General features: G+C 44.6%; 3 protein-coding genes across 4 annotated transcripts; 1 reads left to right on the plus strand and 2 right to left on the minus strand.

Annotated features, from left to right (window-relative positions):
• Positions 1-516: 516 nt before the first annotated feature.
• Positions 517-17,830, minus strand: pdik1l (PDLIM1 interacting kinase 1 like). Of its 2 annotated transcripts, none has more exons than XM_030120985.1 (3): positions 17,715-17,830; positions 13,722-14,017; positions 517-6,419 (listed from the first exon to the last, which is right to left on the minus strand). In XM_030120985.1, exons 2-3 carry the CDS (start codon positions 14,004-14,006, stop codon positions 5,676-5,678), a joined length of 1,029 nt encoding a protein of 342 aa, XP_029976845.1. In that variant the 5' UTR covers positions 14,007-14,017; positions 17,715-17,830; the 3' UTR covers positions 517-5,675. The 2 variants fall into 2 exon arrangements, with proteins under 2 accessions (XP_029976845.1, XP_029976846.1); XM_030120986.1 differs by lacking the exon at positions 17,715-17,830 and adding an exon at positions 17,595-17,713.
• A 9,139-nt stretch (positions 17,831-26,969) lies between these two features.
• Positions 26,970-42,013, minus strand: LOC115409852 (protein lin-28 homolog A-like). Its single transcript, XM_030121135.1, has 4 exons — positions 42,004-42,013; positions 39,726-39,883; positions 33,323-33,501; positions 26,970-27,156 (listed from the first exon to the last, which is right to left on the minus strand). The coding sequence occupies exons 1-4, from the start codon at positions 42,011-42,013 to the stop codon at positions 26,970-26,972; spliced, it is 534 nt and encodes a 177-aa protein (XP_029976995.1).
• A 4,959-nt stretch (positions 42,014-46,972) lies between these two features.
• Positions 46,973-57,015, plus strand: maneal (mannosidase endo-alpha like). The gene is made up of 4 exons (XM_030121305.1): positions 46,973-47,565; positions 49,888-49,997; positions 54,815-54,891; positions 56,379-57,015. Exons 1-4 carry the CDS (start codon positions 47,040-47,042, stop codon positions 57,013-57,015), a joined length of 1,350 nt encoding a protein of 449 aa, XP_029977165.1. The 5' UTR covers positions 46,973-47,039.
• The last annotated feature ends 1,539 nt before the right edge of the window (positions 57,016-58,554 follow it).

Raw genomic sequence — 58,554 nt, forward strand, 5'->3', positions numbered from 1 at the left:
CTCTTCAAAATATCTTACAACGACATGAGAGCGAAAAAGAGTTGGGTAGAAAAGTGTGAGAGCGGAGGTTTTCGTCTGGCCGTGAGCTCAGTTCGTGGCGTGTTCTTCAAGTGTCGTCCGGTCGGACGCGGCGCCGGCGGTTCGGTCACTGAGCGGGTTCGGGAGGAATGTTGAAAAGAATGAATGTGACGGGTAAACACGGTAAGGCTGGTAAGTTACAGCTGGTAAGTCGTGTCTCTTCACTGGGTTACAAGACTATTAGAACCTGAACGCTGATTCTTATAATCTCTGATACTCTTAGCAATCCAGCGTAGCTAGCTTTAGAAACTGCTAATGCTAACATCAAGCAGCACTTTGGATTTCCAGTAGAGTGTTGAGAGTGAGCTAAAGCTAAAGCTAAAGCTAAAGCAGCTAGCCAAACAAATCTGAGCAGGACGAACTATCCAGTAAGCACTGGACCGTTCCACTGTAACTCAAGCATCTTCTCATAATTTGAGACATTTGTGACTAATGCTAATTAGAAGCCAGTTTAATTAGCTTGGCGCCTTATTCACTAAAATTCAGTGATTTTTTTTACTTTAAAATTTCATGTCAGATAATTAAGGGCCCCTGAAGGGACAAGTCAAGAGAAAACAAGTTCTAGTTTCTCACAGGATACAAGACTTTGGTGTCCACAGATTGGGACTGTTAGCATCAATAATTCTGTTAAAAAAAAAAAAAAAAAAAAAGTACGGTAATTAACAGGAAGAATCCGTCTCTGGAGCAGCAGGAATAACACTGATCTCTATGTGCAGCCAGAGTTCAGGGACCGTCTGCATATTACAAACCCGCAACCAAGATGTCTAATAATCTCACTTTATTCACTGCAGTATCACTAAAGTCACTGCTTTGGATCTGGAGTTCCCATAATCCTTTGCATCTTGAAGACACAGTCTCCCGTGTTGATTGCATAATCAGGAAATCTCTACCCGAGATGTCGGACGTCCCAATCTGTGAAAATCATTACAACTTCACCAAAGTCCTGTATCCCACGCAGATGACAATCATCACCTGTTAACACAAGAAACCAGGAAGTGGTCCTCCTGGTCACGTGTCCTCCTCAGGGATACAGATGGAAATACGCTACTTGTGTTGAGTGACAGTTCCTGGTTAGACGGTTTAAGATCCAATGTTCGACTCAATGAGATTATTCCTGCATCCTGGACAACTGTAGAGATTCACATTAAATGTATCTGTTTTCACACAGAATCTTTACTAAATCTGCATTTATTTTTTTCTTCCAAAACAAAAGAAGAGGTAAAACGAGCATGGTCTTAAGTAAATGCAGCACAAATTTGGATTGTCAAAGTGGTAAATACCCTCAGTTAGAAACACCCTAGAGTGAGGAATTCAGGTTTGAAACTCTTAAATCCTGAGGTAAACAAGCAGATTTCATTTTCCTCCAGCATCACGCCATCAGGCTTACACTCAAAACCCAATTGTTAAAGCATCTCAATCATATCGGCAGCTGTTCAAGTCTACATTCGTTCAGAAAATGTCTTTCTGTCTGTTTTCTTTGTACCAACAGAGTGAAGGACCGTGTGGTGTCTCCACTCTCTTGGCGTTTCATTACGTCCACCCATCATCAAACAGCAGCAGACTGGTGAAAGTTTCATTCTCATGCATGTGAGCAGCAGTTTTCTACAGGCAGTGTGGAGGGCAGCAGCGGTCTGCAGCTAGCTCTGTGTCGCGGAAACCTCGGCTCCCAGGCGTAAACGAGCCAAACGATGACTTCAAGTGGCGGTGTGCGTAGCGAGCTGGATGGATCCGACGTAGCAGCAAATCTCTCCTGTCATTAAAGGCGTAACAAACGGCTGAAGGCCTTCACAAACCGGGGTTTATCTCGTTCACCTGCAAAAACAACACTTTTAAATCTGGTATTGTTCAGCGAGTCCCTCCTTCATTGGTTCAATTTTCCAGCTTTTTCTGCATTCAGTGGTCATAAAACGGGATTTTTCTTTTCTTCATCCAGGTCATAATTCTTCAGGTTTCTCAAGTTTATCTATTAAACTTTATGCAGGTGGAAAAAGTGAGTGCAATGCTAAGCTAATAAACGCTGATTGGAGTCAGGAGTTGGCAAATCTGGGTCTGAATAGGTTTTCACAAGACTCATCTGTTGCTGTGAGCCATATGAGCTAAGAAGAGTTAAAGAGCTCCACCTGCAGCCACCTAAACGGTTCGTCAGCGCAGACTGTAGAACGCAGGGCGAGCTTTGGTGGTGGGAATAACAACCCAACTTCGTCTGGCTGGGTGAGTGTCTGTTTCCTCCACTAGTAACGTTGATCGTGAATTGTTCTCTGCAGCTTGTGTGTGTGGTTTCATGACAAAAACAAACCAACAGCACCAACTAGTGGCCTGGCATGATAAGCGGACGCTGTTTTCTGAAACGAAAACATAAAATCGGCGCGTCTTCATGGTAACCGGCCTTGGTTTAAAGGCTCACTTTCCAACCAGGATCAACGACGTCCGCGTGGTGTTGAGTGGATTTAATCAAACCGCATTCCATGTCCAAAAGATGCAGAAAATGAGGAAATTCTCGAAGGTTTGTGAACTTTGTGGCAGGCCTACTGAATATCTCTCTTCAGATTCTCCGTGACAGCCCATTTAAAGGTGGACAGACGTTCCTGAACCTTTAGCCCGGTGTGTGAAGGCCCTGCCGTTCGGGGTCACAGTGGAAAAGCCTCCTCCTCACCTCTACCGCAGACCCGTGTGATGAGAACAGTTTCAACATTCCTCCCTCCGCTCAGTGACTTACATGTCCAAGTTCCAGGATGTAGCGGAGCAGCTGGTACGTTACGCGAAGGCCCCGGATCGGGGTGGACATGACGGATGACCACAAAACCCCCGGGGGAGACTGGTTCCGTCTCCAGAGAAACCCCCCACCCCCCCCCCCTCCCCCCTCGTACCGGACGGACAGGACGACTGGAGCTGACCCACGACGGACACCAGCGTTTCGCTTACACCACATCACAAACAAGAGGCCGATCTACGATTAGCACTAGCACAGCGACTGTACTCACCTGTAGGTACATCACATCTCTTCAATGATTGACGGTCGACCGACGCCGGGAGGGGCGAAAATAAAAATAAACATCTGAGCAGTCACAGCAATTTTACACGACCAGCGATTCCCGGCTCTCGAAAACGGAGCGCGTGCGGCCGAATGTACAAGAACCTTGTTCGTCCCCCGTCGATCCTATACAGTATTTACACATGTGCAAAAAAAGGAACTGACAAATCAGAGGGTGAAATCTCGTCGACGACCCCACAAAGAGCATCGGTTTGGCAACCTCGGAGGAAGATCAGGCCGGAGAGGAAGCGTGGCCGCTGCCGACCTCACCTACCCGCCGGTTGCTCTTCAAGCCTGGAGGAGCCGGGCGAGCGACCCGCCGGTCCAAACTCGGCAGGACCCTCACGCCCACATTCTCAAATCTTTAATACTGCCGTCGCGGCGTTCTCTTTTTCACGGACTACCGATGAGTCAGACCTGGCGAAAGGCGTCGGGTTCGGCTCGTCTCGCCAGGCCTCATTCATCCCGGACCTTGACGGGGTTCGTGAGAACGCGGCGTCTGCCAATTCCGTCTGAGTGCAAACCCGGCGAGGCCGCTCCAGTGTGGAAACAACAACAACAACAAAATAAAGAGTGCAGGCAAATTCTTATCCTCGCATCATGACGACAGCTGGAGCTCAGCCGGGAGGAGGAGGGGAGATTAAAGGCCATCTTATTGAAACATGTTGGCAACAAGTTGAAGGAAGTCTGATTTCCTGCCAAGATTGTTTGGTTCTACTCGGTTCTTGTTTTTTTTTTTTTTTTTTAAAAAGTGCACACGTTATGAATGACCTGAAAGGCAAAACGGGGGTCTGGAGCGTGATGCTCTGCCAAGCGCTGCAACAACTTAATAGGCTTAGAATTAGCCTGTCGGAAGCATGAAGAAGGGGATTACTGTAAGATCCCGAGCCGGGGGGGCGACGGCCGGCGAGGGGAGATCCAGTTAAACGCCGCCGTCTGACGTGTCAGAGAGAACGCGGCGAGCGGCGGGGCGGCGTGCGAAGCGTCTTCTCGCTGCCTATCCGGAATCACAGGTAGTAAAGAGGAATAAATACAAACAGGTCAATTATTTTTGTTTTTGGAGAAAGTGCTTTAGCCAAATGAGTCGCTGAGTGATCTCAGGTGGAGATTCGTGTCGCTGTCGCTCGTCGCCGAGAGCAGGCGAGTTTAGGAAGTCACATTGAGTCCGGTGCCGCTTTATCAAGAGGTGGTCCGGATTCTACCCCTCGTTTCTGAAACCCGGAGCTGGTTTTCATTAGCAGCGACGACGCTGTGCTCAGACACCGACGCAGAAACATCCAGACGATAAACCGACTCACCAGCTTTTCTCTGCGTTTAGACGCCTCCATTAGAATTCATCAAGTAAAGGTCAGCCAACGATCATTTTCACTGTCAAGTAATCTGATTATTTTTTCGTTTAGTCGCGATCGGCAGGTGTGGAGGCATATCGGAAACTAATCGAGGCTGTTTGATTTCATTTCCTCACTGCTAACACTTTAGCCACTGTGATGCTAACGCTGCTAAGGAGCATCCATACGGAGTCATCCATCGGCAGGGCCGCACCAGAGAATTTTAAATCTACCATCACTGAATTACTCGATACGTTCTCGACCGTCTGTCGAGCACTTCGCCGTTACTGCTGAAGAAAACCAGTTTCTGAACACAATCCTGTGGGCTCGTTCAGTTCAGTATTCTAGTTTTTAAGGCTTCATAAAGGCGGGTCTGGATCCTCCGGATACATTCTGGTCAACAGGCCGGGGTGTGAGAGGGACCAGTTCTCTTATCTTGATGTCTGCAGAAGGGCGGGAAGAAGAAGAAGAAGAAAAACTGCCAACTGCGACCACTGGCTGATAAACCCGACTCCACCCATGTGTTCCAAAACGCTGACCAAACAAACAAAACAAAAACAAGCAGCTATTCCCCCCCCACCCCCCCTCCAAGACTGCTGAGCAACACGGACGTCGACGGAAGACGTTTGTCTACGAATACCATCGTACTGTTTATTTATTTATAATACCTGAGCGTTCGTTTCCGCATTTGATGCCAAAGTAGACTCAAATCTCGACGTGAAGATTTCTGCTGGTGGTTACGACCAGGCTGCAGCTGTTTTTGTTTGTTTTTTTTTAATCAAAGCCAGTAAACGGCTCTGAAACATTCCACCACAGACATTGTAAAAATCACAGGATGACGTCTCGTATTGCATTTAGTGAGAATTAGCACCGAGTCCGAGATGGTATTTGGAGACAAGCTGTCCGACCGTCGCTCTTTTAACTCAACGGCCTGGTTTTTTTTTTTTTTGTTTTTAGCTCTTCCGCCACGTTCCGGCGACGGCGTGGGGAAGAGAGTGGAAGCTGTGACGTGATTAGCCTGAGACGAAGCTGCAGCAGCAGTGGGAGTCACACCCGCCCCCCCCCCCCAGTGGATGAAGGTTGAGCCGAGGACCGGTTATTGTTCCCGACGCAAACACGATAAAACCCGTAGGAGGAGGTGGAGGAGGGGAGGAGGGCGGTGGGGTTGTTTTTAGAGGGAACTGTAGCGGATGTGTGCTTGGCGGCGGCGGCGGCGGCGTCCGGGGCCGGCCGGTCCCTCACGTGTCCCAGTCCAGCTCTCTGCACGCGATGCGGACCAGTCTGAGCTCCAGCTCGAAGGCGTCCGGCCGCTCCTGCGGGTTGGCCGACAGCATGTCCCTGATCAGCTGCTTCATGTGGCTGTTCATGCTCTTCTTCCGGGCGGGGATCAGCAGCTCCATCTTGGGGTTCTCCAGCAGCGCCTCGCCCAGCGGCACGATCTCCGAGCCCTGCTGGACGTAGCTGCCCAGCAGCTCCTTCTGCGTCTCCACGTCCACGAAGGTGATGCGCTCCACCATGGCCCAGATGATCACGCCCAGCGCGAAGATGTCCGCCTTGGCCGTGTAGTGGCCCTCCCACACCTCGGGCGCCATGTAGAAGTCCGTGCCGCACGCCGTGGACAGGAAGCACTTGTTGACGCTGGCGGGCTCCTCGGGGTTGAGCCCCGAGGCGGAGCACACCTTGCTCAGGCCGAAGTCGGCCACCTTGAGCGTGGGCTCGCCGGCGGCGCCGGCCGGCGTGCGCGCCTGCGAGATGAGGATGTTGTCCGGCTTGAGGTCGCGGTGGATGATCTGGTTGCGGTGGAGGAAGGCCAGGGCGCTGCCCAGCTGCAGCATGAAGCTGGTGTTGGTCTTGCGGCTGGGCTTGCGCGACAGCAGGTAGGCGTTCATGTCGCCGCCGTCGCAGAAATCCATGACGAACCACAGGTAGTAGGCACAGCAGGGGTCGAAGGTGATCTCGCCCTTCAGGGAGGTCTCCACCAGCTGCAACACACACACACACACACACACACACCCCAGAAGAACTCCTGTTAGACCCTGTTCACACAACACTTTTGAATTTGCGTTTGTTTGGCGTCTGTTTAAATGGAAGAAACATTTAAGACGAAGGAGTTTTCAAGTTTGTTTCACATGCAGTTCTCCTGTCTCCCTGAAGGGGGCAGCGCTGAGCACAGAGGTTTATAGATCAATTCAGAGTTCAGTTTCCGTTTCGGCCAAAGCTTCCAGAATGTCAGACCCAAGTTATGAGGAAGCAGTGACGACTCCATGAAGCATTCGGCGTTCTTCTGAGAAACTCAAAACTGACGTGAAAAACTCCGCCGTCCACGTTTTGTTTCAGATTTCATTCTCAATGCGAGTTGACAGGCGAGACATCATGAATGTAATGGCAGATTAAACACACGCACACACGCGCACACACACACAGGCTCTCTGAAAGACTCTGAGTCTCGCTGTGTGAGGAACTCGTCACTGGAAAGAACGCCGCTGATCTGCGATGAAAACATCAGATAAGACTTGATTCGTTCCACCTGGGGACATTCAGTCGTCCCGGCGGCGTCGCGCTGAAACAAAACGTCCTCGTCAATCAGGAAATGAACATATTTAGAGTATTTCCAGAGGATTAAAGGGGGTTTGGGTGATTCTTTGAGACTCCAGCGGCGTTGCATGACCTGTCGCTTGACTGCGACCTTTAAACACAAACTTATCTTTTCAAACTACCAAATTATACGTCAAAGTATTGGATTGGAGCTGAACATGTGACTAGGATAACCTCCACTCACACCAGAGGCGTTACAGACTCTGTGTCCCAAACAGAGACCAAGTTCGAGCTGCAGGAAAGGCAGTGAGGCCGGAGTGAAATTACAAGCGCTGTTGAGATGGTGGTTTAATGGACGTCAACCAGATAAAAAAAACTTCAATTCAGAGCTTGAGACCTTAAATACCTCATTTTTAAGCTGGTAAGACGACGAGGCTGGTGTCGAATTACAAGCACAAACGCTGGGTTGTATTTATCAACGATGGTTTTCAGGATTAAAAAAGACCAGCTGGGACTCTGAAGCTGAACTCCGAGTCTTTGTTAGCTCTGCGTTCAGTCACTAGTGGAGTCTCTGAACCGACGGATGGCAGACTGAACACAGAGACACTGGAAATAACGCTCAGCCAGGGATTTCACACTCCTAGTCCCTGAAAAATCACCTGATCGCTCATCTATCAATAACCTTGAAGGGGAATAAAATCCGCTTTGCAAATATCTGACCAAGAAATGAGGAGATCTTCAAACTGAAGTCCGAGTTTTCAGGAATCTAAATGTCCTCGGATGTTGGAAACATTTCGACACCTGTTGGTCAGAACTTCTGACGCGCCCATAAAAGACGCAGGTCTGAATGTTTAATTGAATCATTCCCAGGTCTGGGCAGAATAAAAGGACATAACCTGACCGGTTAAAAAAAATGACATTTAATAAAGGATTTAGATCAGAACAGCAGGATCAGGACTCAGTTTATAAAGAGTATAAAGTGTTCAGAGAGCTCAGCTTCTGCCTGAGGATGAACACATGATGACATTCCTGAAGACGAACATGCAAACTCCCAGTCAGGAACACAAGCTGCCTTATTTAGACCTTATTTAAAGACAAGAAATTCACTTTTTGATGGAAATTATTGAAAAAAATTTATTTATTTTTTTGTTATAAAAGCAACCTCAAAAACAAGCAGGACTAGTAGTTAAAGAGAATCTGAAAAGAGAAACATGTTTTGTTTTGACTTTTCTTGAATTAAAAAAAAAATAATAATTTGTCTAAATGTTGACTTCAGTCTAGTTTTCTTATAAATTTGAATTTGAACTAGGGCTGGACAAAATTTCGATATCAATATATACCGCGCTATATTTTTATTCCATAACGGTGATATGAGTTTTAAACACACTTTCGATATAGTGCATTACAGTATGCGTGTCACAATCATTAACTGCTGTTCACGGCGCCGCTGATTCAAGCCGAGCAGGAAGTACGGAGAGTGATCAGTGCTCTGCAGCCACAGCGGGCCGTCCTCGGCTCAGGCTACAAGCTGAGCTCCACCGCGGTGAGTTTGAGCTCCAAAATGAGAACTCGTGATGTAAACGCGACTGAACAAGCTTCCACGAGCTAATTTGTAGCCACGAAATAATAAATCGTGCGCACGAAATATTAACTCGTGGCCACGAATTGGGTTTATCATTCACTGAACAGTCTGTTAAAGTTAGCAGCATATTGACAGATGCGGACTTTCGGTCTCAGTAACTCTTTAACTAAACGTCAGTAACACACACAGGGCGCCTCCATCCCATCGCTGTGAGCTGGACGACATGCTACAAGCTCATTGTCATTAAAAGTATCAGTCTATCAAGCAGCAGAAGCAATATTGTTTTCGATTAGCAGCCGGTGGAGCTGCGGGGTTCAGGGAGCGTCTACAATTTACAAGACGCTGCAACAGTGAAGACAAACACCACAAAAAAAACAAAAAAAACAAACAGTACAGGGATTCGCTGCAGTGTCACCATAATCACTACAACCTGAAGTAATCTGTACTTAACCTTAGTAATTCTAAGCACTTTTATTTTTATAATAAAAACTGTGTTGTAGTTTAGACTAGCTATTACTATTGAAAAGGTGAGTGTATGGCAGTTAGTTCAATCCCCTGTCCCAGTAATATTTGTTTGTTGTTGCTCACTCTTGTTTCTGTTTATTGCAGTAATTCTGAGCACTTTTGTTTTTCTTCCTGGTTGAAGCACCTTTGTTTGAATCCATAACAATAACATAACTGTATTTAAGTGTAAAGTTAAAGCTATTTATATTGAAAAAGGTGAAACTTGCGTTTGTATGACAGTGATTTCATATTTCTTAAATAAAAGGTAAACATTTAATTTATTGTAGTTTTTATTTCTAAAATGTTTTACTGGAGGAGCTTCCTGGATAAATCATTTCTAGTTTTACGGGTAGTACATTATATGCATGATTCTTAACAGTTTTTCTGAGGCTTTTGTATTATTTATATCGATATCGGAATTATATCATATCGACCGAAATTAAGACCTTTATCGTGATAACATTTTTGGCCATATCGTCCAGCCCGAATTTGAACCGTAGCACAGGTTCAGGTTTCCTGAGAAAAACCCCCTCCAGGATATTTAATTAAAAAAAAAAAAAAACAGACACCACTGAAGCCGAGTGTGTGTGGTGCATTGAGTGTGTGTGGTGCGTTGAGAGTGTGTGTTGCTCTGTTCCTGCTGTAAACAAGGGCTGCTAATTGTTGGACATGCCGCTCGCCAAACCCTGACCCAGAAAGACCAGACTCAGCTGGTGCGGCCAGATAATTCAGCCCCATTATCGTCATCTTCATCATCACCATCATCATCATCGTCATCTCCTCTGTGAGCCGGAGTGGAACATTACAGAGCAATAAAAAAAAAAAGAAAAGAAAAGAGCTGGGAATGAAGGGGATTCTGGGAAAGTGTCCAACGCCAGCGCTGCAGAAAACTGAATGAGAGCTGTCACAATGGCGGCGAGGGGAGCGCCCAGGCCGGCCATCGGCGGGGAGAGCCGCTCCGAGGCCGACCAAGCTCCACCGAGACCGCCGGCCCCCTGACCCGGCTCCAGGTCCTCCTGAGGAAACGCCGCTCTTCAACCGGCTGGAATCGACTGCACTTCTCTTTTAAAAACAGACTTTTATTTTGGAAACCGCGACTGACAACTGACGGACACTTGCTTGAGAAATGAGTGGAGGAACGCTGAACTTCAAGTGTCTGGTGACCAGAGGTGTCAAACGTAAGGCCTGCAGGCTGAAACGGGCCTGGAAGAGGCTCCAATCCGGGACGCTGAAACCACCAGGAAAACTGTGGATATTTCAGAACAAATTAGATTTTCGGCAAGGTTCCATTAAAACGGGCTTCATGATAAGAGCGTCCTCATTTTCTGGAGTAAAGAGTTTGTTTTTTTAAATACAGGTATATATTTTGGATATATTCAACAGTCTCGATTAAAAATCCCCATTTTGCAGAAGTTTGTACTTAAAGGTTACTATTGTGAACTCAGAATAAGCAATCAGCATTACGACCATTTAATTAAACTGGGAGCTCCTCTTTAATCCAGAACCAACACTTTAAAAAAGCCAATAGCCACAATTCTAGACGGTAATCAGACCTCAAAACACAATCAGATTATCAGATTTCATGGATTATGTATCAAAAAATGCGTCATCAAGAGTAAAGCAAACAGAAGTTTCCCTGTCAGCACAGGATCCAGTTGAATTCTTGACGCCGCCGGAGTTAAAGTCGTCCTCTGAGGCCTCGCAGCGAGTCTCCATTACGAGGCGTGACGACACCAACGCCCGTCACACCAGTCCCGTCATAACAAGGCTCATTGTTAACCAGCTGGAAACCAGTTCCACCGGCCGGCCGTGTGCCGCCGCCGCGCCGCAGATCAATATTTCTACACAGGAAAGAAATCAGAAAGCTTCACACACACACACACACACACACGCGCGCACACACACACGCACACACACGTGACGCCGGCTGAATTGTTGAGTAAGCAGGAAATGGACGAGTGGATTACACAATGGGAACACTTCCCCGCTGGTGAAACGGCGAACTGAACAGTCAGATGACAGTCTGATCGACGATCCAAAGCTCATCAAGCGACGAGACGCTCAGCGTGACGACATCTTCCACCACGGACCTGACAGGCTGTGATCAGAACCTGACTTTATCTCAGTCCACAAACACTCGACAACCGCTGGTTTGAGGAACTCAGAACACCAGATAACTCTTAAAAACAGAAGAATCTGATTCGTCCTTTAACCACCAGGTGGAAATGTCTATTCAGAGACATTTATTCTGAATAAAGAGGATTTCTGAGCTGCATTTCAACCCTTCAGTGTCAACGATGGATGATGAGACAGAAACGACGCACAGGCTGTGGTTATCGTTTGAAGGACTTTATACATGCAGGATGTTCAGTTTTGGGGGTTTTTACATATTGCATTATAAGACAGTACTACTCCACTCAATTTAGCGTCTCGTTAACAGTTCCAGTCGCCAACGACTCACTGATGTACGAATCAAAGACAATCAACTCAGGAGCCAAACAAAACACCACAACTATTAGATTTAAGAACTTCAAAAGGTTTGATTTAACATTCAGGGTCAGCCATTAATAAAGAACTACTCTTTGTCAGGAGTTTACAAACTCCTCTGAGAGTCCAGCAGGAGCGCAGACGCGCATAATTATGTGGTATTTCAAAGCAGGTAAATTCAGGTCTGATTCTTTTCACAGTAAACTCATGAGTCACAGTGAAAATGAAAGCAGTTTTACTTCTTAGAGCCACATTCCCTGAAAGTCCACTTTACTTTCGCATACCTAATCCTGAGCACTGAAATCCCACAAATCCTCTCTGCTTCGGCACAGACTGGACAGCACCTCCAACATCTAGTGTCTGTAATTTGTCACCAGCTTCAACCTCTCGCTACACTCCTCACACTCTGCTCTTGCTGGCGATGGGCTCCTCCGTCACGGCCTGGCCCGACAGCAGAAAGTCGTTTATCTTACCTTTATTTCCTCCTTTCCCTTCCTCATTAGGAAAGGTCAGAGTACAAAGGCTCTGGGGAAAGACCTGTTCCATAAGTCAACACACATCAAATGTCTCGGCAGTGTCGTGTGAGGTGAAAGTCGAGCCTTCCTGCTTCCGGTTCTGGTCTGAACGTGACGTGAAATAATAAAATACACTCAGGTCAGGGAGTCTTACGGTTAAACATTAACTCACTGCAGAAACAAGCTCTCAGGTCGGCACGTGAAGATGGTAAAACATTACCAACACTGAGGTGATCAGAACAGACAAAGGCCTTTCCGATCGGTACCGAGATAGAACAAACTCAGACGTACGATGATCCTGATAACTGTGGCGTTGCCCCATCTGGTCAGCCCGTTTCAGCGCTCGTCTCTCTTCTGGAGCATGTGTCTCTCTTATCTGCTGTGGCTGTCCAGGACTTGACGTTCTGGTTGTTCCTGCCGCAGAGCCGCTGCTGGTCTTATCGGCAGGACTCTGACACGCTGGGTCTGGCCTGCAGACGCCAGTTGATGCCCTTTTCAACTGTGTTTCAGACATAAAATCCTTCATAGGACGCTTTCCAAAACCTTTAAATGATCCTGGTTCTGACAGACTCATTGGAAATGCTTTAATCATGAGGCGTCTCGGACTCTCGGATCTTCAGGTTATGGTCTTTTCCTCGTCTCTAAATACAGGACAACTGTCCAAAGTGAGGACTTTTTCATATTCTGAAGAACTGAGGGCAATGCAGACTACCTGCAGAGTTAAATCAAGCTTAAGACCTTTGTTCTAACAAATTTTTATTTACAGATTTACACCGTTATTTAATTGTACCGAATCCAGAACTTTTATAGGTACCGACCGAATCTCGTCTACCGAGTACCGGCGAGAAAGAGCTCCAAAGTACAGATCTACTTTTCAAAATAAAAAGCAGATTACGCTCACTGTGGTGGTAAAACTTCTAATCTTAGGAAGGTCCTGGTTAAGAACAAGATTTTCTCAAGACTGAGGAGTGAACAGCCTCAGATCTACGCGACAACTCATGTATTCAGCATGGTTAGCATGCTAGCATCCGTTGGATCGCTAGCATCTGTCAGCTTCCATGAGCGACTTGTCTGAGCCACCAACAAATCAACCTTCCACATAAACACATAAAAGCATAGAAAACTGGTACCGATTCCCAGGTACCGGGTCTTGGTATCAGATCAGTTCAAATGTGAACGGTACCATCCCTATACACTCCTGTATGTAACTTAATCACTCTTGGAACTTTTAATTATCAATATTTCCTAGTAGTCACGTGTTTTTTATCATTATGTGTATCGATTCATTTAAATCTTTACCTCTACTGCTGAATTTCTGGATTGTATAGAAACCTTGTCAGTAATCTCCAAACCCAACGTCTCCATACAATATCCTGGTATCATATTTACTCAGAGATATGGAGACCATAAAAAAACATGGCGTCATCAGCAAAGAAACAAACTCTGCTCAGTCTAACCTTAAACCTCACTTCTGGACTTTACTACGCTCCGCTCCGACGATATCTAAAGGATCTTTTGAGACACGGCGCACCTTTAAAGCTGCTTCAAAAATATTTCTCTGGGAGCTATCTCCTGAGATCTCTTCCTGGTTTCAAATGGAATGCCTCACGCTGACGGAGGCTTGTAATTCAAGAGAGTCGTGCGGAACCCTGGCTCCTCACCTCCAGGTAGAGCGGCGAGCTGGAGCCGTGGCTCATCCTCTGGGCCAGCTGGTCGCGCTGCAGGATGCACTCCTCCAGGTGGATGACGTTGGGGTGCTGGCTCTGGATGCTGCTCAGGGCCCAGAACTCCCGCAGGGCCAGCTCCACATTCTCGGGCGAGTGGCAGCGGATCTTCTTGACCGCCACGCGGGCGCCCGTGCGCTTCACCGCCGCCTCATAGACCACGCCGTAGCTGCCGCGCCCCACCTCCTGGATCAGCTCGTACTTCGGCTGGCTGCTGACCATCCTAGTCCTCACTGTGGACACGAGACGCCGGGGTTAGGAGACGGAAAGGACGGGAATACACAGAGCCAGCCAGCTGCTTCTCACCAGGACTCACTCACATGAAGATCCCCACCCTCCAGACTCACATGAAGATCCCCACCTTCCAGACACACTCATATGGAGTTCTTGAAGTCTTAGCCCTTAGCCCTAGCCTGGGAGCCATACTCCTCATGACCTCGGTTGCCCGTGGCGACCCCGTCTGGAAGTACAGCCGGCCTATCTCCATCCAGAGCAGCTGCTTCTACACAGGCCTGAGACGGGCCGTAAAAATTCCTCCACACAGGTTTGATGCCAGGGAAAAAACCCACAAATGAAAACGAGCACCAGAACACACGTCCACATCGCGGTGCGCATGTTGTGCAGTAGCAGCGCTTTCAAAAAGCTCCACCATGGAAGCCAAGTGCTTGTAATTTGGCACCAGGCTCAGTGCTGATATGAGGAATACGTGATCTCTCTGGAAAATTTCACACACAGTAAAAGGTGGAAAATCCAAACAACAGGCTCCTGACTCCTGCGTGACCCCGCATGACCTCTCAGCCCTTTAATTACACGTCTGTCCAGACCGAAGCAGCTGCTTTCTGAAGGTGTGTGTGAGGTCAGCGCTCTGGATTCCTCAATCGTCTACGTGTTCCTCCTGCACACACCGTCGTTCATTCCTCTCAGATTTATTGCCACCTTCGGGGGAGACGCAGTATTAGACAGCGAGTCGTCCACTCGTCTCCCAGAGGGTCGATTTTCACAAAAGACAACCTAAAAAGTTGCGACGGCTTTCCCAAAGTCATACAAGGTATCTAGATTAAGATCTCTCACCTTAAAATGGTCTTATTCTGGTTAAAACTGTCTTTTTTCACCAAAATTACTGTGAAAATCCACATTTCATCTTCGCTTCTAGTTTTCGATTGTCGTTTCGTAACAAGCGATATGATTGGTTGAGAAAGACCATGTGGTTTGTCTTTGATATTTGATCCAGCAGGAGATTTAAAATGAATGAAAATAAACAACAAAGGGTACTTTGGTGAAAGCGATTTATTTACACAAAAAAAAAAGCCAAAACTACTGCCATTTTTCATGTCCAGTTTGATATGCAGAAAGCATTAAAATGCACCGTTGGGGTCTGATTCTATTCCTGCTGCATGTCAGCCACCGAAAACTCTCTGGACACCCTGTCAAATGTTTTGGACGCCTTGAAACGCCAATTCCACCCAACAGTGGCGGGAGACGAGACCCGACGCTCAGCGAGAGGACGTCCCAGGAGACCCCGGGGCCTCACACACCGGAGCCGCCCCGTTAGAACCCGACTCCCCACAACACTGCAGATGGATTCAGTTACAGGCGTCTTTGGTTACGGTGCTGAGGCGTTTACGAGTGAGCGGCCTCATGCGGCGCGTCCTGCGACCCGCTGCACGGCGAGCGAGGACCGGCGGGTACCGGCGCTCTGCATCCTGCAGACCCACAAGTTTCAGCCAAGGCGACTGATGCTGAGGAACGGCAAACAGTCAGGAGCAGCACATTTAATCCACATATTAATTTATTACAACGAATAAATTCACGTTCTGGCTGTTTATTTCTAATATAAATTAAAAATTGTATTCATACAGATTTGTGTAAATATGAATAAGTTTTATTATTTAGTTTTATTTTGGTCAAAACACTCAAAATCCACATAAATATTCACGTAACATAATTTATAATAAATATTTTCAAATAATTTAAAACATTTAATGAGTTTAAAATATCTTTCAATTTGAGTTTTCACATAAAACATATTTCTACTAAGGCTGTCAGAGTTAATGGCATTGAGATTAATTAATGTAGGAATGAATAAAGATCAAGATTAATCACATAATCAGGCTTTTTTTTCCATTTTGAAAACTGTATTTTTAACAGACATTGGATTAAGTTGGTTGACATGGCACTTTATTTTGAAATTCTTTCTCTGTGTTTGGTTCTCTGCAGGAAGTTGCATTACTGACACTTCAACGACGACTTTAAATCCAACTTTGGAACTGATGGTTTGGACTGATGAATGAGATACGTTACGGGCTGAAAACTGCCTTCACATGCAGAACAGCACTATTCAAAACATGCAATACAAAGCCTGCTTAGTCACAATTTTAAATATTAATGTTTAGATGGGCCTAATTTTTTTTACAAAACTTGTAATGAAACTTTCCAAAATATATCGTTATGATTTGAAAAAAGAAATAATTTTAAGAAATTGACACAAAAAAGGAATTTGTGCAAAAATTTCTATTTTGAAGATCCATTTTCAATTAAATTTCAAATATTGCAGTTTTCTTGAAATATTCTATAAGCATGTGTTTACATGTCATACTAAATATTCAAATTAAAAAATGCACAGAAAAATAAAAATTAATCTTCAAAGTGTACATCCTGGGAATTGGTTAAAACATGAAAAACACATTTATCTCATTAATAATTTAAACACAGCGCATTCACTTAAGCTGCCGTGTAAAACTGGACAAACAAGAATCCTTTAGAATCTTATTTATTGCAGCTATAAAGCCTGTAACATATTGTAATCATACATTACAGCCCATTTGTATGATAGTGTACTCACACATGCCCCGAAGAACTATTTCCTTCATTTACTTGTGGTGTGGTAAAAGTGTTTTTCCTCAGTTAACAAGGCGACAGAACTATTTAAAAAAAGCTGCATTTCCACAGAGACGGAATCACAACATTCTTGAAAAGTTCCACCTTGAGGGCCAGTTTCAAAAAGCTGCCTTTTCACTTGCTCTGACCCCTGTTGTCAAGCAAACTGAAGCCCAAAATGTGAATAAAGTTTTCAGTTTTCACTTGTCAACATCATGTAAACAGAGCCGAAATGCCACAAAAGCCTCCACAGTATTAAATAAACAAGCATTGTGGTAAATGATAGTTCTGAAGATGCTGACACCAATTGGGGGAAAAAAAAAAAACTTGAATAGATTGTTAGTTTTGAGACTTTTGGTGAAGTAACAGTGTTCTTTCTCTTGGCCCAGTGAGACGTGACTGCATCATAACAGAAGCTTCCAGTAGTTTCCTTCCACCTGACCCTCCACAGAAACTTCAGCTGTCCAGACACAAGTTACAGCCTGCTCCACGTGAGCTTCATCCCCCCACAGCTCCACAAACACAGGCTGAAACATCCCGGAAAGTATCCGGACAGAGAGCGTCCGGACACGGAGGGAGGAAGGAAGCCCGCCCGCCCTCCCCGCATGCTAACCGTGCTAATTAGCTGATTGGCTACGAGGCAGCGGCTCGGTGGCCTGGCGGGGCGGAGAGGAGCGGAGCTAACAGCGGCTAACAAAGAGTCCGGCTCCCCGCAGCTCCCCGCAGCACCGCGGCACCCCGCTTATGTAAGCCGGAGACAGCGCACGTTCCCCCGGCCGCGCTGTGCACACGGAGCAGGGGCACGCCGGAGCATGGCTACTGACAGGTTATTGTCCTGGGCGTGCGTGTGTGCGCGTGCGCGTGACGGAACACACACACACACACACACACACACACACACACACACACACACACACACACACACACACACACCTGGAGCCGAAGTGGCCCCAGCAGACGGGTCAGTGCGGCGCAGGTACCGGGACAGCCGCGGCAGGTCCCGGGAGCCGCCGCCGCTGCAGGTGCCGGGCCGAGCCGCCGCCGCTCGCCTACCTTCGAGTCGCTTGTCCCGGGTTCATTTGTTGTCCTCCTCGCTCTCCCTGGCAGCCATTACCGCCGCACACGTTCCGCTCGCAGCTTTTGTCAAACACTGGACGACGTGAGGAGCGCGAGAGCGTCACAGCGTCAGGGGCGTCAGAGCGCGAGAGCGTGCAGCCGACGCTTCCGGCGCGGCTTTTCAAAATAAATGACACATTTTTTAAAGTAAATCCATTGAAAAAGATTGAAAAGAAAAAGCATTCTTTATGAAGCTGACATGAATATTGCCACTGTATTTGAAGAGGGTATTTTATTTTGGATGTGCATTTAACAAAAAAATACATTCAAACACAGTTATAGACTCATTCATGCAAAAAGAATATATTGTTTTCATTTTCTAACACAGATCATTAAGTTTCTGAAGGAACTTCATGTTAAACATGTCAATCATAAATGATCCAATAATCCTTTTTCTATGCTACTTTTCAGCAATAACATTTTAGCAGTTTTTTTAGTGTTCAGGTATTAATTTAGTTTGTATTCAAATTAACAAAATAATTTATTATTTTTATTATTATTATTATTATTATTATTATTATTATCATCTTATGTGGATTTATTTGAAAAATGTATGTGTGTGTGTGTGTGTGTGTGTGTGTGTGTGTGTGTGTGTGTGTGTGTGTGTTTAAAATAGCTGTATATGTTTACCTTTACATAATGGATATAATTCACGTGATAAAACACAACTACATCATACAGTTGTTGTAATATAATTTATTCACACATATAATGAACATCTTTATTGATTTCTACACACATAAACTCAAAGAAATTGTTGTTCCACGTGTTCACTTTGAAAATGTTTCCTCAAGAGATATGAAGATAATTGTAGCTTATTTTGAAGGGAAATGCTTTAACTTCCGGTGTAGTTCCGTGCTGATTTTTGTCAATTTGATGCTTCCAGAGAAGCGCAGACAGCCTGATTCAGACCCCTGCACCCCACCCCATCCCCACCCCAACCCCTCAACTGAACTGTCACTTTCAAGGGGAGGGTCCCACAAACTTATGCAACAAAAACACACACGCGTTTTATTCTTTTAAAAAGTACTATTTTGTCATGTAAAAAAAAAGAATAATTTCATATATTACAAACAAAAAATAGAAATTGTTATATATCACGTTATTCTTTTTAAATGATACTCCTCAAAAATTGTTATTATTATTATTATTATTATTATTATTATTATTATTGTTATTATTATTATTATTATTAATATTATTATTATTATTTGTTATTTTTATTTTTATTATTATTATCATTTTCATTGTTGTCATTGTTGATGATGTTCACGATTATCATCATCACTATGATTTGGTCTGAGACAAATAAAAATGGGACAGTACGTAGCAGGTATTACACAGTGGCGGTCTACAATTTAGAGGTGCCAACTTGGATCGATGCATTTATATGTACGAAACCCATGGCAGGTGAGCACTGTGAGCCTTTGAGCAAGACCTCTGGTCACCACATCTGAGCAGAAAGGATTCCCTCAAGCGGAGGTATGAAGTATGGTCAGTCAGGTCAGAGAGGTGTGGTGGCTGGAGGAATCAAGCTGGTCAGGTCAGTCAATCTGAAGAAGAAAATAAACGGTGTCCACCAAGTCTCCTCCTCTGAGTCTGGTTCTGCAGGCTTCTTCCTGTTCAAAGGTAGTTTTTCGTCTCTTCTCCTTTACTTGTTCATGAGGAGTTGTCAGTTATTCTCTCTAAAAGTGCCTTCAGATCACTGTGTTCTCTGGAAATAACATCGCATTGAACTGAAATGAATTCCACTGAAGCTCCAGTCTGTCAGATGCTGAACTTCCTCTCTGTTGGTTGAACATTTGTGCACTCAGGACTCCAGCGCTCTCATCTTCCAGCATTGCACCCTGCCCTCATACTTTTAGTCCGGATCCTGGTTCGAGATATGCAGCTGTGGACGTTGAGCCCATCTAAATAAAGATGGCAGCCCCTCCCCTCCCAAACACACCCTCTTCATATCTCCTGGGTTCAGCCTGCAGGCTTTCCTCTCCAGGTCATCACTCGATGCTGATTTGTCAGATATCTTGCTTTCATGTAGGTTTCCTCTGGATTTTGCTGGAACCATTCATGTAAATATCTGTGGGGCCGTGCATGTGTCATGTGTCAATACAGAGGTTATGTATATGTCTCAGTATTTGTGAAAAGAAGTCACCTTTCTCAGTTCAAACTGATTTTTGGAGGTATAAATGAATACTTGCACATGTTCACACAACTAGGGATGTGCGAGTACCGATACCAGGTATCGGTATCGGGCCGATACTGGCCTTATTTCAAGGTATCGGGTACTCGTGAAGGCTACCGATGCCAGCCGCCGATACTCACGGCAAGAAAACCCCACGCGTAGTAAGCCCTCCTCACCAGCAGTTGGCGGTAGTGCAACCAAATGGGATGCAAGCTGCCGACAAACATGAAGGAGGAAGAAGCTCCTCTCTGGAGCGCTGACAGGCGCAGGGCTACACTGCAGCGGGCTGATTCTCCATGAGTCACATCCAGAGCAGAGACAACAGGAATGAATCCAGAACGGCTGCTCGTCTCACCAAAACTCCGCCGGTGTGGAAATTCTTTTATACAAGTGAAAACGAGCCGAGCTTTGCAGAATGCTAACTCTGCAATGCTAAAATTGCTAAAGGAGGTGCGCGATGTTGTTCATTTACCACTAGTAATTTGTTGAAACACCTCAGGGCGAAGCTTGTGGACGAGAGTCTGACGCTGTTGTGCTGGAAAAAAGAAAACTCCGGCAGCAACTCGACGCAAACTCTGCAGAAGACCGAGAAACTGAAGAGCAGAGATCCGAGAGCAGCACAAATAACACGAGCAACTCTTTAAACTCAGGGGTTTTTCTATCTTTGACTTTAGTTCATAAAAAAATCATTAAAATTAGTACATTTAAAAACCTTAGTTTATGTAAAGTGTAAAACTCAGAGAAATTGTTTTATCTTGCACTTAATTTCATTTAAATAAGTGCAAACTCAGAGTTGCTTGTTTTATTTTTCAGACTATTATTTTGGACTTAAACGTAGTGGCTGGGCTGCCTTTTTATTGGAAATAAAATTCATTTTCAAAAATAATCTCATTGCATTATTTTACATTTTATGTATATAAAGTATCGGTATGTAAGTATCGGTATCGGTGAGTACTGAAGATGAAGTACTCGTACTTGGTATCGGTCTGAAAAAAAGTGGTATCGCACATCCCTACACACAACAAAATCTTTTTTTTTTTTCATGCTCCTAGTTTCTGTACTTTGAAGTCTTTCGGTATGGATAAGCTGAATATCACAGGAATCTATCCTCATGGTTACATGTACAGCATCAAGCTGATAGACGTGAAGTTTTGTCTCACAGTTTATGGAGTTAACTTTCCATCCGCCGGGCCAAGAAAGGAGCGCTCCTCTGTTTCTTTACCACATCTGTTAGCTGTTAACATTAGCTGAACTTTTTAACTACTAATGTTAGCTGCTAATGCTAGCTAAACTTCTTAGCTGCTAATGTTAGCTGAACTTCTTAACAGCTAAAGCTAGCTGCTAATGTTAGATGAGCTCCGTAGTTGCTAATGTTAGCTGAACTTCTTAACTGCTAATGCTAACTGCTAATGTTAGATGAGCTCTATAACTGGTAATGTTAGCTGATCTTCTTAGCAGCTAATGTTAGCTGCTAATGCTAGCTAAACTTCTTAGCTGCTAATGTTAGCTGAACTTCTTAACTGCTAATGCTAGCTGCTAATGTTAGATGAGCTCTGTAGCTACTAATGTTAGCTGAACTTCTTAACTGCTGATGCTAGCTGCTAATGTTAGATGAGCTCTATAACTGCTAATGTTACCTGATCTTCTTAGCTGCTAATGTTAGCTGCTTATGCTAGCTAAAATTCTTAACTGCTAATTTTAGCTAAGCTTCTTAGCTGATAATGACAGATGAATGTCTAAACTGTTAATGTTAGCTGATAATGTTAGATGCTAATGCTAGGTAAGCTTCTTAACTGCTAATTTTTGCTGGACTTCTCAGCTGCTAATGTTATATGCTAATGTTAGCTGCACTTCTTAGCTGCTAATATTAGCTAAAGTTCTTAGCTGCCCATGTTAACTTCTAATGTTAGCTGGTAATGTTAGCTGAACCTTCCACACCGATGCTCTGCTGTGTCGGTTTGGCCTGTAACTGAAAGGAAAACACGAAAACATTCAAAATCCCCCCCCCCCCCCAAAAAAAACAACAACAAAAAACCACAAGATTTCTCCATGTTCAATGTTTATTTCCTCATAGTTTTACAGCACAAATCACTTTAGTCACAGCCTGAGGTTTGGTTGGTTGAAATCATAAAACTGCAATATCTGTAGAGAAGAACCCTGAGTCATCAACATGTAGAAAAACAATCAATCAATCAATCAATCAAGTCAAAACCAACAAACAGAATCCAAACATTCCTGATGTTTCACTCTCACGTGAGAAAGTCTAAAGTGTTATCAGTATCAGCTACGATCAATTCATTATAAAAAGACCGGACAAGCTTAGAAAACACATTTTTGAGGTAGGACACAATAAATTTATCTGTAAATAAGTAATAAATAGTATTAAAAAGCAAAAAAATAGTTTACAATAATTACAGGAGGGTTTGAGAGGCTGTCGTTCCTGAGCAGCTCCATCCAACCCTGAACCGCACCTGAGGTAGACTTGTATAGATTGGAGGCTTAATGAGGCCTAATGATGGTCAATAACGGGTTTCAGCAGCCAATCGGCTCCGCCGCCATTCATCAGTCCCCTTCGCCATCAAACAGCTAAACGCTAATATTCTACTCATTATCATGCAAACACAGAGGACGTTCTATTAACACCGTGGAGAAAGACGATAAAGACGTGATTAAAAAGCAGCAGGAAGAGCTGCTGAAGGAAAACTCAGCAGTTTACAGCAGAGTAGGGAACAAAACAAAATGTGATTGTTACAGAAAGGCTAGAAACCCGAAGATGTAAAAACACAATTGAGTTAAAAATACTTTACAACCTGACTGCCGCAGACTGTAGATTTTTTTTCCCATGCTTGGAGCCTAAACTACTTAAAGCGATACTTCAACATTTTGGCAAATTGGCCCATTTAGCGCAATTCCTTAGTCATTTCGAAGAGCATACTTACTTTTTTGTGTGGATGACAACGTGTTCACCAGAGTGTTTTGGGGTTGTTGGATTGTGTATTTGATGAGTTTGACGAGGGGGAACAAAAATACCGTTCACCTCCATTGTGTCCATCCCGAAAACCTTCCCCGACTCACCTCTGAATAAACAACAGCTCGCCCTCACAAACAAAGTAAGTATGCTGTTCGAAATGACTAAGGAATTGCGCTAAACGGGCCAATTTGCCAAAATGTTGAAGTATTGCTTTAAAGGTGCAATAAGTAACACATTTGCTATAATTAAAAAGTAATTCAAATCATTCCTATTTTCCACCTGTCAGTGAACAAACATTCCCTAAACAATCTGTCTGCATCAGAAAAACTCTTGTTCAAGTTTTTTCTTTCAACCACAGTTGTTACAGATGGAGCAATTTCAGTCGGCGGAGCGAGACATCACACTTCCTGGTTCCAGAGCCAATCAGATGTGAGTTCCCCAGGTTGCCAGACAAGCAGCACAACATTCAAGGATTTCATCACTGCGCTGTCGGCCGTGTGCCTCCATGTGCACTGTGGATCGCGTGCATGCGTCACCGGCCACTCACGTGCACGCCGTATGCCGCCAAGGCAATGTGTCTAAACTGTCTAAACTCGCTACAAGTCTATCAACCTGGCAACCTGCGCGGCATTCTCCGAAGAAGGAGGGAGATGTTTTGTGACATGATATTACTTATTGCACCTTTGAAAACTGAGGGTAGAGAGGAGAACACCTGCTTCCAAAAAGGATGTATTTTCATGACTGATAGGGCGGCCATCTTGTTTCTGGTTGTACATGAAAATTGCGCATGCACAAGTGAGCTGTCGCACACAACGATTGAAGACGATTCTTTACATACCAACCAAAAGCATAAATGGTCCTTTAGAAAGCCAAGCTAACTGAGCTCGCGGCTCTATTTCTGGATGTTCCAGTTAAAGTTATCCAGGATCATCTAGGTGAAATAGTTGGATGTTTCCTTCAAAATAAAAGCCTTAAGTTGATGTAATACACTCATTTGGCAATCGGTGTTCTGAGTCTTCCTGCAACCCAAGAACATTGAATAAGTAATAAATAATAAACATGTAAATCAGGAAAAGCTCTCCTTGAGATGAGACAGCTGTATTTTCATTACTCCTAAATGCGCAAAAACTTGGGTTGTGCAAAACTTACTATCACTAATAAGATTTGATGCTCTCCAGAGGTCGGTTTTCAGGTGTGTCGATACAAAAGTGTATCATAAAACTGTAGTAGGAACCGTTTTTTTGCATTACCATGTCAGACGTGATGGAGGACGTTACATGACCAGTCCGTTCCAGTAAAGATGGACGGAGGTGGAGACGGGAATCTTGTTACACATGATTAAAGAGATAAATAGAACTGTCGTTCTTGTTGGCAAACATTAGCGACATGCAGAATTTTACAAGGAAAATGCAAAACTGTTGTATCTCCATCTTCCTCTTAGTGGAGGAAGAATATATGAGGTTTAAGGCTTATGCGTCAAACACCTTTGAATGGACGCGCCAGCAAATCGCTATTGTACTTTGGGGGAATTTGAAAAATATTGCTTTTACTTTGCAAACAAGTGTAATGGAAACACAGCTACTGAGAGAAACACTGCAACATGAACTCTGGAAGGTTTCCAAAATCTACAATTAAAGAACAACGTCACATAGAGTGAGATAATGAACACTGAAAACGGTTAAAGTTACACATAAATCTCCGATTGTCATCAAAAGGAGAGCTTTCCTGTATAAATACCACTAGATACAATTAAAAAAAGATCTATATACACTCAATTGCTTCACCAGAATGAGTGCAAGCAATTATAACTCCACATCTCCTACAAAAATCCCTGATACTCGTGTAGAAATGTTCCCGTCAGAATAAAAGCTCTGCAGACACCTGCCATACATTCAACACCGGTCTTGCATACAGGTTCAATAATCAATTGGCACCTTGGAAATGAGGACAACCGACGTCACTGATGGATTAAATAACAAAACTGAGTAGAGGGAAAATGTCGAATGACATTAGAAAAGCAGCTCTCGTCATCATGGCACTTATGTTGTTACATTCATTTTATCTATAAATGTTTTTTTTTAATGCAGCCAGACATAAATATAGCAGTATTTGTAACTCAGGATATATTTGGTTTCTTTGTGTTCTGGCATTGAGTGTTGTTCCGTGTTTTCAAGATTTATCAAAGGACCATTCTTCTACAGTTTTTTGGGGAAAACAATAATGAAGACTGACTTTCACCCCTTTCCATTTAGAGTATCTGGCTATGTGAAGTTCCTCTACCATCCAGCAGGGGGCACTGTAACACCGTTATTTACAATGGCATCTGAACTGAACGAGAAAAAAATAAAATGAATAAAACAAATAAAAATTAGGAAAAGATGAAACAATTGCAAACTTATGAAATTAACTACATAAATATATTTTGGTCATTGGTTTAATCAAATGTAATGATTTTTTTTCATTAACATATCTGACTGAAACGCATATGGAGATAGAGGGAGGTAAAGTTGCATATGCATTTCTGTTTTACACAAAAAATGCAGAATGATACTGTTCACAGACATTTTTAAAAATACTTCAGTATAAATAATTTGGCACAAATTGAGAGAAAAAGTTATTTTTTACATTTTCTTTCAAGAGTAGGTCACTGTTGCTCCATGTTAGGAGGTAAAGCTACACTTTAGCAAGCGTACCGAACCAGCTAGCTTATTTAGCATGTTAGCATGTTGGTCACTTTGGGTTTAAAATGCCCACAAGTTCAGTAATGTAAAAATAATCACAAAGCTAAAATGAAAAGTGGGTCTTTTTGAGCTTCTTAATTCGGTGATGCTATTAAATTACACATAAGTAGCTTAAAAATCTGGCTGCAAGCCGATGTCGCACCATGGGAAAGACTGATTTAGCTAGCGACGGCATGAAGTTAGCTAGATGAATATGAATATTTCTGGCGACTTTAAAAGAAACTTTTGATTGAATTCTGGTAAGAATTCAACTTCATGAACTTTGTAAAGGTCACAGTGACACAAACAACTGGAAGTCGGAGTAAATACACTTTAGAAAGGGAAGAAAATTTCAAACATCGCGCTTCTGGTAACTATCCACTCAAATGAGGTGGTTAGATTAAGACAGATGAAGAAAGATGAAGCTAAATCGGAGGTCTGCATCCTTTATGGCCAAATTAATGGTAAACAAACTACAGTATAGAATAGTGAACATTTTATTACATTTAACCTATTTTTGTACCTAATTTTAAAAGTTTTGGTCCACTTTTCAAGCTTTTTTTTGTTGTTGCCACATTGTGAAATTTTAGCTGTTGTAATCATTTGATCTCTTTTTAAACAGAAATTCTAAACATTTAAGTGTTTTTAATCCATTCTATTATTTTTTCCCCGATTTCTTGTGGTTTTAACTATTTTACCCAGTTTGACTTTTTTATTTTTTTTTATTCCTTTTGAACAGAGAGATTAATCACTCTGAATAGCACTGTGGTGTGTCACAATAATAGAAATAAGTTCAATATTTATCCACGTTTTGTTGTGAAAGCTTGGTGGAGCCGCTACAGAGGGACTAAAGAGCCACATGTGGCTCCAGAGCCGCTAGTTGAACACCCCTGAGATAGATAAAGCTAAATTGAGATAGATAAAGTTAGATTAAGCTAGATTAAGATGGATTACACTGGATAAAGTCAAATCAAGCTAGATAAATCTAATGTTTTGGTCACTTCACACTACAACACCCCGTCTAATCATGTGATAATTGTGATTATTAATGACTTTACACTTCAGTGGGGTTTTGATTAAAGGCCATAAATATCTTCTCAGGCATTTTCTAGGTGTATAAATGAAGCGACTTGCATTTGGAGGGAGGTTTGGATCAACAGGCTGATCGGTGGCCACCGGCGGACGGTCAGTCTGATTGTTTTCTCCTGGTTGGAATCAGATGAGCAGCATCAAACAGCAGACCAACCAATCGAGCCCTGAGGTTGGTCTTCCTGCACAGCTCCAGTGGAAAAGCTCACAGGTTCCCTGAGAGAGGTGGTTCAGCTCTGCTCCTCATGCTGGTCCCTGGGCGAGGCGTTCGATTCCCGCCGCTGCTGCTGCTGCTGCGCTCGCACCGGACAGCTCGCCACCATGTGGGAAACGCTCTGGCAGCAGTGGCACTTCTTGGGCTGAGGGGGCAGCTGGCACTCTTTGGCGTGATGACCAGGGGCGCCACAGTTGTAGCATCTGGAGGGACACGGGGCAGAAAAGATTCAGAGGTCACGGTCTGGACACACACGGGGGTTAGGGGTCATCAGGAGATGATACTGTTCAATACAGAAGAATTCATAGTCCCAAACACATCCTCTAAAAATTACCCCAATAAGAGGAAGAGTTGAAAATACACTTGATTAATTCAGGTGGTCCAAATGATTGAATTATTATTATTTTGTTACAATAATTTTATTTTTTTATAACAAAATATTTTTTTAAAGTGTGTGTGTCTGTGTGTGTGTGTGTGTGTGTGTGTGTGTGTGTGTGTGTGTGTGTGTGTGTGTCCACCAGAGGGAAGCATTGCATCCGTTTCTACATTTGCCCTAAACACTATCTTCTCTCTGTCATCTGCGTGTGGTGAAGACTGCTGGGATTAATAATCTGGACTTCAAATGATTCTAAAAGTTTCATATTATATTTTCATGTTCAGACATTTTCAGAACATGTTCACACATTTCTGTCATTTAAAAAGGTTAAAAAAACAGAAGATTTGTGTGTATTTATAGGTTATGTAAATGGCCATAATGTTATTTTATTGTGTTTCACTTTGTATTAAATGGAAAACGAAACGGGTAAAAAGACAAAGGGCTGGACAAATATGTATTTGAATATTGTTGAGTAATGTGTGATTCATTTTGTATATTTTATATTTTTTGCATTTGAAAAGACGACCCGGAAGTTACCTGCGCGCGATCTTTAAATGCGTCCGCTCGGCTGTCAGCTGTTTTGTTTGACACAGCCGTCAGGCAGCCGCTGCTGCTGGCGGCTTCACTTGGAGTTTGCATTCTTTGGAGAGCGCAGCGAGGTAAATCGGGGAACTTATAATTGTGAAACGTTTAATATAATGTTCTGATTGCACTGTGAAATGTTGATTTAAAATGTTTATTTTTTGCGGTGCCGCAAGCAACGAATCCTGAGTGAAATAAAGAAACCTTGCGCATCAGTATGAGCTCACGCCTCGTCACTCCAAGGTCTGCTACAGGTTAATTTGCTGTGATTTTGCCCCGTTTTGGCCCACAGGCCTTATGTTTGACACTCTTGTGTTGCAAAAACTGTTCCATTGTTCACTGTGGAGTGGCTGGAATCAAAAAAGAAAAATGGAGATCTGAGGTACAAAAAAGAAAAAACAGTGGCTTGCAAAATGATTACTCCAATCCTTCAAAATAAAATCCAGGTCATCCAAGAACCTTCAGAAGTCTCCCATAGATTCAATGGAATCCAATCTAATGTTCGAATGAATCCAGCCGTTCTGTGAAGGCTTCAGACCTTCGTTAAAAAACATTTAACACCAAGACCGAGGAACACAGCAGCCACGGTGGAGGCAGCATCATGCGGTGGGGCTGCTGGCACGGTGGAGGCAGCATCATGCGGTGGGGCTGCAGGCGCGGTGGAGGCAGCATCATGCGGTGGGGCTGCAGGGGGCTGATGGAGGTTGGACAGATGCAGCCCTCCAGCAGGAGGACGAGCACAGCCATCCAGCAGCTGAAGTATCAATCAAGACTTTCAAACGACATGCTTTTCAATTTCTTGTGTCTAATGTGACAAAATGTGGAAACTTTACTTTTGCAAGTCACTAACAACTCGGGAATTTCCATCAGAAATGTAGGAAACAGTCATGAAGAGCATCTTCATGCATAAACTGGAAGTGAATCTGTTAGCGTGAACTCCTCCCAGAACCCTGAGCGACGTGGAACAAACACCTGATGTTCCAGGTTCATGAAGCCTCGAATTGATCGTGTTCTGAAGCCTTAAAGCTTCTATTTTTGTGCCATTTAAACTTTCAATCTGTGAAAGGCTGGAGGCCAGTGCTAATCCCAGTCCTAAACAGTGTTTTTAACCACATACAGCCCGAAGAACTCCAGTCCCAGGACTGGTTTTTATCTAAATGCAACACTTCCGAACATCTTATGGATTTGCAGAATTAGCTTCATGCTGGATAGCAGCTTTTTATTTTTGATATTGAATAAATTTTCATACACAATCTGCAAAACTCGAGTGTTTTAGCTAACAACAGTGTTCTGTTATTAAATTTAAAGGACAGCCAGAAGCTACCAGCTGAAGTGAATCTCGAGAGGCTGAATTCACTGGGGACACTGAACAAAGGATCAGCTATTGATTTAAAGACAGCCTGATTTTCTATCCTGCAGCCATCTGCACTCCAACCAGCAGATCAATCATGTGGAGGGAGAAACTCAATTATCCATCACCTAAAGTGAAAACCAATCAGAAACCACACAGCAGATTTTCAACACACGTTCCAACAGCTTCTATTTTCTGAGTGAAGTCACTTTTGAATCGGCTCTGCTCAGAAAAAAATTAGAATTTTAAGTAGTTCTTTAGAAAAAAATCCTTCTCAAAGGGCTTTTCTTTGTCATATCAAGTCCAACGAATAGTAAAAGATCAAAAATTCCATCATGTTATAAATATTTCACAATTTCTTGAATTGTTTCCACAAAAATACAATATATTTAACTGATTCATTGACTTAATTGATTCCAATTAGAAAAAAAAAACTTATTAAAAATATAAATGTACTGTAAAACATAAATCAACCAGAGTGTGGAAGCTTTTTCATGAGAATTTTATCTATTTTTTTCCCCTTTATTTCATTATAAATTGTAAAAAAAAATAAATAAATAAATCAGTTGTCCTACTCAGTTTGGCACTTTGTAAAAGTCACTTAACTTGAAACAAATTCAATTCATCCGCAATCAGTACATTTTTCAAACAAACATGAGATTTTCATGGAGTATAAAATGTTCCGGATGAGAAAAACTTGGTTCTTTAACACGACTGCTAGCTGCTGATCCGCTAAGCTAACGAGCTAATTCATTTAGCTGACAATAAAATGCTTTAATGTTTTCAAGCCAGTTATTTATAGACTTCATTCACAATAAACATTTACTCTTTAGTATAAATTAGGGGTGTAACGGTACACAAAAGCCACGGTACGGTACGTACCTCGGTGTAAGGGTCACGGTTCGGTACGTTTTTCGGTACAGTGGGGAAAAAGTAAAAAAAGCTCACAAATGTACCAGAACATTTTTCCCAAGCTTTCCCATGCAATACATTATTGGCCCAGTTTACATGGTATTTTTTCAATCCGATTGTAAACAATAGTATTAAACGCGAGTGTATTCATGTACAGCATACAAAGCATTCACGATGAATCCTCGTTTACAAGGACCCTGTGACATGCGCACAAAGTCTCACGAGGAACTTGCAGGTCTTCCTCTCTGCAGCAGCAGTCCTCAGCGCCAAGCAGAGAGTCTTTATCTGCTGATATCTGCTCAAATAATGTCCCAAAATCTCCATGATACGCTGCTGAAGGAGCAGCTGCTCCCCTGACCGCAGCACCGCCGTGCGGAGCAGCACGTCTCGGTGTGAGCTCTGCGCCGCATGCCGATGTTTCGAATTAACTGGTGCCTGTGTTAACTTGTGACCAATAATGACTGAAACATCTAGTCGTTCTGGCGAACGTCGGTTATCGACAGTTACAGTGAGTGTATACGTTTAAAGTCTTTTGTGAGTCTTACTTTAACAACTGCTGTCTGCTGTAATCAGCATGTGTTTACACAGACCTCCGCCGTCATTCGTTAACACGGGAACCAGTTAATCCATAACACCAGCCGGCGATCGCTTGTATTCTGCTATAGAGCTCTTTATACAACTCGCTGTAGCGCGATTTGGTTCCATCTCGTCTCTCCAATGTTTTTTATGTCGGGGTTTTGTATTAAAAAAGTGTTTTTCCACCACCGTGGCGTTCTCTGCTGGTTTTTTGACTGTGCTGCTTCCCGTTTACTGGCACGTCACACGTCACTCCGTATGAGGGAACGCACGCAGAACAAATACTCTCCCGTTTAATCCGCTCTGCCACACGCTGCAGCGCTCATTCCGCTTGTACTTTCTTCTTTGTGTGTTCATGTTTGGACCTTCTTGTTCTACTTCTTCTTCTTCTGTGATAATGGTGGTTGCCGGCAGCTTTTAGGCTCATTACCGCCATCTAAGGTTGGAATTTTTTTTTTTTTTTAACTCACTGGTGTATTCGTCGTGTGATTGTGTGTGCCGAACCGTGACCCCCGTACCGTCACGAATACAAATACCGTTACACTCCTAGTATAAATCATGTCAAACTGTAACTGGAAGACGTACTGAAGCATTTAGCTAGCTGACTGATTCACGAAGCCTTTCATTTAGCTTTTTCTATAAATTAACTTTTTTAATGCAAACTGAACTTTGTGATTAACTGCTATTACTTTAAACCATTTAGCTTATCAGTTTAGCTACATTATTATCAAGTTTTAACTCTTAATATTAGCTACTTTACTACAATTAAGCTAACCATTCAGACTATTTAGTGAGCTAAGTAGCAGAATAGTGACTCGTAAGATTTAAAGATCTTAAAACTGAGTATTTATACCAAATTTAACTATTAATCACAATAGGAAGGACATATTTAAGCTATTCAACTCTTTCAACCATTCATTAATTTTTTGCGTTCTCCTTTCAACTTGTATTTTTTGCTCAAATAATCAAATAAACTCCTGAGAAAGTTTATTTCGTCTATTTCTGTCACACTTTCTCCGGTCAAGGAATGCAAATAGAAGCAAATGTGTGATGTAAATAGATACTGACCCATGTTGTGTTTTTATTTGCTTTTTAAACGATCAGAACAAAGCCAGAGCTTCCTGCCTCCACTTCTCCACCTCCCCCTCAAACCCAGGCAGCCCGGTATTGATCAGCAGGGGAGGGGGGCGGTGGGATCCTTTCAATACCCCCCTCATAACCTCTGAACCCCTCCCCCCTCCCCGCACCTCATTTGCACGCCACACGCCCCGTTGTTGCCATGGCAGCGGTGACCTCTGACCTCTGCCGAGCACCTACATCTGTTCTCACTTACATGGATGGGTTCTTCCTCAGAATGGACGAGCTGCGGCGTTCGGAGGAGGGAACGGGCTGAGAAATGGCGGCAGAAGTCAGATTTTGCTACTTTTGGTCACTGGCCGCTCCAGTCTTTTAAGAATTTAGCTTGATGAGAAGTTAGCTTGATTCATCGTCCTGTGTGGGTCTTATTTTAGTCTTTTCAACAAGTATTTTGCTTTCTTCTGTACATGCAAGTAGGTTTTTAAAGCTTATCTTTGACATGTTTCAACCGTGTTAAATTTCAAATTAACAATTAATTAAATTAACACTAATGATGAACATTTATGCAGATGACACCGATGTGTCTCAGCTCTGAGATTCTTCTCCTGGATTGTTTTCTAACTCTGAAGTTCTGGATTATATGTGATTCTTTTAATTGGTTTTGTGCTTTTGAACCAAAAAAAGTATGACATACGTTGGTTTAGAAAGGTCTTTCCACCGCAGAGCATCAGAAAGACATTTATGTCTTTATGCTCTGATGGTTTTTCACAGCGGTGCTCTTTATCTTGCTTCGAATTTGAACCCTGTTAGTTTGTTAAAATAAATTTTGAATATTGAAACTATTGTTTTGCTTTGAGGAGTCAAGATTCATTCAGTTAAAAAACACTTAGATTTGTTTTGGGTTTTTTTTTTTAAGTAAATTTATCCAATCGGAATCTTTGGACGAGTAACCAGGAAATGTTTCCAGTCCAAACTCAACGCCACTGGTCCAAATGGAGCCGCTTGCAAGTAGTATGTTTTTGTTTAGATGTTTGCTTTCTAACAAGATAGTGGTAGACACAACCGAGAATCATGGGAAATTCATGATGCAATTCAAAATGGCCGCCCCGGCAAATCTGGGATGACAAGGGGGCGCAGGACAATGGCTATCCACATGTCAACAATTCGGTGCCCCCTCGCTGTACAAGGCGACCGTGACGGCTGCCTGGGTCCTCTATGCCCAGGACCGGCCCTGACGGTACTCATTCTGGACTGGTAATGGCAGCTTTTAGCTCTTACAGGGAACATTTTAATCATTAAAACAAGTGTGAATTTCTTGAAATCCTGTCAATGCTAATAAACCATTAGCCTCACAGGATCTAAATTCTCCAAACAAACTTGAAAGACTAATTCAAACTGGATCTGATTTAACCGTGGACGGATTTTGTTATGTTTGTTTTATTAGAGTAGCAATCCCATGACGTTCCCGTCAGGCCCGCCGTGGAACCGGACCTACCTGTCGGCCTTGGATCGTCTCTTCTGCGAGCTCTTGGGCTTCCTCTCGCTGCCCAGACACGGCGCCCCGTTGGGCCCGGTGACCCACACCGACTCCAGGCCTTTGGAGGACCTCTTGAAGCTGAACTCCACGGCTTCTCCTTCCCTGAGGCTGCGGAATCCCTCCATGTGCAGCTTGCTCTGGTGGAACCACGACAGAAACGGGGACGGCGGTTAAGGAGCGTCTAGAACGCCAGACTCAGGGTTTAACTGACCCTAACCCTAAAACCACTACAACACTGGAGTGCAGTTGAGAAATTATTGGATTGTCCTAAATGTATTTGTCGAGGTTATTATATTAAATGCTATTTTAAGAAGAAACAGTGTCAAAACAAGAAGTGAATGCAATTGATTTAAAAAGAGTTGGTATAAAAAGACAAAATTGTAATTATTTAACAAATCTTGTCGTGAAGAGAGACCATGTTGTCTCTGTCTGCTTCAAAAACTGGCATTTGAGACAGTATACATATTCTCTCTCATGTCACTTTTCACTAAAGCCACTTTTGATAAGTTCATTTTTTCTTGCTGTTATTTTGAGAAAATATTTTGTCGTCTTCGTTTAATGAGCTGAGATGAACAATTTATAAAGTACTGAAGGTTCTGAAGCTGGGCTGTGAGAGGTGAAGAACAATAAATTCATCAATAAATAACTTCGTAATGTTAAGTTTAAGAATTGAGTTTGGTGCAATATTTATGTTTAAAGGTGCTGTAGGTAGGATTTTGCTCGTCAATGCTAATGTTTCTGTGTTTTCTTTGGATTAAATGTTAGATTATCCATTGCTAATCCTTTAGGAGTGTAGCATAATTGCACTACCACAAGGGCGCAGCGTTTCCATCTGTCTCTGTTCTGAGCTGAAAAGGAATCTCGACAGCTCCAGGTATCTCTGACCAATCAGAAGAGCCCATGAGGCTCTAACCGTGATTGGTCGAGGGGCATTCGTCGCACGTTCTTGTGGGAGGGGCTTAACTTGCGTAAGGGTGTGATGTCAGAGAAAACAGGACAGGATTGGCTGTGCTGGGTTTCAAATTGCCATCTTAGATGGGTCAAATCGCCATCTTGCTTAGGAGATGCTGAATCCTGCCTACAGCACCTTTAACTTCAAGATTTATAGCGGTGAAACGTTTATTCTCCAGTCCACATTTGCTTTAATATATTTTTAATTTTATATATTTTATCATTTGTTTTTAATATTGGTTGATATAATTGATATTTTAATGCAGCTAATAGAGAGAGTAACAAACTGATTTTCATTATTTCTTTTAGAAAAACAGTGACAAACATTTCTTTTCATTTGAAAAGCTAAATATAAAAAAAAGTTATACATTTTTAATGAAGTTGGCTTCCCATTGGATGGAATGCCTTCCATTGACCTCAAGCTACACCTTGTTTATGATCAGGAAACAAACTTCACCAAAACACTGAAGCGAAGATTCAACACCTTCAGAAAGTCACACCAACATCCAGCTGTGATGAACTACATCACAGAATAATGTTTTCTATGAAAGATCATTTTAATACGCATTTTATTTAATCGTTTTCTTTCTGGAACAAAGGTTTTAGGGGATTTAGTCACATGTATTGATGAGATTGCAGGTTGTGATAGTCTGGGGTTTGGGATCTGGATTAGATCGTGGTTTCTTCTTTATCTTTTGGGAAATAAATGAAAACTCCCAGATTCTGTTCTCCTCTTCGGTTCACTGTTCTCAGCAGATCATGACGAGACTCTCGAGATGAGGGCCGAAATGTCAAAGAGAGCAAAAAACACTAAGTCAGCCAATCAGAGAATCCTCATAAAACACCAGCAGCCTTGTTAAAACACACACACACACACACACACACACACACACACACACACACACACACACACACACACACACTTCCAATCTCTCCTCTGCCCATCTGGTCAAAGATCAAACTGACCCCTGCCTCAAAGGATTCTGGGTAATGACAATGGACAAACAAAGGAATCATTCATCAATATTTTCTCAACCTACCAAGTTCCAGCCAACAAACTTCCCTGAGTTTTGAAATGATCCTGACTCCAGTCGCCGTTTGAGACATCTGACTGCTTTTAAAGCTTCATTTTGAATAAAGTGAATATTGTGTCCACTTTTATAAAGTCATGCTAGGCCTGGGTGATTATATGATCGTGATTAGTGATGGTGATTAATTTCCAGTCGATCACAGTGATCAGCTGTGAGCACATTTACTCGATCAGACATGGCAGAAATGTGCGTGACCACAGCCGATCACAGGCGACTTTTTCCTGCTCAACTTCCGCCTGTAAGCTGTCTGAGAAGTAAACAGAGATGGAGCTGAACGTGGAGCAGCGAAGCAGATGAAGTCAGCCATGCCTCGGCGTTATCCTCTGGAGATGAGGCTGCTGGTGACAGGACAGGCTGCTCTACACCAAACCGCTGCTAGCACACCGCTGCTAGCTCACCGATCCGCAAGGAATCTGGTCTTTTGAGTCCAGGAACTACTTGTGATACAGTTTAACTAACGATTGTTCAGTTCTTCTCTTTTACTGAAAAAACGATGCATCGCATCATTGAACATGTCACCACGTTTTGCCGCCAACACTCTTCTTCTAACAACATGCAGAGAGAGCCTGCAGCGCTGCAGCGCCGGTCTTCCTCTGTGGTGTCTGTGTAAAATAAGGTTGAACATGCAAACAGCACACCTGGTGGCATGAAGTGCAAATGCAGTCATGGCATCGTCTGTGGGCCGTGGTCTGAAGGGGATTTCCCTGGGGTTATAAATGTTTCAGAAACCAGAATATTTATCTTAACACGAATATTAACTGCACGTAAACGTAGCCAGTGTCATCTTTTCAGGCCACTGCACCATATGAGCAACATTCTAAGAGGAGAAAAACGATTAATTTTGTCTTTTTTTTTTTATATATTACTGTAGTTTTGTACTCTTACATTTTAAATCTAATCTGTCCAATCTAGATTATTTAAATTTTGTACATTTGATGCAAGCATTAATGATGGCAGCAGCATCTTTAGCATCATAACTTGAAAATAATGTTTACATTCTAAAGCACCTTCATTACCCCAGGCGGTTCCTTTAGTTTTTTAAACTTTTATAGAAACAAAAAATCCTCAGGGCTGTAAACTGTCACACTTTAACTAACGATTGTTCAGTTCTTCTCTTTTACTGAAAAAACGGTGCATCGCAAGATTTTATTATCTTGGTGCTACATTTTTTTTTTCTATTTACTGCACTCTTAATGGAATACTCCAAAGATTTTGGACCCACGCCCTATCCCTATCATTTACAAAGTGAGATAAGCTCATAAATACCTTTATTGTGTCCGTTCATCCAGCCGCTGGCTCCCAGCTGTTAGCATCGTAGTTAGCTTAGCTCAAGTGCGGGAGGTGAAGAGGAGACAGAGCCGGACTGACGAAAGTGGACAAAATCCTCCTTCCAGTGGTCCAGGGGACGGCGTATTAGCACGTGAAGTAAATCCGAATGGTTATAAAACATTTTAAAAGACGTGTTTTCTTTTCAATCCGTTAAAATAACGTTTTGATACACAGACCTGCGCATGCGCAGTACTCCGGAAGGATATACCGGAGCACAGCAGTAGAAGCCATAGACTCAGCCGCTGTGCTCCGGTATATCCTTCAGCGGAGGACTATACTTGTGCAGATCTGTGTGTATCAACACGTTATTTTAACGGACTGAAAAGAAAACATCTTTTAAAATGTTTTATAACCATTCGGATTTACTTCACGTGCTAATACGCCGTCCCCTGGACCACTGGAAGGAGTATTTTGTCCACTTTCGTCAGTCCGGCTCTGTCTCCACTTCACCTCCCGCAGCTGAGCTAAGCTAACTACGATGCTAACAGCTGGGAGCCAGCGGCTGGACGAACGGACACAAAAAAGGTATTTATGAGCTTATCTCACTTTGTAAATGATAGGGATAGGGCGTGGGTCCAAAATCGTCGGAGTATTCTTTTAAGTGAGATTGTTCTTATATTTGTCTATGTTTATTATATTATTTAATTTGCATTGCTATTTACTTGGTTTGTTAATAAAATGTTAAACTATTCTATAGTTCTAGCTTTCAGTGCAGATGCTTTAAAACTGGTTTAAAAACAATATAACATCGTGATTATAATCGAGACTGAATGATATGAAAAAAGAAATCGTGATCATTTTTTTTGCCATATCGCCCAGCCCTAAGTCATGCTGTTGAGAAACGTCGAACAAACAGGTATGTTTCCAAACCGACTGGAAAGACAAAAGCAGAGTACAGATGAAAAACCTAAAACGAGCTTCGCTGCAGTAAGACTGAATGAGACGTCTTGTAGTGATTGGAAACATTCTCAAGGTTCTGAGCCAGGTGGACAAACGGACGAGAGGCATCGTTTTTGTGATGAAGCGAAGCTTTAAATAAGAACTGCTGGTGAGAACGGTTCTGCTGGGAGCATCCAGAGGAAAACCCAGCAGATGAAGCTTGGGTTAAAGGTGTGGACGAAGAAAACGGAGCTTTCCAGAACCTGCTCACGGACATGGAGTCCTCAAATCACAGTGAGAGTCGGTCTTTGGGTCAAAACGTGTCGTCTATGAGGAGAACCGTCAGAATGGCAACATCAGGTAAAAGCCGAAATGACGTCTCCAGAAATTTACGCTCACACAGGAACCAGGTGATCAAACTGACTGATCCCAGCTGAGCAGAAAATAAATGTTTGTGTAAATCAGGGAAATTATTCTGGTTTCTGACAAATACTCACATGAATAGTATCGTAGCATCAATGACAAACGAAACAACAAAGCAACAAGTCAAAAACATCCTAATAGACTTGAACTCTGTGATCGTCACGGTTCTGCACTCGCCACATGGTCGAGGTACCATGAGGTACGAGGTTCACGGACAGTCGGCTTCAGCTGGGCTGTCCAGGAAAACAAAGCACTTCTCATGTTTCACCTCCTTTACAAACCCAGAGAAACTGAAATGTAGCACTGAGGAACCTCTGGACTCTCTGGAGGACCACTTGACCCTTTGTCTAAGCCCCGCCCCCTTCGCTACTGTTGCTAACTCGACCGAGCCGTCGCAGCCGCCTGCCACATGTTTACTCTCAGTGTAGAAGCCAAGGAGCTTAGCTCACCTGATTAGCTAGCGATGCTGAGACCAGAGGCTAACGTCTCTGTTGACCAGGTAAGCTAGGTGGCTAGCAGAAGCTCCTCGCTGCTAGCTCCTCGCTGCTAGCTGCTAGCTGCTCACTCTTCATATTCTGCCTCAGTTTGGAACAAATGAAGACGTCCTTGTTTCTAGTTGTGGAGCTGAGTCAAACAACAGAAGAGTCTCCAGCTCTAACACACAGCTTGAGGCTCAGAATGTTCCAAGTCGGCATTTCCAGGCTGTTGATTGGCTGGTTGATTGGGGGCGGGGCTTAGAGCGGAGGTAAAGCGTATCTGCTTCATTGTCACAGAAATCCTGGTTGACGTCCGTCCGTCCATCCACCCTTCTGTCTTCCATCACTACTCTTGACTTTCCTTATTATTGCTATAATCCATTAAGCTAATGTATGTATGCTAATGCTTATTTTGCAGCATTCCCAGCCAGACTTCATGCTAACGTCTGGTTCTGGTCTCTCTGAGGCAGAAAGGTCCCCTGGATTCACTCATCAAGGCCATTTTCAGTCCACGATCAGCTCCTGCTTGTTTTCGGCCAGATTTAACGAGCACCAACACCTCTGCTGAGAGCGCTCGTCTTCAACCTGCAGTGAAACCTAAAACTGCCGCGTTAAAGAAGAAAAGCCGCCCCGCCGGCCGCCGCCGCTCCGTCAAATGATTTACGGCGGAGAAACCCGAGACTGCGAGGCTCACCGAGGAGGGGCGGCGGGAAACCAGCGAAACCAAGATGCTGGGTGGGCTCCCTGATGTTTTAATGGCTTTATAACAGGAAGCAGCGATGGACGGGGCGGGTGGGGGGTGAGGTGGGGGGGCCTTGTTATCTCCGCTTTAGCCTCTCACCCCTGCTAAAAGACGAATGCTTGAGCTCTGACCCCAACCCCCACCTTCCCTTGTGTTGAACAGCAACTATCAGACTGAGGTGAAGAGGCTCTAGCAGAAAGACTGGAGATCTGCAGGTGATCAGCCAGAAAGCTCTGGTTAACGCTGCATCCACGCAGGAATTCTGCAGTTCTGGTTGTTTTCAGGCAGAAGGTGAGCTGAGAGCCTGCAGGACACGACGCCGAGCCGCGTTTCCTCATCAACTTCATAAAATCTAAGTCACAAAGCCAAGAACTGAACTTTGAAGACTCAAATCTAAATCTGTAGAAACCAAACCCGAGTGCGAGCTCTTCAAAAGTGAGAGTCTGGCGGCGGCGGCGGCAGCGGCTCACCTGGTGGACGAAGACGTCGAGCGGCTGCGGCAGCTGAACTCCGTCCGTGCTGCTCATGGACAGGAAGCCGAAGCCCATCCGTACGTTGAACCACTTGCAGACGCCGGCGCCGCGGGACAGTCCGGTCAGGTCGTCCTCCCCGCCCTGCTCACGGCCGCCTGCACGCCGGAGCAGAAGACACTGAGACGCCAAATCAAACGGCCAAAACCGCCTCAGAGACTCTCCTGTGAGCTGCTGTCCACGGATCCACCAAAGTTTGCAACTAATCCTGTTCGGTCTGGTAGTACAAGGTCAAACCACTAGGTGGCGTTTTGAAATCGATACACCATCGGTGTCCTGCCTCCAGCAGGCTGCTGAAGCAGTTCACTGTCATCACACTAGGGGGCGCAGAAGGACTGGAGGAAACCAGAGCCGTCTGCTGAGAGAGTTGCCAAGGCGCCACTTTTTGTCCAACAAGTGTTGAGACGTGTTCAGAATATTATTTGAGGCTATAATGTTTCTCTAGAATCTTATTTTATACCTCTATATAGCATGATAAGCTAGATTTTGTGCTATTACAGCTCAATCAGACACCCAGTTTGTTTTTTTTTCCAGCCTGGAACACATGCAGTCAACTGCATTATCAACAGCAGCTCCCAAACACCATCCTGGCATGCTGCCTCGTTTGCTGCCGCTGGTCTTCAGTCCGACGTCTTGATGGCACCGATGGCTCAACATGGCCAGTAACTGGCCAAAATCAACAACACAGAGGTTCTGGTTCTTTTTCTGCTCAAAACGACAGCTGGGAAAAAAAATGGCGGAACCCAACGGTCACTATGTCAACTCTCTCACTAGACTGGCTGAATCGGATGAATCTCCTCGGCAGTGTTTATGTTCTGGTCAAATCGAGCGATTTGAGACAAAGATCAATTTAATTTTATTTTATTTTGGGTGAAACATTTTCTTTATATTCTTTTTATTTTAATTCATATGTCGACACCATAAAAGGCCGAGCGAGAAGAAATTTAAATTCCACTTTTTGCCTTTAACGTATAGCAGAAGTTGGTGACATAAAATCAAGCAGAAAGAAAGAGTGGAAATCGACTACATAGAAACAGTTTACCACTAAATGCACATGGAGGTGCATGAAGACACAAAGAGAAACTTTAAGATGTGCAAAACTATGAAAAAACACAACAAAATGACAAATATAGAACCAAAAGAGAGCTGAATGACTTAAAGAAGGAAACAAAAACTAAACGACAGGACGTCCTGAAATGTGGAATCAGTTACACCTCGATAAAAATCACTGAAAAAAAAGACAAAACAAAGACAAAGAAATCATTTTAAAATGACTAAAATAGAGCAGCTACTGGAAACAGAGGAGATCGAGTTATGATGCATGCAGATACACCATATTTTAAGTTTTAAAGCTCATTTTAAAGATTTTTGCTTTTTAATTCCCTGAAATAATTTCATTAAATGTCTTTTATTTGCTTGATTTAAAAAAAATAACTTCAATACTAACGCAGAATATTTGATCACTTTCACGGTGATCTGAAGAAATGTAAACACCCAGTCATATTTTATAATTTAATAACCTTTTTTCACATGAATAAAGCATGAAACTCATCACAACTTTTAGTTTTATTAAATATAGCCTACTTTAAAATGAGTGTCGTTTAGGTCAGTTTTAGTCTTTAAGCCTCATTTTAATGTATGATATATAATGAAAATAACACTTTTAATGAACTAAAATCTCTCCAAAGCGAACAAAATGCATTAAAATGCAATTAAATCTGCTTTTAATTAGTTAACTTGCCACAAGGACAGACTCGAAATAAAACACTTCTTCATTGTACCGAATATCCTGCAGGCAGCGCTGCTGCTGCTGTTTCGTTATTTAGATGAAATCAGCTTTCTGTGAAGTCTTTAGAATAAATACACTCTTTTCTGACAAAAGTCCCGAGACAACTAAAACAGAAGAAGCCCATGACAGCTCAGTCCTGACTCCTCTCATCTGAACTCCGGCAGCAGTGATCGAACCTGTCAGCCCCGCTCCGCTCCGCTCCGGGCGGCTGCGGCTCCAGAGCGGCTCTGAGCGCCTCTTCAGGCCGCTCACCGCGCCTCATTCCCGGGTTCAGGTCAGCGCGACACCCCGGTACCACCTCCACAATTTTTTTTTTTTTTTTTTCTTGAATGCTTCTTCTTCTTTCTGCTGCTTCACGGAACCCCCACCCCGCCATACACCCCCGATCCACCCCCCATCCACCCCCCAGCCCGGATCCGTCCCTCGTACCTTCAGCCATGCTGGAGGCCTCCGCAGCCTCCGCCCGGCGGGAAGGCTCCGGCCCGGCGGCTCTACCGCAGGACGGGGGCCAGAGGCATGCTGGGGTGCTGGAGGGGGGGACGGCCGAGCACCGCGCGCCCTCTCCGGCCCGGCCCGTCTGCGTCCGTCCGCGTGCGTCCTGCGCGAAAACCCTGCAGGAGGAGGAATGAGCTCCACGCGCTCAGCTGCACAATGAGGAGCCCGTTAACCCTCCCACCTCTGGACACACACACACACACACGCTCACACACACACACACACACACACACACACACACACACACACACACACACACACACACACACACGCTTCCGGTCAAGGTCACGTGACCTTTAATCAATAGGCCACACATGTCAGATAAGATGGAACCACAACATTTCACAAGCTGGCCAACACACACACACACACACACACACACACACACACACACACACACGCACGTACAGTCTTGTATTTCTATCCTTGTGGGGACCGTCCATTGACTCCCATTCATGTCTAGCCCCTAACCCTGACCCTTACCCTAACCCTAACCCACACCACAACAAAGCCTAACCCTAAAGAAATGTTTTTGCACTTTTACTTTTTTCAGTAACAACAACATGGTCAAGAAAACACTGTTTCTCCTACTTAGGACCGGAAAAAGGTCCCCACAAGGCACGTCGTTCCACGTTTTGCTATCCTTGTGGGGACATTTGGCCCCGACAAGGATAGAAATACAAGAACACACACACACACACGCACACACACACACACACACACACACACACACACACACACACACACACACACACACACACACACACACACACACAGAATATTTTGTAAACGTTTGTTCCAGTTTCTTTCAAACTATTGATTAGGGATTAATGAGAATCAATAATTATTAGATACAAACAAGTGCAAAAAAATAAAGAAAGAGGAAAAACACAAAAACAACATTAAAAAAATCAACACAATGATAAAGACACAAACCAGCTAAAATATAAATAAACTGAAAACATCAAACAATACAAGAAATAAACACTAAACTACTAAAACTCAAAACTACACAGAAGTCAAAACAGCAGAGAGAGAAACAAAACATTAAGAAAGCAGAAAATACGAAGCACAAAAAACATCACAATACTAAATCACAACTCAATGACAAACACACAAAACAAAGAGAAAAATAAGTGCACAAAAAAATATCATCTCCGAATGAGACCCAGAAAAACTACAGAGAGCAACAAACACTAAACAACACAATAAGAAAGAGAAAAAAAGTTAAAAATGCAGACAAAACAGGATGACAATACACAAAGTAATGACAGAAATTAAAAAAAAATCAAAGACAAGGACAAAAACACAACACAAACACAAAATCTTAAAAAGACTGAAAAACCGTAAGATGAGAACAAGATAAACGAAAACTACAGAGACAGAAAACAACAAAAACCTGCAGAAACAACACGACAAGAAGCAAAAGACAAACTATAAAGAACTACAAACTAAAGAAGCACAAAGAATACAAGCCGTTCAGATGAGAAAAAAAATAGCTACCGACAGAAAAAAAAAAAAGAAAAGTAACTTTAGAAACAGAAAAAACTTGAGTTGATCCAGTCAAACGGAGGCTTCATGATCTGGATCTGTGTCTGTTTTATCGTTACTGACATCAGTACATGTCACTGACTCTTCTGCCCTCAGATCTTCACTTTTCCAGCTGCAGCCAAACTGTCAGAGCCTGCTGCTGGTCTGTTCTGTGGGGGTCAGTCCCCCCCCCCGGACCCCTCTACAGGAGGGTGGATGATCAATGGCGGATCGATGAGCTGCCGTCAGGTGACACTCATCCCTCTGCCCCCCTGAACCTGCTCTGAAAAGACAAGCTGCCTGCTTCGGGCCCCCGGGAGCCTCCAGGGGTCTCCGGGGGTCACTGAGGGTCTCTGAGGGTCTCTGAGGGTCTCTGAGGGTCTCTGGGGGTCTCTGGGGATCAGGGTTCCTTGTCAGCACATGTCAGAGTGTGTCTTCACAGCTGCTGTTTGTTTCCGTGACTCAGTAAAACCTGATGTGTCGGTTTGCACCAGCAGGGGGCAGCAGCAGCACTGACACCCTGAATTAATGTGGCAGAAGAAGAAATACAGCAAAACAGCAGGGAGGCTGTGTCCAAACATCCACACTCTGCCCTGACCCCTCAGTCGCGATATAGTGCTGGACTGCACAGTGGACTTTATAGAGCCCTGAATCCGATGGTGATTCCGACACTCAGCTCCCTACTGTTTCCCTCAGCGATGATCGCATGAGCCCCGGCCGGTACCATGGTTACCAGACGCACCGGCTTGCAAAGACGTCATTCCACAGCAGAAAAAACTTTTGTAATATTTTTTTTTAAATGTGCTGTTATTCTGCATTTTACTTTCCTGGTCATCTTTCTAAACATTGAAGAAATTCAATTCATACATTCATACAAACATAGATTCGCAATGCACGATGGGTAATATTGAGCCGCCTAGGGAGCATCGATGCTCACTACTTTTTGAGATGCATTGTGGGAAATTTCAGTGACCTTCTTTTTCTCTATCTGGACATTCGGAGAGTCTTATACAAATGGCGTCTTCACTATGTAGTGCCCGACATAGGGAATAGTGTGGACATTCAGACACAGCCCTACAATATATATATTTATATATATATATATATATATATATATATATATATATATATATATATATACACACATATATATATATATATATATATACATATATATTAGTGCTGTCAGTTTTAATCGCATTGATCGCAATTAATCGTGATTAATTCATGGAGAATTGTCAACAATTAACTTTTTTAAAGTTGAGATTAATTGCAATGAAGAATCTAATCCTCATAAATCAGTCCCAATGTCAGGAAAAAACAATATTATCCTCTAGTTCTTTTCTTTGACCCAATTGGCAGACCTCAATGGATTAATCACGATTAAAATTGACAGCACTAATATATATATGTGTGTGTGTGTGTGTGTGTGTGTGTGTGTGTGTGTGTGTGTTTATGTATGTGCACATGCACGTCTATGTAAGTGACTTCATGAAATCATGAACGTTTTTTTTTTGTCATTTTCAAAAAATTTCTTCTCTATTTATTTTTCCTTTTTCATTCTCCTAATTTCTTTTTCTTTTTTTTCAAATGTTTTCTTTATTCTTCTTTTTTAATTTTGTCTTTTTTTTCTTTTTTCTTTTCCCATCAGAAAACTGTACTTGCAGTTTGACTGTTTCTCCAGGGTTTTTTTTCTGTCATATTAGCTATTTTATCCATTTTCTTCAGTTCCAGCTCTCTCGGCTGTTTTCACTGATTTACTTTCTTTACCTGTTTTCATCCTGCAGATTCCACTTTTTTTTCTTTTTTAGATCAGCGTGGAAATAAAGTCAAATAAAAATGAAAACAACATGTTTATTTATAGATGATTTTCAGAAATCTACATGGATCTTTTACAGGGGAACTGGCGACCCACATGTGACTCCAGAACCGCAGATTGAACAACCAAAAGCCCCAAAATGATGTTAGCAACAAAAACCAAGCCGTGGCGTCTTTTTCACTGCCTGGTTCAGAGTCATTTCACGTCTCGGTTCACAGAGTCCGATGGGAGGAAAATAACTAAAAAATCTGTTTCATATTCAGAACTCTGGGCCAAAAACTAATGAATAAAACTGAGCTTTGAAGATACGCAAGTGGATTTGAGTCAAAGTTAAGAGTTCTGGCTCCACAAGATGGCAGCAACAGCCACAGCAGCCCTCCTCCCTCTGCAGGGGATCTACTCAGACCTCACACTTCCTGCAGATCTGTTCTTCCCACTCTCTCTCTAAAATTAGAATTTAAAGATTTCAAACATGTAAAATTAAAAACTGAAAAAATTTAATTTGTACATAATGGTTTGATCATGCAAAAGTGGGTTCAATACATTGGAATTTTAGCTTTTAACATATAAGATTTAACTGTGAACGTATGAACTTTAAGCTGGAACACATGAACATGAATTTCAAACTTGACACCATGAACTCAGAACATTTAAATTTTATTTTTGAGCATAGAACTTAATTGTTAGCATATATAATTTGACTTTTAATCAATACAATACATTTTGGGACAAATTGAATTTCAGTTTTTAACCCAAAAAAATTAACTTTGATCATATATAATTATATTCAGCACATTTCAATTTTAGCTTGTAACAAAAACCTTCCAGTTTCAAAATGTAATAGTCACAGATAAAAATGAACTTTGAACCTATGAAATATGAATTTTCATTGAAAAGCATGAATTTTAAAAAAATGTAGAATTGAACTATCATGTAAAAATTAAACATGATTAAACATGCGGGAGTAGGTTCAGAACATTTAAATTTCATCTGTAAACATGTGAAATTAAATTCTAAACTAATAAAATTTAATTTAAACCAAGGAAAATTTAGAATTAACCCTCAAATGTAAGATTGAAAATTAATTTTAGGAAAGTAAAAAAGGTCAATAAAGCTGCAGTTGAGTTGAGATCCCAGCTGGTGCCGTGGCCGCCACCAGGGGGCAGCCTCCCCCTCAAGCCCCGCCTCCTCCGTCCTGTGGCACTGATCGGACTCCATAGCTCCGCTAATCCCGCTGCTCACAAACAAACCTCCATTCTGCGTGTGGAGGCTCCGTCTGGCCCGCAGACCGGCGGAACCGGGGCAACCGGGGCATGGAGAGGAGCGAGCGGCCGGCCTGAAGGAGCTCTGCCGCCGGACTGAAGCGTCGGACCGAGCCGGTCGGAGCTCCGCTTTCCTCCGGAGGAGCGGCGGGATGGACCGGGAGACCCCGGCGGGGGAGGACAGCACGGGTCCGTGATGCGCCGCGGCCGCGCGCAGCTGTAGCGGGCAGCCAGAGGAAGCAGAGCCGCCCCCCCTGCAGCCCCCCCGGCCCCCGCAGCCCCCCCAGCCGCCCCCGCTCCCCGGCCTCCAGCCTCCAGCCTCCGGGGCTTCCTGCGGTTCAGCACCGCGGACAGCGACCATGACGCGGCTGCGCCGGAAAGCGCTCGTGGCGCTCTTCCTCTTCACGCTCTTCATCTTCGGGACCATGATGGGTCTGCGGACCCTCAAGCCCAGCGACGGCTTCTCGGACCTGGCCCCCGGGATGGACTTCCCCGGGGAGCGCTGGGAGCGGAGGCGGCCGGACGCCGGGGACGCGGCGGCCGCGGCGGGGGCCGCGTCCCCCGGCCAGTTCCACCCGGGCGCCGGCGGCAGCGACACCAAGGTGGTCTTCAGCCGGTCCGACCGGGACTACAGCATCTTCTACGACGTGCACATCTTCTACTACCTGTGGTACGGATCCCCGGCCGTGGACAGCAAGTACATCCACTGGGACCACGTGCTGGTCCCGCACTGGGACCCCAAGATCGCGGCCAGTCACGCGCAGGGCAGACACGCGCCCCCCGAGGACCTGGCGTCCAGCTTCTACCCCGAGCTGGGCCCCTACAGCTCCAGGGACCCCGCGGTGCTGGAGGCGCACATGGCCCAGATCGAGGCTGCCGCTGCGGGTAAGTCCTGGTACTGCCGACACCCCGGGGGGCATGGTCCTGGACCGGGGACACAAGGTCCTGGACCGGGGCCACATGGTCCTGGACCGGGGACACATGGTCCTGGACCGGGGCCACATGGTCCTGGACCGGGGACACATGGTCCTGGACCGGGGACACATGGTCCTGGTCAGGAGCTACGTGGTCTTGGACCGGGGACACGTGGTCTGGGACCGGGGTCACATGGTCCTGGTCAGGAGCTACGTGGTCCTGGACTGGGGACACGTGGTCTGGGACCGGGGTCACATGGTCCTGGTCCAGGGCCACATGGTACTGGTCCAGGGTCACATGGCTTGGGGGCCACATGGTCCTGGACCAGGGATACATGGTCCTGGACTGGGGCCACATGGTTCTGGTCCCGGGCCACATGGTCCAGGACCGGGGTCACATGGTCCTGGTCTAGGGCCACATGGTACGGGGGCCATGTGGTCCAGTTCCACATAATCCTATACCAGGTCCATGTGGTCTGGGGCCAGGGCCACATGACTGTGGTCCACATGGCTTTGGTCCAGACGGTTCTGATCCAGGTCCATGTGGTCTGGGGCCACATGGCTCTGGTCCACATGGTCCTCGTTCAGGGCTAAATGGTCAGCGGTCAAGGCGACATGGTCCAGAACCACGAGGACTATATTTAGACGGTTGTGGTCCAGGTCCAAAAGGCTGTGGTCCCAAGCCATATGGTTCTGGTCCTGGTATACTTGGCTCTAGTCCAGATCCTCATAGCTCCTGTTTGGGTTCATATGGCTCTGGTCCAGGTCATGGGTCTGAGTCCACATAACATTGGTCCCTGGCCAGCTGGCTCTGGTCCACATGGCTCTGACATGAGGCCTAATGGTTCTGGTCCACATGTCTCTGGTCCAGAACCACATAGTCCTGCTCCACATAGCTTTGGTCCATGGCCACATGGCTGTGGTCCAGACAGCTCTAGTCCAGGTCCATATGTCCATGGTCTGGCACCATGTGGTTCTGGACCGGGTGAACACGGCTGTAGTCTGGGTCCAGAGGACTGTGGTCCACGTGGTTCTGGTCAGTTTCGACTGGCTCTGTTCCGGGACGTGGCTCCGGGTCCACTCGGCTCTGGTCCAGGCCAGCCTGCCACTCAGGGGAAAAACAGGATCCGGGGTCTTTCCCAGGCTGCCATGGGGGATCGAACACTCCGCCGCTGATGAGAACACGCCCCGCCTCCCGCTGCCCCACATCCCCCTCCGACAGCCGGCCTGTTGTTTATCGGATTCCTAAAGCTTTTAGTATCGACTCTTATTCTGAAAGGCGGTTTGAACTCTGCTTCACCCACAACTTCCATTTACCCCGCGCCGTGGGGGGACGGGGGGACGGGGGGACGGTCACACACTGTCATCAGAGGACGTTTGATGACCTTTTGTCTAAGCCCCGCCCCCCCAAACAGAAACAAGCCAATAGCGTTCGAGTGCTGCACTGACGTCGATATTTCAGTCGTTTAACAGGTGAACTTGGTGGATTTTCATGAGTGGGGTTCAGACCGGTCCACCGGCCCGGGGCTTCACGAACGAGGAGAACTCAGGAAGCGTCAGGCTCGCCGCCGTCTCTCTTCTCGTTTCCACCCCCTTCGTGAAGCAACGACTGAAATTAAATGAACCTTTGAGGAATGCTGGGCTGGAGCACCACAATAAAAGCACAGGAGCAGCGGCTCATTTAAAGCTCAGAGTGAAAACAGGCTTCATTATTTGAATTCATTATGTGACATTATTATAAAATTCATCTCGAGCCACAAAAACACATTGAATGAGTTTATTTTCATCAGTTTGGGAAATTTAATTTTTACCGTTTCAGTGGTTTTGATGGATTTGATCTTTCTGTGCCCATTCCTCCATTCTTCTTTTATAATTGTATCTCTCTGACCATGTTGAACCTTGTCTTCAGCTGTTTTAAATCTATTTTTGAGCGATTAAGTTTTGCTATTTTTAACTAAAATAACAGCTAAGACTGTTTTATTCATTCATTCATTCTCTTAATCATGAAAAAGAAAGAAGAAGCTGAATCCAGTCTCGATCTCAGGGTCTGAAAATGAAAAAGTTGTGTCTTCGGTGGCTCCGAGCGCCTTCGTCACGTAAACATGAATGAATAAATAACAGAACACCCTCCAGCACAGTCACGTCCTTCAGTGTGGCAGTGGATAAGACTGTTTACCCTCACGGTCCACTGAAACCAGGTTTGAGTCCATGAAGCTCTTCGGATGGGTGCTGAGTGGAGGTCCAGTCTGTTAAAGGCTGCCCCCCTCCCCCTCTCTGTCTCCTGGGTCTGCAGGGGTCCTGGTCTTGTCCTGGTACCCTCCCGGGGTGGCGGACGACCACGGGGAGCCCACCGAGGACCTGGTTCCTGCTGTCATGGACGCCGCGCACAGGCACAGCATCAAGGTAACTGGTGAGACAACCGGTATGTTTTCTACCCTTTCTGACGACTGAATGGATGGATGGAGGGATGATGGAGGGTGGAGGGATGGATGGAGTGATCTTTAAACATTATTCAACAACAACATATCTCAGTCCTACCTCAGCTGTTCTTTGTTTGTGTCTAGTTTTTTGTAAGATGCTCTCTAGTCTGGATCTGATGCCTTCAAGCTCAGGGACTCAGTTGAAGGAGGAACCACAGTGAGGTTTGAGGCGTCGCTCTCTGAGCTGACAGCCGCTGCTCTGGAGCAGCTCTGAGACGGACCGTGGATTCAGCGCTACCGGGACAGAGGATTAGCTTTAGAACGGGCTCTGTGTGTGTGTGTGTGTGTCAGACTTACACAACAGTGTGCGCATCTCACCGCTGACCCTGAGGACTAATGCTTCAGTGTTTCAGAGCAGCAGAGCCTCTGATGACAACAATCCAGGCCGAAGTCGTGTGTGTGTGTGTGTGTGTGTGTGTGTGTGTGTGTGTGTGTGTGTGTGTGTGTGTGTGTGTGTGTGTGTGTGTGTCGTGCGGTGCGGAGAGGAGGGCTCTGTCAGTTCCGATGTGTTTCCATGAGAGCGCCGAGGCCGGCTCGCCGGTGTCAGAGGAGCCAGTCACGTATTCCAGATCCGGGGACACATGCTGATCTATAATCCCCCCGGCGCCGCGTCCAGCTAATGAAACATAGATTGACCTGGTTAGGTCCTGTGACACGCCGCCGCCGCCGCCACTGCCGCTCACTGACACAGCTGAAGTGAACACTGAGTCCCTCCTCACTGCCATCATCCACAGACAGAATCAGAAAAACCTCTTCTCCTGCCTTTTTTCCTGCTTTCGCTCTATTCGTTGTTTCTCCAGAGCTGTTTTCTTTTAGCAGCGTTACGCAAGTTACTGAAAATCCTCATTTAAAAAGCCTCATAACTCATATCTGAGTTACGTACCACTAAGTCAGATAAATATCTTGCATAAAGAGTCCAAATTACACCGTGAAGCAAATGGTGCTTTCAGTTTCGATGTTGTTTTTGCAGCTGATTCAGTTAGAATGCCGTCATGACTGATGTAACTCTGAAACACCGTTTCATTCATCAGAGAGCCTCTCTTTGAAAACACAAGAAAAAACCTTCTGCTAACAGGTAGAAATAACTACTGTTGTAGCTGTGATACCACATTTTTGAATGAAAAATCATGAAAAGTGTCATTCTGAACTCAGTCTGACTGCATTTATGGGTAACAAATGTAAAACCAGGTTTTAGACACAGGTTATGAGGAAGCAGCAGCAACCAAAGAGACTAAATTTGAGCAAACTTTTATTTTGAAAGGTAAATTGCGAACTTCCTGTTGGATTTCGGTCAGGGGTGTTGCTGCGTGGTTTTTAGGTCTTGTTGAGATGAACGAGTGAGTGCTGGTTTGATCTCTCTACAACATTCCTGGTGGCCATTTTAATGTATCTAGGTGGCGCTAGAGAGCACATTTTGGCAGTGATGCAGTTAATTTTTCCATTTTATAAAATTTTAAAGATGTGCGTGCCAAATTTGGCGAGCTTTGATTCATGTTTAGGGTCAAATTTGAGGTCAAACTTACTGTGGAGTAATAATAAAGAAGGAGAAACTCTACAGGTGCAGTAGGGGCTCGGTCCCTAACAAACTCCCAGCATGCACTCTGCTCTTCATCCTAAGGAGGCGGGGTCGGTGAGGGAACGGGAAAGCAGACCTCTCCGGATCTCCAGCTGGTCCAAGATTGACAACAAGCGCTGAAACGCTGTGGCGTTACCATGGCGACCCTGCAGCCTCGGTGGAAGAAGGCAGTGGGCGTCGAGCAGCCGTCGTCTGTCGGCGCTCCGCCGCTCTGCCTCCGGGCTGACGCCAGTCCTCCTGTGTTCCAGTGAGATCAGGTTTAGGAACGCTGAACCGGGACATGTGACGTTTCAGTACATTGAGGAGCTCAGGGCTGGTGGGTTCCTTCACCGGTGTGTCATTCCGATAGAGGACTACCCGTCCTGATCGCACACAAGTTTGACGAAGTACAAGACAGAACTCGCAACATGCTGCATCGTTTCTACTGTTTCTGTGTAAAACAGACATCGTTCTCAAAACGCTGACATGCAAACGTGGAACTTCACTGAGAACACAAATATTTTTTCCAACTTTAATCTATCGAGGTCCAACAGATGCTTTTCTAGTCCTGGTAGTGTTGCATGTGGACTCTGGAGCCAAATTTTCAAGATCTTGGTCTTCATCTGGAGTCAGCCCCTTAAAGTCTTGGTCTTGACTTGGTCTCTACCCCTTAAAGTCTTGGTCTCAGGATGTCCTAGTCTTGGTCTTGACTTGGTCTTGTGATGCTCTAGCCTTGATCTTGACTCTGTCTCAGCCCCTCACGGTCTTGGCCTTGGGACGTTCTGGTCCTGGTCTTGACTTATTCTCAGCCCCTTAAGGTCTTGGTCTTGCCTTCTTAAAGTCTTGGTTTTGGGATGATCTGATCTTGGTCTTGAATTGTTCTTGCTTTCTTAAGGTCTTGGTCTTGGGATATTCTGGTCTTGGCTTTTAAAGGTCTTGGTCTTGGGATGCTCAGGTCTTGTTTCTTTAGGTCTTGGTCTCGGGATGCTCTGGTCTTGGTTTTGACTCAGACCCTCAGTAGCAGTAAACCGTTCTGCAGTGTTCTCTGGTCCCTGGAGTCCTGTTCCTCTGTTCCTGCTTTAAATTCGTAGCGCAGTTCAGTTTCAGCGTTAAACCGCCTGCAGAAACTTTTTCTTTTTTAAAGTGTAACATCAGAAATCCAAGCTTACCGAAATGCTGACTGAAACTGATCCCTAATCCTTCTGTATTGATGTCCAAAAGTTTCCACACAGCACTGAACTGCAGGAAGACCGAGCTTCACGAAAGCAGAAAACAGAGCGAAAGCAGAAATTAAGTCTTTCTTTGTCTCTGCAGGTACATTCGCTGATTATAAATCTCTAGCAAAATGTCAAACACACACGCTCACGTTGAGAAATTCCTTTCAGGCGCTGGGCGACAATTATCAGCACAAAAGAATGTGAACGCAGCGACTCGCTACCGTTTATCTTCTTCCCAGTTTTCCTTTATGTTCTGCTTGGGAACCATGAATTACCACTCGTCACCGTTCACTGCGTCCACCTGAAACCCGCCTCTGCTCAGAATGTTGTGCATAATCGCAGATTTAATGGGAACGAATGCAGATGTGTTGTTCAGAAACACGAGTATTTTAAAAAGTGCTGCTTTGGTCACGTGAATGGCATCGAACTCGCTTCCAAACATGGCCGACCTGAGCGCGGAGGCTAAACTCTCCTCTCCTGCTTCCAAAGCTCGTCTCGTCCTGACCTTTTCCCGGCACATTAACTAATAATACACTTCTAATGCCAGCGCGGTATTTCTTGCCTACAGCAGATTACATCTTCAAAAGGTCACGAATGGGGCAGGAAACTCATTAATCAGTGAAATCAGGCAGGGTCTCACGCAGGGCTCCTCAGAGTCAGCCGACCCAGCGGAGCTGAAGGGAAAACAATGGTCGCGCCGCCACCGCCGCTCCAGTCAACGTCTGGAAGGGAAGCTGTGGAGAAGGGCTTGTTTGCAGCGGTCGGTTTGTGGGGGCGGCTCTGTCTTTGTAACACAAACGGTGAAAGTGATGGCTTGATTCTGCTCAGCGTTGATAAAGGAAGGCAGCAACAGTGAGGCATCTGGGGATTCATGCTGGAGAACATGTTCAAGGACTGCTTGGAGGGTTTAGAGTAGCCAGGCTGCAGATTGAGAACAAAACCTCTTCGAGTGTGTCAGAGTACCTATAGTGGAAGTTAAGTCTTGTGGTTTTTGTGTCCAGTCTGACCTGCGAGATTGATGGATCATGGGATTTTCATGTTCATGGACTCAGATGCAGAAAGCTCATGACTTTCGTTAGGTATTGGCAATCATGATACGATACGTATAGCAATACGTTGGTATCACGATATGATACACTAGAATCACGATGTACTAGTATCATGATGTGATTCGTATCGCGATACACTGGAATCACGATACATATCAGTATACACTAGTATCACAATCCAGTATGTGTCGCGATACACTAGTAACAAAACACAATGCGTATCATGATTCACAAGTATCACGATATATCATGATGTCGTATCATCACAATATACTGCCATGTTGAATCAAAATCATAAAATAAATTGCATCTAATTTCTTAAAACTGAGTCTACTGTAAATGACTAAAATTACCCATGATTCTCTTTTCCCTGAATGGCATAATAAAAGTATTTTAACCCGCAGTAAGTACAGCTAACTCACAGTAACTGAGACAGGAGGGATTTAGATCCTGAGTTAGTGATAACAGTGGCGGCTAAGCTAAGCTAACAGCTGCTAGCCGCCGGTGAACTAGCTAGCCGGGTTCCTTACAACGCGTTCACACCCGAGCATCACTCGTCAGGACACAATCTCAACTTCGGGATAGCGGGAAAGAGTTTGAAAAGCAGCGGCTCTTCGGCGCCATCTACCAGGGTGGAGGTGAAGTCCTGCTGTGTTCTCATTAACCTTAAACATTAACCATGATTCATCAGGCGGCCCAGTACTGCAACATATTGCCATGTTGACGTTTCTTCACGCCTCATTGAGTGGACTGTGGACGCTTTATACTCAACACCTGTTTGAAAACGGAGTGCAGTGTTTTAAAAGTGGAACGCCGGACCCCCCGCCCCCGTCCCCCGCATGACCTCCCTTCCTTCCAGATGCTGAGACGGCCGCTAGCCGCCGTGCATTAACGCCGTCTCCCGCCCGTGTCTCCGCAGGTGGCCTTCCACATTCAGCCATACAAGGGACGGACGGACCAGAGCATGCATGACAACATCAAGTACATCATCGACAAGTAAGCCAGCCGCCCGTCCCGCCGCCGCCGCGCCCCGCCCCCTCCGGCCGCCTGCAGATGTGGTGAAACGCGAAGCCCGATAAGAGACGGCGAGGAGCGGGTTGTTAAATATAGATGTCTGCGACGGAGAGAACTCCGGCCAGAGAAAGCTGATCCGTTATCTGGAGTCCGGGTGTGAGCGTCGGCAGTGAGACGCAAGGTCGGGAGGTTGATCAGATACCGTTTCATTTCGTGAAACACTCAGTAGGAGCGTGATGTGAGCGGAGAGCGAGCGCGCACGGCGGCGGGAAACGGGCAGCATCAGCAGGGCTGCGTTCAGGACGGGGCCAGGTTTTGGATTAAAACAAAATAAATAAAATAAATAAGAGCTCAGCCTCTGTTGCGTGACTGGAGTTAAATTGGATTCCCCGACGACGATGCTGCCAATTTTTTTTTTCATTTGACCATCTGGGTGAAATGAAACACAAAGTGGAGTTTAAACAAACAAACAAACAAACAAATCGCTCCAGAGAGGCTGACATGCGGAGGATTAACTATTCCAGGAGCTACGTTTGGTGTTTCAGCTTCAGTACTGCTGAAGAGGCCTGCGGTCTGCGCTGACACCAGGCTCGATTCCGCCTGGAGGACTTTACACCGTCCAACAACGCCACTAGTAGATCAGAGATTCTTTGATACTGATGAGAGAATAAACTGAGGCCCAAAGTGGATTATATTCTGAAAAAATATTAAAATGAGATGAAACATAGTTCAGTGCTTCCCTGAAATCCGCCATTTTCAGTGAAACTGAAGCAGAATCCAGCAGATCTATCACACCGATCATTTTATTTTGAAGGAACACGCATCATAACTGGAATAGTAAACCTTCTGTTGTGAAATAGTCAGATATACAGATGTTGGATGCTTGGCAGCGTCACACCTGCAGCGGAGCCCCGATGACATTCAGGCTTCACGGTTAGACGGCAAAGCTCCAAGTGTCTTCCAACGCCTCGTTTTGGTGTTTTGGTTTCAGAAGCGTTTTCTTTTACACAGAAATTTTTTGAAAACGATGTCCATTTAGACGGAAACATAGACGTACGTAGTTAGCATGCTAGGCCACGAGTTAGCGCTGCTTGTTTTGGTCAAGAAAACACACACACACACACACACACACGCGCACACACACACTACCATTAAAAATCCTTCTCAGTTATTGACTCTCAACAATAAAACGATGAACAAAACTCCTAAAGTTACATTTTCAGTGGCTCCAAACACCAAAAGTTTTCCGTTTTCACTTGAAAACAGGGTTTAACGTGTCGACACATCAGTGGCCGCTAATGCTGCCATCTTGGATGGGTCTCTGCATCAGGGCGGTGTTTGTCCAATAACTAGCATGACTCGTTTACATGTATAAGAATAAAGCCAGGTCCTACAGAGACACTTAACAGAGGATTCAGACTGTATCTAGGAATGAGATATAGTTGTTCTTGGTTTGCGTCTCGTTTCAGGTACGGGAAACACGGCGCCTTCTACAGATTCCGGTCGAGCACCGGGCAGGTGCTGCCCCTGTTCTACGTCTACGACTCCTACCTGACGCCGCCCGAGTCGTGGGCGGAGCTCCTGACCACCAAAGGCTCCCACACCATCCGAGGCACCCCCTACGACGGCGTCTTCGTCGCCCTGATCGTGGAGGAGCGCCACAAGCTGGACATCCTGGCCGGCGGCTTCGACGGCATCTACACCTACTTCGCCTCCAACGGCTTCTCCTTCGGCTCCTCCCACCAGAACTGGAAGGCCATCAAGTCGTTCTGCGACTCCAGCAACCTGCTGTTCATCCCCAGCGTGGGGCCGGGCTACGTGGACACGGCGGTGCGGCCGTGGAACAACCACAACACCCGCAACCGCGTCAACGGGCGCTACTACGAGACGTCGCTGCAGGCGGCGCTGTCCGTCCGGCCCGAGGTGGTCACCATCACCTCCTTCAACCAGTGGCACGAGGGCACGCAGATCGAGAAGGCCGTGCCCAAGAAGACCGCCACGCGCCTGTACCTGGACTACCAGCCCAACCGGCCCGACCACTACCTGGAGATCACCCGCCAGTGGGCGGAGACCTTCAACAAGGAGAAGGACAAGTGGCTGATGTGACGTCCTCCGCCCGCCGCCACCTCCCGCCAGACTCACTCCCAGACGCCGCCAGACTCACCCTCACGGCTTCGGTCGCCACTAACGGTTCTTTGTTTGTTAAATAACGTCACTTCCACGTTGAGGCTAGGACTTCCCGTATATATCCACCACTTTTAAACTTGCATCTGATTCCAGTGACTCTAAACTTTGAGGTTTTTTTCCATACTTTCCTATGATGAAGACTGTTCTTTCCTGTATTTCCCTGATGATGAATTAAAATGTTTGTTTTAATGTTGGGGAATCAGTGTTTGGCATCTGAAGTTCAGGTTCAGTTCTGATTTCTGTAAGTTTGAGGCGGCCGACGAACGTTTGACGATTCTTATCCTGACGACTCGTAAAGCCAGTCGGTTTGACGGAAAGTCTACTGGGGGCGAATATCCTCCTGTACTCTTGAGGATTTTTGAATTTTCAATTAAATCACTGATCCAGACAATGAGATAAAAGGCTTTAAAAACATGAGGATGCTAACATGGCTAAATGCTAACACCCAGAGAGCCGCTCAGTGCAGAACGACTCACATTTCAGTCACGAACGGACAAATCTGGACTTTTTAAGACCGGTCAAAGAGTCTTATTTTAACTCGTGGATTTGTCAACGAGGAACCCCGCTGCCTGGGAAACACACACACACACACACACACACACACACACCCCTAGGCGAAGGCTGAGCCGTCTGATCCGGCAGATTAACCACTTTAACTCAAACTGCCGGTCGAGAGGAAACACACTGGGTTGTGTCTGAGCACCGTGTTACCGGGACCGAGGTGCATTCTGGGAAGACGGGAAACTGGCAGCTGCAGCGTGACACTTTAGGAGATCCTGTTCTTGGAAAAACTTTGGCCTCTTCTGCCCGCGTGGGCGTTGTTTTGACAAGTACACACCTTGTCATGTAAGTGGGATTAGTTGATGGGCGATCAAGGTTGCAGGTTCGATCTTCCATCAGACTCTTGGGCAAGACATTGAAGCAAACTAAAAGCCTCCCATTGGACTGTGGTTAACAATGTGAAGCATTTTGGGTTCCTGCTACATTAGTGGAAAACTGCTTTATGAGTGAAAAACATTGATGGGAAATCATTCTGCCACACGGGGTAGAAAGTGGGAAGCTTTCACCAAATTATCTGTAAATAAACATTCGGTTGTTTTTTTTATTACATTTTAACACACGTCAGAGTCGTCCTCAAAAGGATTCTTGGCAGCTAAAAATGGGCAGAAAAAAACCTGGCTAAAATAAATTTTAAAAATTAAATAAAAAATTAGATAATTATAATACAAAATGATATGCTAAAAAATATATTAAATTTGAAAATAAAAATATAATCAAAATATTTTGAAAAAATACAATTACTAGAATTTTCCAAAAAATGTAAAAATTAAGAGTAAATTCAGAAAGAATGTCGATAATGGTTGAAAGAGGTAAAAACTTTTTTTTTCTTTTTTTAAAAAAGTGTGAAAATCAGATGAATCGAAAGGTTTACTATTTTAACAGCGTAATCAAACTTCC

The sequence above is a fragment of the Salarias fasciatus genome, chromosome 22, assembly GCF_902148845.1.
Source record: "Salarias fasciatus chromosome 22, fSalaFa1.1, whole genome shotgun sequence".
Taxonomy (NCBI): Eukaryota; Metazoa; Chordata; class Actinopteri; order Blenniiformes; family Blenniidae; genus Salarias; species Salarias fasciatus.

Excerpts from the sequence above, each read along its gene's own strand:
- pdik1l (XM_030120985.1), bottom strand. The coding sequence starts at position 14,006 with ATGGTCAGCAGCCAGCCGAAGTACGAGCTGATCCAGGAGGTGGGGCGC. Across the intron at positions 6,420-13,721 it reads GCTCGCCGCTCTACCTGGAG|CTGGTGGAGACCTCCCTGAA; the intron begins GTGAGGAGCCAG and ends TGTGTGTTGCAG.
- LOC115409852 (XM_030121135.1), bottom strand. Across the intron at positions 33,502-39,725 it reads TCGACGTCTTCGTCCACCAG|AGCAAGCTGCACATGGAGGG; the intron begins GTGAGCCGCTGC and ends TGGTTCCACCAG. Across the intron at positions 27,157-33,322 it reads AGACGATCCAAGGCCGACAG|ATGCTACAACTGTGGCGCCC; the intron begins GTAGGTCCGGTT and ends GTGTCCCTCCAG.
- maneal (XM_030121305.1), top strand. The coding sequence starts at position 47,040 with ATGACGCGGCTGCGCCGGAAAGCGCTCGTGGCGCTCTTCCTCTTCACG. Across the intron at positions 47,566-49,887 it reads GATCGAGGCTGCCGCTGCGG|GGGTCCTGGTCTTGTCCTGG; the intron begins GTAAGTCCTGGT and ends CTGGGTCTGCAG. Across the intron at positions 49,998-54,814 it reads CGCACAGGCACAGCATCAAG|GTGGCCTTCCACATTCAGCC; the intron begins GTAACTGGTGAG and ends GTGTCTCCGCAG.